Here is a 69,489-nt window from a genome sequence, read left to right as displayed (position 1 = left end):
AATAAATAAATAAAAAGGCGATTCCATTGTAATTCCGGAATGATAAAAAGCCACATTCCGGAATCAAAAAAAATTAAAAATTCCGGAATTTTTAAAAAAAAGCTGCGTCACGTAATAAAAAAATTAAAAAAGGCGATTCCAATGTAATTCCGGAATGATAAAAAAGCAACATTCCGGAATAATTTTAAAAAAGTCACATTCCATAATAAAAAAATTACTAACGGCGATTCCAATGTAATTCTGGAATGTCACATTCCGGAATTTTAAAAAAACACACTGATGACAGGCAGTTAAGGTATGTTAAACATGAAAACATCACATTTTATTACAGTTTGCTAAGGCAGCTGTACCAGGGGGTGTTCAATTAAGAGGTGTACAGGTACACTACCCCTTATTCTCTTTTTAGAGGTGACAAATTATTAAACAACATGTTCGCATGTAATTTACAAAGGATTAAGGGGAGATTTACAAGGGAAATACAAAATAAAACAATTGCATTTAAAAGGATATGTAAATAATAACAGAAACAAAAATTTCAAACATAGTTTCACCGACGGACAGTCGAAAATATACCTGAAAATTGTGCAAGGTCTCTTCTGGCTACCAAATGCAAAGGGGGCGGGTTCATGAACAGCAAACAAAACTCCCTCACATCTTTAGACTTTATTCAGTACGCTAAATTCTCATAAATATGGCAACACTGCCAGACGCCTGATAAATTCTCCAATTAAGAAGTATGGAACTGAAACCCTAACCTTCAGCGCTATTTATTAACGTTCATTAACAACGCATAATTAAATGTAGTTAAGAATAAATTCGTGCTCGTTTCGCCTTCGGAGCAACTTTATACTCTTCATCTTCTGAAATATCGCCATTAACAGAACTATCCGTGCTATTCCCCGGCGATCCGGGCGGACTGAATGCGTTTAAAATTTTATTCTTCGACTCCTTCCAAATATTCGTCAATTTCTCTTTGCCGAACCGCCCGAGGAAGCTTTCGACGAAATCCTTGGATTTTTCTTCCCATTTCGAGATCATATCGTCCGTCCTCTCGCCGATGCTGCCGATGACGTTCTTCCCCTTGTCTCTCAGTTCGTGCATTTTTCGTTTGAATCGAATTCGCTTCTCCTTCAGGTAGGAGATATTTAAATCCTTCGCCGAGTAACCGCGCTCGAGATTGCGCCGCGCGTACTCGTCGTAATCGCGAACTATACGCGCGACGATCTCCGACGTGGAAACGCCTTCAGTTCGGTTCGTCGCCAGAAACATGCCTTTCGCCTTTAAGGTCGCGTAGATGTCGGAGGTGTCGCCGCACGCGTACGGCAAATCGTCGTGCGCGACGAAATCGATCTTGTGCGCCTCTAAGAAGTCGTCCGTGACCACCCAGGGGGCGTCTCTGACGACCTCGTCGACGTATCGACAGTGGCGCACCGCTTCGTACCTTTCATTTTCGTTGAGAACGGTTAGCCCTTTCAGCTTGTGTAGCATGTCATCGCTGCAAACTGAAAACAAAATGTTAACGGTTTGTTACTTATGTGTTCATACCAGCAGAGAATTTTCTATCATCACTTATAGCAGAGATACACTGAAAATCACAGAAGAAAAACTTAATTTAAAAAAAAACAATTTCAATTCAATATAGTGTAGCTTTTTTATTTAAAAAAATATTAAATAACCCAATTATGGCTAATTGACAATTTGACGGTCAATTAGAAATATCTGCCTTGCCAATTAGCACTAATTGACGCATCATATTAATTATCTAATGAGAGACAGTTCATGCTACAGTGACTCTAGAGAGACAGTGGCGACAATAATAGCTCAGCCGCCATGTTGCATCGAAAATTCAAATTAAAAGTAGGCAATACACAATACACGTATGACGTGTTGCGTATGCTACAATATTAAAACGTGATATTAATTAAGAAGTAGACATAGGGATTTATGTGCATTTCCCTATACCTACTTTTAAATTACATTTCTTCTGAAGGGCACCTAATTTTATGCAACCAAAATAACTTCTTAAAACAAATGAAGATCTGGCTATCATATTAATTATATTTTAATCCTTAAAACTGTTACCGGCACTACACCAATTGACAATATCAATTTTTTCTTCGCACACGAACGATAATAAAAATACAGAAGCCAAAGCAACAATATTCAAATTAAATACTATGCCGATCTCCGAAGAGTGTATTATTTCCTAACCGCCTAATCTTCTTAAACCCTTTTTCTTCTGCTCCACGTCTGAAAAATCGGAAATGACCTGAAATTTCCCTTCCTCGCCCCTCACAAAAACGATTTGTTTGCTATACCATCATTGTAACTAATCAATTGAATTATTGTTCAAGTTAATTAATTAATGCACCGACTAAAATTTGGAATTATATGATATACCAATTTGTTAATTATAAATTATCCATCAGAGTTCTGTAAAAAATTAATTAACCCTAATAGTCACGTTCCATTTATCAATTGTAATAAAATGATTAATTAATTCATACTAATTATCCCTTAGTTCTAATGGGACAGATAAATGTGTCACATTGACAGATATGTTAATTGGTGCTAATTACCCCATGCATCACTAAATTAGTTTCAATTAGAAAATTTCAAATAACCTGGTCAACTGGCAGTGCTATAGTGCGGTAAAATTCTTTGCCTCGCTATGTTCCCCTTACCTCCGACTATCAAGTACGCATTTGGGCACAGATTCTTGGCCTGCTGCAGTTGTTTGGCGTGGCCCTCGTGAAATAGATCGTAGGCGCCGTCCGCATAGATGCGTACAGCGCGCGGAGCTCTGCCGCTCACCGCGATCTCTTTTGTTATTTTAAGTTTGTAGTTGCAGGCGTTTAGCAACTTAATCGCCTCCGGTTCGTCGCTGAACGGCGCTTGTTGATAGACAGACTGAAACGTAAAAGGAAGAATAACAAATTCGTATTTGGTAAACGAGGGGGAAACCACTTGTACAGTCAGTGTTGTCTTTTACATAGTTGCGGTTTTAACAATCCCTACTGTCAAACGTCAGTACAGTTTGTTCAAATTTGTGGCGAGAGCTCTATTCGTTCGAATACAAAAATATTTAAATGAAGCTACAAAATCAACTCTAGCTCTGAAACATTTAATTTGCGGATTTTTTGTTTCTTTTCAAGAGTACTATAGCCAGCTAAAATATTCGACCTTCTTTTAGACACACCCCGTATATTCAAGTTTTGAAAAAAAAATAAATCATATTTGGCTCAATTCGACCACTTGACCAAGTATTGCGTTCAGTAGGCTGGCATATCACTTGGCAAGGTGTCTATAGATTTTCAGAATCTTTTTTTTGTTAAAATAGCCATCAAATGAGGGTAATTTTTTTTTGCGCATCAGTAAAATGTATTTTCATGGTTTTGTAAATATCCGTCAAATATTTGAGAAGATACATAGTGTAAAAATGCAGACCCCAAATAGTTTTATTTCTTTGGACACCCTGTATATAATAATTTTTGATAGTGAAATAGTCACCATTTAATATGAACAAGAGCATTTTGCGTACTACAAGTATTTAATATTTTCCGAAGCGCAAATACTCAGATAAATATTTATTTAAATAATTGACTTCGAATTGTGACCATTTAATCCCAATTTTTCTGCGAAAGTTACATCCACATAATTTTATATTCTTGACGATTTTTATTTTTTACTCTTATTTTTGGTGAATGTTTTGTGCCCATTTCCATTTTTTTTCTAATTTATCCTTATACAGGGTGAAAAAAAAAATGTTTAGGACAAATGTTGTAGTATAGGGTAGGGATTTTATAAATGTTTTACTTTCAAAAATCGATGGTGGTTGTTTGAAATTTTTGATCGATCGCTATTTTATTATTTAAAAAATAATTGTAAATACAAATGTTTTAGAGAGCTAAAAATTTTTGTTTTCTTTCAATAGTCCTTAACATAAGGGAGTTTAGATTTTTCGGAAAACAAAAGAACGCCAATAACTTCGAACCAGGGCACTAAATCAAAAATTGGAACTAAGAAAAGTTGTAATGACTTAGTATTAACACCCTGTATAGCACCATAAATCCAAATTTTGTAAAAAATTTTCAGAAATATTTTTTTTGGAATTTCTCTTGAATTAAGAACTATATTCCGCATAGTTGGCCCAAAGATCCTTGCGGACAACACTTAATTTGCTTGTGAATGCATGAAATTTACTTTTTAACAGAGTTTTCCGGCCACTGAGGTAATTGTTTATTATTGACTTTCCTCGTAGTTCTTATGTTTTAATTCGCATAACATTATTTATCTTATCATGTCCCGGAACTTTCTTATCTTTTTGTTTAAATATAGAATTTTAAATTTCGCTGTATGTAATATTTGAACTCTAGAATTTAGAATTTTGGTTTTTGAATTCTGTTCCTTCTTTGAAGCTATCCACTTGTATTAAATTCGTGACTAAACATTATGCAGTAGGTAGCCATGTCTTACTCATCGCTCCATCTCTGTCCCACACTGGACAGTGTCTTAAACCCTAGCCATAACAGATACAAAGTATAGGCGGAGACCGAATCGAATGCTGATTTGTAAGTAAAAACAGGAAAAAAACAAAATTTGCTGATGTTTTGTTTTAATTATGTCCCCTTCAGTTGTATCCAGAAATCTAGTTTTTGGATCAACTTTATACAGAACTGCATTCTTCATTTTGTATTGCGAAAGTGCTTGTCATTATAAACAAAATACATGTGTCGCAATAATTACTAAATGCTACCATACTAAAATTGACAATAAAGCAAAATTTACACAAAAAATAAGGTGGCTATGAAACAAAAGCAAATGTCGGACTACTAAGTGTGCCGAATTACCGCACGCCTATTGTTATTCCATTTCAAAAAAATCCAAAAAATCATCCCAATTAATCCTGTTTCAAAAAAAGAAATCCAAGGAGACAAAAATCCCACGCATTCCAATTAATTCCATTAAAAAAAAACCAAAAGAGCAGGAAGATCCTACCCATTCCAATTAATTCCATTTCCAAAAAAAAAGGACAGGGGACGATGGTCACATTCCATAACCAAAAAAAATCATTGTTAAAAAAGCGCTGTTTTGCAATTTCAACATAACCTAACGGCGCGGGGACGCACCGACGATAGGATGGGCCGTGTAAAGGGACACAAAAAAAAATTAAATTAAAAAAAAATTTCTCGAAAAATTTAATATTAAAATAAAATAAAAATTGACCAACAGAAATCTCTTTCATTGTTTTGCATTTTCAGATTAACCTGAGAAATCGCCGTGAGGACGCATCAATGATAAGATGACCGTGTAACCGGAATATCTTTAAACATCACGTTTTATTATTAATAATAATAATAATAATAACCTGGTGTTAACACCCGTCTACTGATATAACTCCACAAAAGTGAGGAAAAAATAATAAAACTGCCTTTATTGTTCAAAAAATAGAAGAAACATTTATGCCACTACATCCAAATTAAAGGCAAAGTTCAGTACTGCAGTCTGCTCTTCCACTTAACCTTATTAAAGGAAAAAAAACTAAACAATAAAAAACAAAATATTCTTAAACGAGGTGTATGCTTAAAACCATTAGCACTTATGCCACACCAAAAATTAAAAATATTAATTATTATGTATTATACTACCCTTCATTCTTCTAACTTCTACGTACATGGATTTTTTCAGAAAGAATGCATGTTCGTATTCAAAAAATGAAGGTGATGATGGTTTCAAAAAACCAAAACGTTGCACTTAAAATCTAATCGTGCCAGGTTGTAGGGGAGAAGTTGGACTGAAAAAGTATCTCTTTAAAAAAACAAACGGTTTCTTCGTTATCTTGATAATTATTTATGAGCTAAATGCAAGAAAAAACAAATTTTATAAACTACAAAAAAACAATCTTTATTTGGATAGCCCTTGGCCTCGCCCAAAACAACACAGATCTATTAACTTATTTAAACAAAAAATTATTTTAAATCCAATGTTTTTGTTTATTTTTATTTGTTTTTCTTATTTTATGGATAACTTGATTTCCCAAATTGTATATAGAAATCCAATAAAACCATTGCAGATATGTAGGTATCGGACCTTATTAATGAAACTACAATATACAGGGCGTCCCATTTAAAAAAATTTATCTTTTCAGCCCCCTACTTTTAAAAATATGCAAATTTTTATGCTACCTACCATATTATCGTACAAAAGCATAACTCGACAAATCCTTCGTTGACTCACCCATAATAAATTTTGTTTGTACAGTCCATAGTCTTTGTACCAGTATATGTAAGTTAAGTGGTATTCCCCTCGTTGGCATATTAGCGAGAAGCTCGGAAAAACTGGCACAGTGAGATTAGCGACATGCATAACAAGCAAACCGGTTTAAACCGATGTAGAGGTCAAAGCCAACGAAATTTGGTAAAGTTCGTTCACGGAACTCCACATCGAAAGTAGCACAAACAGAACGTATAGAAAGAGAAGAAATTAAAGCGAACAGAACGAAACTAAAAGAAACGATCAAGCAAATATTGTGCTACATTACCTTAAATCTGCTGGGCTTATACTGCTATGGTCAGAACACAATATGGCACGATTAACACTTTGTAATATAATGCGCCCCCAATTTATTTAACATAAGCAATGAATAAACCTGTAAAGCGTGGTATCCCCTGAGATAGACGAAAAGGTAAGCGAAGTTTATCATTGGTAGACTATCTAGATTAGTTCAAGGCCGAATAAATTAATATCGGCCGCTTTTCAGTACCCCAATTTCTTCAAATAATAAAATGTAACATACCATAATGGGCTGCATTTTCGTACGGCTTTCGTAGATGTTGTCCTCGGACCGGCTTCTGGTACGCTTCCGTGACATGATTACTGACGGATTAGTTTCGGTCCCACCTGATGTATGAAAATCTAAAATGCAGATAAGCGATAATATCTTCGGAAAGGACTCTTATCGAAATGTAAATATTATTACGTAAATTTCTGTCTAGTTGACATTTAAATGTTTGCACCCCCAAAATCACATAACCTCAAAATATTGTTAGCCAATCACTTTTTTTGTGAGACCACAGCAGGATTCAAAATTAACCCCCCAAAAAACACACACAAACAGGACCGTACTTACCTAACATACTGCGAGGAACATAAATACAAAAATATAGAGCCCCGATTCTTCTGCAAAAGCTCACTACGTCAGGACTCGGAAGGCGAAATGAACTGGCTGAACGTGGTCGCCCTCGCCGTCGCCAATAAAGTTAAACGTGGCGCAAACGTCACCTTCACAACTCATCGCGAATTATACAAACATAACGGACATATTCTCGCATCCTTTATTTACAACAATCACATTCAATTTTCACACATTTTTATTGATTTTCTCGTGGGGTTATGCAGGTGTGTGGCTATGTGTCACAGCCACGTGACGCGTGACGTTAAATCGTATGATTGCGCGTCGTGGCGGACGTCACGTCAGACAAGATAGCTTTCCACTTCAGACAGGCTCCAGGTAAATTTTATCGATAGCGCCCACACGTGGGCAGGTTCGGACTACTTAATTAAGCATGTAGGTAATTCCCTAACCAATTACGGTACCTACTAATTAAGTTTGTTCCCGTGACATAGGAATTTCAATTATGATATTAAGTGGGGAAATTTATTATAACTTCCCAGTTGCATTGGTCCTTGGCAACTGTAAATAAAACAATACCTTGACCTTGTTTTATAAAATACGTAGTAATTTTAATAGAATGGGTGTAATCTTAATTGGTCTATTACAAATGTCCTATAAAATAAAGATAAGGTATCTGCGTTATCTTGAATCTGGACCAATTTGTAGAAGATTTGCAACGTGTCCATTTGTAAAGAAAGTGTTCTTGTTTTTTTCAATACACAGAATAAATAGTACGCTCAGAATTTTAAGGGCCCTTCTTTTATCAATAAGCAACTATGTAGGCAACCCAACATACACTTGAGCGAAAGACAACGACGGACTTGTGTAAATGATTATAAATGGGAATTCTCCATCAAATTGGATAATAAATATAGTAATAGCATTTATAACTAAATTCAATTATAATAGCACCAAAGTGGTGCAAGTTGTCCGTATTGTGGTGATATGCCCCTACGGTTAGGCAGCACACCTTATATCTTAAAGAATGACTACGGGAAAAAATAAATAATAAGGCGTCGAGACGAATACAGAAAAGCGTCGTGGAACAGGCATCGAGAAGGCTCGAAAGAGGCGTTGCGAGAATTAGAAGCGTCGAGAAAGTCTTAAGGAGGCGTCGAAGAGGCTCAAAAGGAGCGTAAAGAGTAAAATCTGACGTCGAGAAGAAAGTTTAAATATGACGCTGACAAGACAAGCGTCAAGAAGGCTTCCGAATAATCCCGAAGAAGACCTTCGAAACGGCTGGGAAGTGGCGGAAAGGAGGTACGAAGTAGGTGCGAAGACGATAAGACTAAAAAACGGAGTCAAGGAAGCTCGCAAGCGGTGACGAGAAGGCTCGAAGGAGATGCCACGAAAGCTAAAAGAAGATTTCGAGACTTGAGAGAATGCGTTCGGTGTCGAAGAAGGGGTCGGGACAGTTAGAAAGGAGACGTCGCGAAAGCTAGAAAGTGATGGTGTAAGGACTCGAAGAAGGCGTGAACAGAGCTCCAGGCGTCACGACGCTACACAAGCGTTGAGACGTCGATAAGCCTCGAAGGATGCGGCCAAAAAGTTCGAAGGCGAAGTTGAGAATGCACGAAGACAGCGTGGGGAAATGCAGAAAGGGGAGGCGTGAAATAGACAGCATCGACAAGGCTAGAAACAGAGAAAGATAAAAGACGTCGAGAAAACTTAAAAACGAAGATGACGGGGAAAAGGTTCGAAAGACGCGTCGAGAAAACTCGAAGGGAGCGTCGTAAGAGCTAGGAGGGGGGTTGAAAGTAGACGTCGATCAGATTCTAAAGGTGCATCGACAAGGCTCGAAGGAGGTGTTTAGAAAACTCAGAAAGGCTATTAATGAGAAGGTTCAAAAGAAAAAGGTCAACGTGTTTCAATGTCCATTAACCTAGCAGAGCAAGGTCAGCAGAACACAATCAAACATATTGCATAATTAGGTGCCCTATCCCCGAATTAAATGCTCCTTTTTTTAAATTATTACATGTTCTGCCAGGTTCATATGAACTCACCAGAGCACTACCTTAAAAACCCAAGAAAATGAAAAGTGAACTAACTATAATTAGGTGCAAATTAGGTGCCCTATCCCCGAATTAAATGCTCCTTTTTTTTAAATTACTACATGTTCTGCCGCAGGTTCATATGAACTCAGTCACTACCTTAAAAACCCAAGAAAATGAAAAGTGAACTAACTATAATTAGGTGCAAATTAGGTGCTAATTAAGTGCCCTATTCCCGAATTACATGCTCCTTTTTTTTAAACTATGACATGTTCTGCCAGGTTCATATGAACTCAGCAGAGCACTACCTTAAAAACCCAAGAAAATGAAAAGTGAACTAACTATAATTAGGTGCTAATTAAGTGTCCTATTCCCGAATTAAATGCTCCTTTTTTTAATTATGTAACAATTTAAAAAAAAAGGAGCATTTAATTCGGGAATAGGACACTTAATTAGCACCTAATTATGCAATATGTTTGATTGTGTTCTGCTGACCTTACTCTGCTAGGTTCATGGACATCGTGTTTCATTCCTCCGACACCCCGAGGGATACCGAAGGCGGGATGCTAAGGGTTTTCTGGCCCTCTTCAGCCAGACATCGGGATAACGGAAGTCGTAAGAGCTTGGATATTGTAAGCCATCCTACACGTGAGATGAACCTAAGGATGCTGGAAGGGGAGGCGACTCCCATGTCCGACCAAGATGCTTTTGGGCAAAATGTGCAACGGGTTAGCGATAGCTGCAAAATCCCACTCTTGATTGGTATAGTGTGCAGTGCTCAGAAAGTATGCCCACGAGTAACCTCAGGTTCTTTCTTGCTAGCCCTGTGCAAAAACGCGCCAGGCTACGGGGTGGTCCTTTGAAGGCTTCTCTCGCATGGCGCCTATCTAGTATCTAACATCATTTTCCACTTAGTAAACCCTGCGCTGGGCCTTGGTGTATTGAGTTATTAAGTTGTTTGCAGTTGCAACTGTAAGTGGAAAAGCTGGCTTTTGTGTAGGGCAACACCTCAGTTAGCCGCCCTCCACCCCACAACCACCCCGATCCACTACATTGTTTGGCATATGTCGGGGCCCAACGCAGTGGCAACAAAAGCGGTGGAGATGCACCCCTGTTACTTCCTACAAGGGACACATCCCCACGACAGTTGACTAAATTCTGGGAGAGGCGGCTATGCCAAAGTTAAAAGTGTCAATCTTCCGGGGACCACTATTTCGAAGGGACCGTCATGGTTAGACACGTATGCGTAATTTATGATATTTTGCGAGATAATAATCTTTTTTTTTTAGTATTTTAAGTAGTGAAATAAGAATAAATAAACAAAAATTCTATTTATTGAAGATATTTTATAACGAATGTGATCTATTGGAATATTGTGGCGCCACCTGTTAGCCGTTTATCTAACCTAGGTAGAGTGACGCGTCAACGGAATTTTTACTCGGTTTGAACGCTTCGTGTGGTTTTTTTGAAAATTTTGCAAATTACGTTAATCAAACTTCGTTTTCGTGTGATTTTAACCGTGGTTTGTGATTTTAAAGTCATAATTTTGCTATATTTTCGAAAAACTGTGTGTGATGTTGTTTTGGCGGAGAGGCAAAGGGATTACATCGCGCCAAAGACATCCTCATGGTCAAATACCAAGTACGTAATTTGTTTAATAGAAATAATCCATTTTATTAACAATTCCTCGTTTTAGATACAGCCATCGGTTACTCGGATGGCTAATTTGATTCCGATGGCCCAGAGATTTCGGTGAGTCATACCTTCTTTTTCAATTCAACATTGCATGCAAAGTTGTCAATTGTATTTAATTGGGGGGGGTAAATGGTAATACAATTTCAAATAAATAAATAACTAAGTACCTATAACGAAAAGCTAATACGGTCTCCTAAATATGCCCGTAAACAAAATCGCTTGCTCGACCTTACTGTATATAAGATAAACGAACGGATGATTACAATTAAATATCGCCGGCTCCAAAGGTCTGCTCGACCTAAACGTAAAAAGCACCGTGGCCGCCGCCGCTTTCGTACCCTCCTCCGTAACCTCGATCCTCGCCTTGTGCAGTCCCCGTCCCAGCGACACCTTCTCGTCGGTCAGCACCGAGAAATTCGCCGTCGACTGGAACAAATCTCCGACGCCGATCTTTTCGAGTACCTACAAAGGCGGCTCGATTAGAAACGGCTGGCTACAGTTAAAAGAACCGACACCTCGAAAGTGTTAATAGTGGAAAGTTTATTTATTTACAATCTTACAGGCTTAAATAAATTATAACAGTAGAGTGAGAGAAAAAGAAAATTAGTTCTCCTAAAAGGCCAACGTGATATGTTGCATTTCTAATGGGTTGATCCTAGTGATGTAAACATTTTCAAATTTCCCGCGAAATTCAAGTACTTTCCAGCAGTGGGGGAAGTATAAAAAAAATGCCTAAAAAACATTCCGATTCGTGTTTGTTTTTGTTTTTTATATTATAATATATTTTATATATACTATTATTAATATCGTAATATCTCTGTTTATTATATTTTATATTATTGAGTTTTCTTCGCAATAAAAATAATTTAAAATTACCATTTGCGCATTTATTTTCTTTTTCTACTGAAAAATTCTGAATTTTCGCTTAGCATTAACAAAATAACCAAATAACATAAAAAAATTACTCTTATTTTTAATTTTTTTTGTTAATTAAATTACTAGTAGAAAAAATGTTTTGTGTGTGGTGTCGTTGGAAACGAGACATTTTTCAAAAAAATCAAAAAATTTTACATCACTAGTTGATCCACTCACCGAGCTATAACCATTTAAAAAAAAAAATGTGTTGGCCCCTTAGGAAGCGTATAGAAAAACGGAAGACTATTCAGGTCGTCTATATACACCCATAAACAGTATCGTGTGCATCATTTTATTGTAGATCACGAACACGAAGGGTCTATCGCATTTAAACTCGATCGGCACCTCGGGACGCGAGCTCAGCATCCTCCAGGAGAAGATGGCGGTGGCGGCCGCTGCCCTGGTGCCCTCCTCGTTAATCTCGATTTTCGCCTTGTGTATGCCGGCGCCGACCGACAGGTCGCGCCGTCCCGTTAGCGCGCTGAAGTCGGCGACTTGTTCGAAGAAATTTTGAACGCCCAGCGTTCCGAGGATCTACACAGTGAGTGCGATAGAGGTCGGAAATAAGCGGTGCGAGAGTTAAGAGCTTAAGGGGGGTAGAAGGGGGCTTACCGGTGTCAGTTCGACGGTGTGCTCCAACCGGAACTTCGGCAGGGAGACCTTGACCTGTCGGGCGATCATCGACTCGTTGACGACGCTTCGGAAGGTGTCGAGCGTGAGCCGTTTGAGCACGGTCTCTACGCCGTCCTCCTTTGAGAACGGGGGGAGGAGGATGTACATGCTGATGTCGTCACCTTCGTAGGGCATCTCGAGAATGTGGGCCATTAGTGTTTCGGAGACATCTGTAATGTGGGGTACAGCTAGGGGCGGAGCTTAATTTTAGGTATTACCGTAGTTGAAGCCGGTTTCGATGTGCATCATGTCGACGATAATCTGTTTCGAGGGCGATATGAAGAAGACCTCCGGTTTCGTATCCTTCGGGTCAAATTTGCTTTCCCATTGGCCCTTGAAGTAGGCGGCGTTTACAAGCACCAGGTTCGTGGCGGCGTCGATCGTTCCGGCGGGGAGCAAGTCCTTGATCATGTCGTGCGTGTGTTGCTCGACCCAGGCGTTTATTTCGGTTCGCGCCCTTTCCGGATTGGACTTGAAGTCCTTTTGGAACAGCTCCTCGGCGAAGACGTTGGTGACGCAGTCGCGCAATCTAATTTGTTGGGCCACGTAAATGCGATTGGCGTTTGTGAACTCGTACGAACTGTTGAGGGCGCGCATGGTGGTGGTGAATCGGTCCAACTTGTAGGCGCTGAACAAATCCGCTTTGTCCTGGAAGATTCAAATTTAGTACGCGCGTCCGCCGATAGATGTCGCCAAATTCAAATGTAATCGGTTCGAGCGTATCTGTTTAGGATACATTTTCAGATAACCTTCTTAGTAATTGGAATAAAAACAGGCGACATATTTATTACACAACTCAATGACGCGCTTACCTGACTAGAATCCAGTCTAAGAGTCTTTCTCAGGAATTTCTCCGTGTGATGGGACGAAAGAAAGTACGCGATTAACAATGCGTGATACGTAGAATACGGCGAGAAGAAAATGTTTCCGCTCGGAGTGACTTTGTTAATCGCCTGCAGAAGCGCCAACGAGAACTCCTGCTGTCCAGAGTACAGCAGGAGACGTCCTGAGGGATGCGGCGGTTTTAGATCGTTGTGCGTCAGACATTGTTGATAACTCGATCGCAAGAGAATCGAACAGAACAACACTAAAGCGATCTTCATCCTGTAAACGAAACAACACACTTTATGAACGTACGCACACGCTACCGTTTTACTTGCGACTAAAAGCTCAACAGAGAGAAAGCGGTAACCTAAAAACGGACACTTTCACGAGAATGCAGAAGAGTCAATGACGAGCCGTGACGTTATTAAACTTTCTGGCCTTTACGTCAATGATATGTACTTCGCATTCAATATCAATCGCTGTAAAAATGACGACACGGAAAATCCTAACTTTTGTTATACATCATGATGCAGAAATACGCGTATAGCACAATAAATGAATTATGCAATTTTCGTTACCAAAAAATGTCCCAAAATTCCGTCGAAGAAATGAGAAAGTTGTTGGGAGCATTATTTAAATAATATAATTGTCAATATGTAGAAATCGTATCTGATAATGATCTAGGTAGGTAATATTGTTTATAACCGAGTAGGGGAAAACCTCCAAAACATTACACCAACATTAAACATTCCCTGCCTTAAATACGCATAAGGCTTCGAATTACTTTTTAAATTTTATATAGCCATTTTCCAGAAAATTTGTCCCATATATATTCTTGCACGATTTGGGCATTGTGCGCAAGTGCACCATCCTGTTGAAACCAACAGTTTCCAACTTTTGTTTTTTTTGTGTCCTACATCGTTTTATTCGTAATAAAAAATCCCTTTCGGCTAGCTAGACCAATCAGGTGTAGGTAGATTTATGTATAAAAGATCTATGTAAATTTCTTGTCCGCCATTTTGTTCCAATATGGCGAAAATGGCTGATTCACGAACTTGACCGTGATATTTATGATTGACACCAACCCTTAAAGTTTGGTCGAAATCGGTTCATAATTACGAAAGTTAAGAGTGATATATACACGGTGTTAATTAATTGAGTGTCGATAATACAGGGTGTGAATTCTCGATTGAGTTTAAGGAGAAAAGTTTATATCAACATATGTCCTAAACCTCTTGGTTTTTGAGTTACAGGGTGTTAAAATTTTAAGAAAAAAATTTCATCATTAAGGAGCCTTTTTGACGTAAAAGATTTTTTTAAATTTTCACCAGTGACGTCCGTACGGGGTTAGAACTGACAATTTTATTTTAAGAATCGCGATTTATTTAGTCAAATTCAAAATCTTAAATGACAAGGGAAACCTAACAAAATAAAGAATCCAAATTATTCACAGTAGTTGTTGGAAGTGTCCTCCACCCGAGTCGAAAGGGATTTTTTGATTACGAATACAACGATGGTACGACACAAAAAAACCGAAGTTGGAAACTGTATTCAATGTCAAGTCAAGTGAATGAGTGTAAGAAACAATTTTTATTATATACATTTGGAAGCTACACTCTTAGCTTATTTTTCATATTGAGGCTTATCATAGCGTGGCACACATGTACAAATGTATATAATAAAAGATTTTCTTTACAATTTTTTATTTCAAAACGTATGTTACTTTCTGGACAACCCTCGTATTTATATGGAACATTGTCCTGCAACAGTGCGTCGGTCTTTCCTAGCTCATACCTGGTCATCAAAAAACCTTTTGTACAAATGCGAACTATAGATCTACAGAAATTATTTTTAAATGTACAGAGTGACCCATTCTTACGGTGTCAATAGACAACTAAATTTTGTTAACGGAACACCCTGTATATTTTTACCAAATTATTAATTTTTTCCGAATAATTCTCTATAAGACACGCCCACTAATAAAAGGCAACATTTTGGTAATGAGAAAGTTGAATTAGTGATACAGGATGTTCACAAAAAAAAGCAAAATTTCCATATTTCGAAGTGCCATAACTATTTTTTTTTCAAATGAAACTACCACTATTTTATTTCTCTCTTCAATAGTCTGTTGTATGCTCTTCAATTTTTGTAAGGGGCACTCTGTGCCAAAACCCCGTATTTTTTAGGATATTCAGTATTTGATACTTGATACTTTGACATATGCCTGGTGTCGCCGCCTCCATTCTTTTTAAGTCAATGTAGATGTGTAGGTCTGCTCTGAAAATCGCAAATTTTTCTCGAGATCGACTCAAAAAGCATTCGCGATCGACCGTTTGAGCACCACTGGAATAAAGAAATAAAATAGTTGTAGTTCCATTTGAAAAAAAATAGTTATAACACTTTGTAATTAGAAATCTTTACTATTTTTTTGTGAACACCCTGTATCACTAAATCCAACTTTCTCATTACCAAAGTGTTCATTAACTTCATTGATGAAATGTATTTCTTAACTTTAAAGATCGCTACGATTTATCAAAGTGGGCCTTGCTTATGGGAAATTGTTCGGAACAAAATTAATAATTTGGCCACATTGACAAAAAACCAAAAAGTGAATAGGTTTCCATACAGAGGTTAAAAAATGACATCAAAACAACTAAAAATATACAGGGTGTTCTATTTAAAAAAATCAGTTGTCTATTGATACCGTAAAAATGGGACACCAAATAAGAATGCGAGGTACTGTATCTGGGAACTTGTCCATCGTAGAGACTTGCGGTAAAAAAAATTATTGCTAAAACGGCCACGAGAAAAACCTGGAAAATATTTTTAAGTTTCTGCAATGTCCGCTAGGGGGCGTAACTGCAATCTGGAATCTAAAAAAATGGTTTTTCTGTGAATTCCGCTATATTAACCTAACAAAAAAATGTCCGATCTTTGAAGTTGACGATAATCTGAACCTTTTTTGTTTGACAATTTTTCCTGTATCTGTATCTCTAAAAATGAAGTGGTGGGGGATATTCAAAGGTTTCCGTAAAGAACACCTTGTATCTTCGAAACGGCTGAGCCGATTTTAACAAACTCGGGTTAATTGAAAAGAGATATTCTTCGGCTACAAATATTATAATATTTGAAGTTTTGTTAGTTTCACATATCGCCGCTTGAGGGCTTTTTTCGACATTCGGACAGAAATGATTAATTTCAAAAAAATTAAATGCGTTGGTTCGATTTTTTTTATGAAAAAGTAGCTAAATGATTCCTAAACAAGCTCGCGAAAACCTCATCTCGATATCTTGTTCCTAAACTAAAATTTAGGCCAAAGAAAATTTTATACCCTCAAAATTTTATTTTTTTAAGCGAATTTTTCCGGAATTATTTTTATTATATAATCAATTTAAAAAAGGAAGCTTTTAATGCCGCCGTAAATGCCCGAAATGCTGGCCACCACGATATAAAAATATATATATATATATATAAATAAATCTCAAGATATCAAGATGCTGTTTTCGCGAACCAATGCATTTAATTTTTTTGAGAAAATTAACCATTTCTGTCAGAATGTCGAAAAAAGCCCTCAAGCGGTGATATGTGAAACTAACAAAACTTCAAATAGTATAATATTTGTAGCTGACGAAGAGCTCTTTTGAACTAACCCGAGTTTGTTTAAATCGGCGTAGCTGTTTCCATGAGACAGGGTGTTCTTTACGGAAACCTTTGAATACCCCCCACCACTTCATTTTTAGAGATACAGGAAAAATTGTCAAACAAAAATTGTTCAGATTATCGTCAACTTCAAAGACCGGACATTTTTTTGTTAGGTTAATGTAGCGGAATTCACAGAAACATCAGTTTTTTAGATTCCAGATTGCAGTTACGCCCCCTAGCAGTCATTTCAAAAACTTAAAAATATTTTCCAGGTTTTGCTCGTGGCCGTTTTTAGTAATAAAGTTTTTTACCGCAAGCCTCTGCGATGGATAGATTCTCAGATACAGTACCTCACATTCTTAGTTGGCCACCCTGTACATTCAAAAATGGTTTTTGTAGATGCACAACTATCTATGGTTGACATTTGCACAAAAAGTTTTTTGATATTTTTTACCTATATAAACCTAAAATATACAATAGATCAACCTAAAAAATACTACTCAATACAGTGTGTACTTTTTGTACGAGTCATATACAAAAATAAACTTGATGATGATTTCTTCGAAACGAAACGTTGTGTTGGAAATCTCTCAACGGTGTCTTGTATAGCTCAAATAATGGCAACGTGAAAGTATTTTCAATTTCTTCTGTATCTGTGCAAATAATGCCAGAAAAATGGCGGTTTTTCTGGCATATCTACGGGAGTAATCGGAATTTTCTTATTTTTTCTTTAAATCATCATAATACCTCTTTAATTGCGCATCTTTTCTCTGATTTAACCATCATCGTATCTTCTATGGTTTCGGAAATCCCCATGGATACAGTATATACATTGACTAGTACTAGTATAGTAATAACGTAAATTTAATTACGTCGTTTATTTATTTACAAATAATTCACAATAAATTTATAACAATCTTAAAATGGGTTAAATTAATTATTATTTATCACTCATGATTCATAATATAACTCAAGCCGTCGATGTTGGAACTGACTGAAAATGAAAACGCAATTCCGTTTGCTTATATAGCAAAGAACAATTGTTCTAGAATGCTCTTAGAACGCTTCGGAATGTTCAACAATAATCGCGTTAGTTCTCTCGGAATGATTGCGCCATATCCGCCTTCGCCGATGACTCATCTTTCATGGCGCTTCGATTTGTACCGGGATTTATGAAATATTTGCTACAGTATGTAATATTGCAGTATCCTAGGTGGGTCACGAATTTGAACCACCCTATACATACATCATTCTATTTGAAATTTTTTTTTTGACAATTCCGTTTCTTTATTACTCTGCGTTTCTCTTGGTCACCTTTATCTAACCTTTACCTATTAGAGACACTCGCGTGCTATTACTAGTAGAAATCAATCTGCCATCATCTCCACTTTTTTATGACGTCAGACGTGCTGTGTTGTGATTGGTTGCGCCATTTTGTGGCGGTAAGTTTGAAATTGTCTGGGAGATTTGAATTTTTGAATTTGCCGATGTGTGTCATTTTGTTGCGATAAATTTGTATTTGTGTGGAGTGATTTGAATTTCCTAGTGGGGATTTGTTGGAGTGACAAAAATTGGCCATCCCTAGTTTGTTGTCCCCTAAGAATTAATCAAACTTACGGTATATTTTAATCATTTTTTTATGAAGTTGTTTTGATCAATTTTATTGAGAAATACATAATATTTGTCAGGGGATTATCAGTTATATCAATATCCAAGTGTTTTGAAGTTCGGGATTGTGTCTATTACTGATCGATTATATTTTTCTATTTGCAGATTAGAAACGCTGTAGTAAATGATACGTAATATATTTTTAGCGCCTTGTAAAGGTTTATACAAAATTAGGGAGTAATTTGATCCCAACTTACCCATCAAAAACGTCATGAACCCTTCATTTTCATGCCTACTTTATCTCAGGAAATTTTGGTTTCCATGACAAGAGGCAGTAAAACGACTTTTCCGGCCGCACCTGTCACATTGGTCAAGTCTATAATGACTCCTGTCATCACTGACAGATTGACATTAATCAAAAGTTCTGTATGAAAATTGAAATTTGATATTAAAATACTATTTTGGGTAAAATTTAATACAAAACTCGTCAGTAAAATGACACTATTTGACTCGGAAATTAAGGTACTCGGCCCAAATGGAGCCTCGTACTTCAATGACTTATATTGAATGCATATACCATTCAGAGGGACCTACAGATTTTTCGGAAATGTTGCGATTTTGTTTATGTTTGTTTCATCCGCGTGTATGCGGTGTATGTAATTCAAATCTAGAGTGTTTTATCTGCTATCTTCATCAGTTTTAAGTAAGTGTTTTGATCATAAAATTATGATCTATTTTTAAATTGTATCCTTCATCCACGGGTATAAATTCGACGATCGGCACTATACCGTTTAGTTATTCTGAAACATGTATTTCAAAGTTCTGTTAGCTACCGTTCTTCTCTGTGGCGCCGTGGTTGTGGGTAAGTTTGCTCAATTTATCTGAAACTGACATTACATAATTGATAACAATAAACAGGGACAGAGTGCTACTATTGCAACAGTACGAATCACTACTGCAAAACACTCCAATCGGCAACCTCGGACACCACGTATTGCAGTGGCAACTGCATTATGTACGTTCAGACCAATACTCAACGTACTATCAGAGATTGTGTCGGCAGTGGATGTCCCGCCTCAAACCAACGTGACTGCGAGATTTGTTCCCGAAATCTGTGTAACGACGCGGCTTTGTATTAGAAAGACTGTCGGTTGTTTTTTTTATTTTGTATGTTGTATATATGTTTGTCAATTATGGACAAATAAAATCGATCGTCCCTTAAATTACTTAATAAAACCCTTAGCCTTGGGCGTAAAGTATTCAAAAATAGTAAAACGAAGTATTGTAAAATGAAATGGCGTAATAAAAAAAATTGTTGGACCACCGTTTCTGAAATTCGATCCAATGTGCAACACCCTGTATATCTTAAAGTCAATTCGTTTACATCCTTTTTCCTGGTTACATTGATGTATGACAATCCATTTTTTTTAAATTTTAGCACTGAACCAAAAATAAAATTTTGCGGTTTTTAAATAGTAGGCCATGAATTGATGCCAACTAAGGCGGCCGATACCAATCAACAAAATGGCTGACGGTAGAAACATTTAATTTCAATAATTTTAAAAATATGATATATAATTTCACTCGTAATTATATAAAAAAAATATAGGTGGAACAAAAATGAAAAAATTGACTTTAAAATATACAGTGTGTTGCATTAAAAAAATTCCAACATTGAGTTAAATCTCAGAAACGGTGGTCCAAATTTTTTTTTACGAAACCAATAAATTTTATGTAGATATCTAAAATATACAGTTTTTATCTTTTTTGATCATTCTTTTTTTAAAATGTTTTTTTTATATTATTTATATATTATATTATTTTATATTATAAAATTTTTTATTATTTATAAAAAAATTCAAAAATCTTGAAATTTTGTTGTATTTTTTAATCATTAAACCCTTTTTAAATTCTTTTGATCTTTATGAATCTTTTTTTAATACAATCCTTGGTGTATTAGATTTTTGAAACAAAAATTAATATACTGACGTTGATGGGCTCTAGCCAATTCATAAAATGGAATTCGAAAACACCATAGCTAGTATAAAGCAAACTGTCATTTTAATAATTTTCAAATTTATGAATTAAATTATGAAAAAGCTATCGGTTAGAATTAATTTTTCCACCGCACCTCTAAAAAGCATTATGCGGGTCACTCTGTGAGCGCAAGCCTGTTGACGGCCTAGAACGAGAGGGACAAAAACATGGCAACTCAAAAAGACAATTCTGTCCGTATCCGCTACAGTATAAGTTTGAAAATGCGGGGTAGTTGTCAATAAGAGAGAAAATACCGTCACGTTAACTTACCTAGTTAAATATCGCCACAAGGTACACTGTCACAGTCACCGTTAGTAAATATGTGGACCTGATTGTGTCAGAACAGGTTTTTATTTAAATTTAACAAGGATGACGAATTATGAAAACAATGAACGGAATCACCTTGGGTAAAACACGTCCAATTAAAATCACTCAAAGTAGACTACTCGTCTGTTATTGCACTCGTTCATTTTAGATTATTTTTTAATTGCTCGCTCGGTAAGACGTAAAGAAGTCAGGGGAGGCGCAATCTCTGCGGCGGACGACACGGTGAAACTGGCGGACGGAAGCGCGACGCGATCTACCGTTTTAAATGTCTATGGTACATTTTTGTGAACTTGCGAGGAGCTCGGGAATCCCCCCATTGTGCTCGATTTTGGCGTGACGTTTCAATTTTCTGATAATATCGATTCTTAATTCCGCCTTGCGTTTTTGCGCGTAGATTTACGACCGTAGACAATGCCGTTTAATTGCAAACCTACATTCTGAGACTACGGGCCTTATTGATAATATTTCAACAAAACGGTGCTCCGACGCATATACATATATTCCATTGTGAAGTAGATCAGTCGATCGTAACAGATACAATGGAAAAGTCATGCCAACATAAGCATTTTATTGCGTCCATTGTTTACAAATGAAATCGATAACAGAATTTATAACAATTGAAATATCTAAAATGTTTATAAATACCGGGTGTCTCACAAAAACTCATTAAAACATGACCATGCAAACGTCATTTTTAAAGAGTATATATGAAGATATTTTCAAAATGGACGCACTTCCGGAAATAACTTTTGAAAATGCTAAGTTAGCCCCCCCCCCCTTTTTAAAATTTTTTTATGGCTTAACCGTAATGGCGCTAGCTTTAATTCAAGTGGCGCAATTGAGCTCATAACCAGATGTATCAAGTGGCACAAATACCGGTAGCAAAATGCGTTATGGGGGATTCCGTTCACTTGCCCCCCCCCCCCAAATATATTTAAGGATAACCAAAAAACAATAATGGCGCAAAGATATCTTTTTACGGCGCATTTCAGCGCATACCTGAGAGTACAATTTCGTATGAAAAGATGTTAAAAAAAAGTAACTTTTAAAAACGTTAAGTTGGCCCCCCACTTTTTGAAAATTTGTCACGGCTTAACCGTAATGGCGCTAGCTTTAATTCAAGTGGCGCAATTGAGCGCATAACCAAATGTATCAGGTGACCTAGTTACAAGGGACAAAATACGTACTGGGGGGGGGCTACGTTCACTTGGCCCCCCCCCAAATGTTTTTTCGGATTTCTAAAAAACGATAATGGCGCAAGAGTTATTATCGGTGGCGCATATGAGCGCATAACGAGCGCATTCATTTCAAAATAATACGACTATGAAATCTCTCAGTGGGGGGGCCAAGTTAACGGACCCGGCAATTTTACGTTCTTTTTAAAAACTCCAAAATATATAGGGCGACCCATATTAAAAAATACAGTTTAGGGTTGTATAAGAAAAACCGAACACCCTGTATAAAAACTGTGTATCGCAATGGATTCTACATAAAAAAAGTGGCCTATGAGATTTTGGCATAATAATAAGAAAGTTATGGGGCATTAAGAAAATCGACTAAATTTGAGAAACGCCCCCTAGCGGCCAAACGATTAGAGATAGCTGAATTCTATTTGCGCGAGTGATTTTCTCTTTACAATCCAGACACCTAGGTCCATTTTTCTTATCTCTTAAAATAAAGGGTGTTTTCATAAGAAAGTGTTCAATTTAGACCACCTTGTACGTGTAAATATATCACATACGAGCGCGAAATCACTACTCGTCTGTTCCGCGTTGATGTTGAAACTTTCATTAAACACAATTCGATATGCTTATATAACGGAAAGTTTCTAGGAAGATCACGAACATTCTCGAGAAAACGTGTCACATCCGCTTCCGTTCCTTATCACCGGGGACTAATCTTTTATGGCGCCTCGATGGCGGCTGCTGGCGTCCCGATGTCTGGGATACGCGCTATACAATCCTTGAAAACTTTTAAAGAAAAGTAAAGCCCCTAAAAGGATTCCATTTCATGACTCTTGAGGTGCATTAGAGACCCTTGAAACTTCTTCAAGGTTTTTATTAAAGATTACGCTGTGCCGTACCGGAGGTTTCAATATGTGACCGGATAGATCGCAGTGTCACATATAAAATTACATTTAACAAAATTGTAGCATCTCGACTTAATAAAAGAGATATTGAGGTGACCCTCTTATCTCGAACGCACTGTATGTATGAGTATGTATCAATGTTTCATTGAAAATGAGAACGTTGCTTTCGACACCCTGTATAACCGGAAATGTCTCCATATTGAAAATATTTTAGTTCAATTGAAAATTTTGAGAAATTGCAACATGCAAATGTTGAAGTCTACCTACAGCATCATTGGTTGTCCCAGATATGGTTAAACGGGTATTTTGTGAATCGCTCTGTATAACACATCAATCGATTAGTAGCCATTAGATTCTCGGTAAAGAGACGCCAGTAACTTTAGAATGGAATTGTAAAAGCTAGAACGTCCCCAAGAAGAAAAAAACGATCGGTTCGGAAGGAGGGGGAGGCAAAACACCCCTCCGTAATTCGGAGGGTACGTTTGTTTCGACTTTAGGTTTTTGGAAGGGGGCTCGAACAGTTACCAAATGCTTCCATGTGAAGGGAGGGGTCGTGTGTGTAAAATGTGTAATATCTGTTCCCATTTAGTGGGCTGTGTTGATATTTGATTATAAATAAATACAGGGGGTTCAAAAACTAACATTATTAAAAATTGAATTGAAAAAATTCGTTCATAATGAAAATCCCATATTTTTTTAAATGCCTCTTATATTAAACATTAAAAATGAGGATACCTTTATAAGAAGAGGCACTTCAGAAATATATACAATAAAAAATATCAAAGTCAAAATTTCAAAAATAAACATTTTTTGGAATAGTCAGACCACTTTATACCTTAATTTTGTGTACTTAATAAGACTCGGGGGTTTCCCATTAAAAAATCAACTTGTTTTTAGTGAATTCTTCAATTCAATTTTTAATAATCAGTTTCTGAACACCCTGTATAACTTATTTATAATTAAGGCATAAACACAGTCCACTAAAGCGCAAATTGGCGTCACTTTCTGGCATAGCCGGAAGTGCCATTAATTTGAAATTATTTTAAATGCATTTCTCAAATTTTCAAAAAATAAATAGACGGCATTCGTCCTGGGACATACTTCAATAATTCCTAAAGATTAAAAATTCATAATAAATAATAAACTTCTTCTATGGGGATCGTTTGTTTTTGAATTTTGCAATTTTTCACTGATACAAAAATTTGACAAACAAGTTTTATTCAAAGTTACGTAGGTACATACAAAAATAATAGATTCATCTATTGAAGACTATCTTCAATTAAGCTATTATGTACCGGGTGTTCACCGATATACAGTTACAAAGGCGTTAAGCATTAAAAACACTCGCGTTAAGTATTGCTACATTTGTATTACATATGGCACATAAAATTCACATTTTCTACTTACTCTCCTAATTTAAGTCTTAAAATAAATTTGGCATAACTAGGTAATTAATATGGCACATGTCTCTATATACAATTAATTAATAAGTGTGGGGTTTCTTAACGAATCTAACTAATTCAGAAAAGGGGGTAGCGTAACGTAACTTTGATTCGAGTTGGGCTCCATTTTGATCGCGTCCTTGAACTCGTTCTGCTTGACCTCGTGCATCAGGTCGGCGTCGTACTTGGGTGACATGTTCGTGTAGCGTTCGGGCGAGCCGTTCAGGCTGTGGTTGACGTACTCGATTTTGACGCCGATCGAGTTCTCGTCGGCGGTCGGCGAGTGCGTTTGCAGCATTGAGTACTCGCGCGACATCGGCGGGCTCTGGTTGGCGAGCGGCGCTCCGTAGTCGTGCGAGCGCATCGGCGCGCCGAAGAGTTGGTTGTCGTGCGAGTTCAGCATGTAGGAGTAGCCGTTTTGGGGGGAGCCGAAACCGGAGTAAGGCGTCGATGATGAGTTGAGCAGGTTGATGTGGGGGCCGAGATCGTAGGAGGACTGGTAGCTCCAGGTGTCGACGGGCGGAGCGGTGTTGATGTTTGTGTTGGCCTGAGTGAAGGGGCTGGGGATGTTGTTGAAGTTGTTGATGTTGGAGGTCGGGGAGTTCGAGCTGATGTAGCCGGTTTTGCGGGGCGGCTCTCGTTTGCGCCATTTGGCGCGACGGTTTTGGAACCAGACTTGCACTCGGGATTCGCTTAGGTTCAGTTTCAGTGCCAATTCTTCTCTGGCGAAAACGTCCGGGTACGGGGCTCGTTCAAAGGCTCTTTCTAGTTCTTCCAATTGGAAAGCGGTAAAAGTTGTTCTGTAACAAAAGCAATAAGATCAGTGCCCGAATAAAAAAACTTGAGTAAAATTTTTCTTCCCCCGTTAACCACCCCCTCCCTATGTTTTTTTAAGGAAGTTGTTATCTAATTTTTTCAATCTTCGAAATGGACTTATTTCAAATTTTTCAAGTTGGTGGTGAGAAACTACTGTGTGCCCTATTTTGGTTGAGACTGCCGTGTATCTCAGCTGCTTTTAATGATAGAAACTTGCGGTTTTTGCGACTTTTTTTGCGAAAACCACAAACAGAATCAATTTAGCTATGTTTGTTTGTAAGATACAGGGTGAAATCGAAAATGTTGACTTTTTAGGACGCCATTATATTTTACTACTCATGGAAGACAGAAAAAAGGTAGATATTTTTACGTAGAATCCCGTGGCGTAGTCAAAAAATTTTTTAGACTACCGTCTCTGACATTTGACTCAAAGTTGGTATTTTCTAAATGCAACACTCTGTATATCTTAACGTCATTTTGTTTGCATTATTTTTCCTGATTACATTGTTGTATCACAGCATATATATTTTTAATTTTAGTCAGAACTAAAAATCAAAACCTTATTTTTTATGGTTTTTAAATAGTCGGCCATGGATTCATGGAGATTTTGTTTTGTTTATTGTATCCATGGCAGCCGATAGCAATCAATAAAAATGGCGAATGGTAGAAATGTTATTTGAAAATTTTGAAAAATATGATATAAAAAATATTTGTTGTGATAAATCAATGTAATCATACGAAGAATGCAAAAAATTGACGATTAGATATACAGGGTACTGCATTTAAAACATACCAACTTTGGGTCAAACGGTTGTACAAACTTTTTTTATTACGCCACTGGATTCTACGCCAAATCAACTAAAATAGGCCGTTTTTACCTTTTTTTCTATCTTCCATGGTTAGTAAAATATGATAATATTCCAAAAAGTCAAACTTTTCGCTTTCACCCCGTATGTCAAAAACAAACGTAGATAGATTCGGTTTGTGGTATTAAAAGTTTTACAAAAAAAGGCCTAGGGTCGCGAAAATTGCAAGTCTATCATTAAAAAAACACCTGATAATAATAATAATAATAATAATAATGTGTGATTTTTTTTATTTTTTTTTTATTTTATTTTTTTTAGAACCCTACATAACTTCAGCAGACACAGACACAGACACTAACCGTTACTTAATTGTAATCCGTGCGATTAGTTAACCAGGCTAGACCTGAGTTCTCACAAGATACACCGATAATAATAATAACCGACCATAATAATAATAATTTGCTTGTTATCCTTCCAATCCGTTTATATTGGGCTCTATTTTTCTTAGAGGGAAACAGATAAGGGCTCAACGGTTTGAAAACGAACGTAGCACCTGCGGTCTGGGGGAGGGGGGGGGAGGGTCTTATGGTACTTGGTAAATACCCTTCATGTTTACCAACAGTTTTAAAATCCGCCTGATATTCCTGAGCCCCGTAATTCTTAAAATTTTGTAAGATAAGTACTGCGATACGTTTTCATAAATAAGATTCTTTAAGTTTTGGGTCCGTTAACTTGGCCCCCCCCACTGAGAGATTTCATAGTCGTATTATTTTGAAATGAATGCGCTCATAAGCGTCACCGATAATAACTCTTGCGCCATTATCGTTTTTTTAGAAATCCGAAAAAACATTTGGGGGGCCAAGTGAACGTAGCCCCCCCCCCCGTACGTATTTTGTCCCTTGTAACTAGGTCACCTGATACATTTGGTTATGCGCTCAATTGCGCAACTTGAATTAAAGCTAGCGCCATTACGGTTAAGCCGTGACAAATTTTCAAAAAGTGGGGGGACCAACTTAACGTTTTTAAAGTTACTTTTTTTTAACATCTTTTCACACGAAATTGTACTCTCAGGTATGCGCTGAAATGCGCCGTAAAAAGATATCTTTGCGCCATTATTGTTTTTTTGGTTATCCTTAAATATATTTGGGGGGGGGGGGGGGGGGCAAGTGAACGGAATCCCCCCATAACGCATTTTGCTACCGGTATTTGCGCCACTTGATACATCTCGTTATGAGCTCAATTGCGCCACTTGAATTAAAGCTAGCGCCATTACGGTTAAGCCATAAAAATTTTTTAAAAAGTGGAGGGTCTAACTTAGCGTTTTCAAAAGTTATTTCCGGAAGTGCGTCCATTTTGAAAATATTTTACATCGATTCGGCCTTCGGAGTAACTCCTAAATACAAATTTTAAAAACCTACCTATTTTACTTTCTCAGAATCGTTTAACTAAAGCTCCCAAAAAAACACCCTGTATAGTGTTTCTGAAACACTATAATGGCGCCAAGATTTTTGTTTACGGCGCATTTTAGCGCATGATGAAAGGTACGATGTAGTAGAAAAAAACATGTTAAAAAACGTAACTTTTGAAAACGTTAAGTTAGCCCCCCCACTTTTTAAAAATTTTTTATGGCTTAACCGTAATGGCGCTAGCTTTAATTCAAGTGGCGCAATTGAGCTCATAACCAGATGTATCAAGTGGCACAAATACCGGTAGCAAAATACGTTATGGGGGATTCCGTTCACTTGGCCCCCCCCCAAATATATTTAAGGATAACCAAAAAACAATAATGGCGCAAAGATATCTTTTTACGGCGCATTTCAGCGCATACCTGAGAGTACAATTTCGTATGAAAAAATGATAAAAAAAGTAACTTTTAAAAACGTTAAGTTGGCCCCCCCCCACTTTTTGAAAATTTGTCACGGCTTAACCGTAATGGCGCTAGCTTTAATTCAAGTGGCGCAATTGAGGGCATAACCAAATGTATCAGATGACCTAGTTACAAGGGACAAAATACGTACGGGGGGGGGCTACGTTCACTCCCCCCCCCCAAATGTTTTTTCGGATTTCTAAAAAACGATAATGGCGCAAGAGTTATTATCGGTGGCGCTTATGAGCGCATAACGAGCGCATTCATTTCAAAATAATACGACTATCAAATCTCTCAGTGGGGGGGCCAAGTTAACGGACCCTTAAGTTTTAACTCCTAAATTTCTATATGGACGTGTGTCATTAACTCTAAGGTGAATACATCTGAGTTCCCAATATTCAGAAAAGATCAAATTTTTTCGAGAAAGATTTACAAAATTATCGCGATTTCGGTTTTCCCCTTAAGATTAATTCAGTCCTTATTTTTCTGTGGTTCAGAGATTCCCGAGGTTTATTAAATGCCCAGATTCCTATGATCATTTGTTCCTATGGTATCTAGGTAGCAATACACTCTGTGCAAGATAGGAAGGGCCAGTATTGGCATTCTAGAAATCCTTAGGCATTTTTTTGGTTTTTAAAATATTTTTAAAAAATCTATTTTCTTCTTTCGTTAATATTTGACGTAGAGCACAACCAATAACACTTTTCCGCGGCAACTTTTAATGCTCTTTAAGGTTGGAAACTGTTGGATACAGCAGGATGGTGCACCTGCACATAATTCTAGAGCTATAGCTTCCACTGAGATTCTTAAGATTTTTAATGGTGTCATTCGTCAAACATAAAATTCGGTACCTAAATTTTCAAGATTCGCATGCAAGATTTCTCATTTCTTTCTTTAATTCAAGATTTTTAAAGATATTTCTAAGATTTGTAAATTCTGCACTTCTAAAATTCCAATGATCGATTGTGTTGTGGCTTAAAATTGGAGTAAGATTTTTCGGAATTTTTAAAAACTACCAGGAAAAGGTCTATTACCTACCTATTTTTTTACACCTACGAACTTACACCCTGTACCTATAAGTAGTAGCAAATATTTGTTAGGCCATCAAAAACGGAAGTTCCAAAACGATTAATAATAAATGAATTAGTTTCGGATGCATCAGTTAGTCTCGCGCCTGCATAAAAGCCAACCCCATATGGCTACTGATTTTACTTCCGCGCAACTGTCATCCCGCGCGTTTAAGGGTGAAACTATTCGACTCACCTGGTTTTCTTTTTTTTGACGCCGTTATTATCGGTCTTCTTCTTGTCGTTCTTCTTCGTCGTCGCCGAAGTGGTCGTCGTCGGTATCTCGCTCTGCGACTGCAGCATGACGATGTCGTCGTTCTTCCTCTTCACGCCGCCGTTATTGTTGATCGTCTCCATCGCGTTCTGCTGAAACAGCGGGCCGAGATCGTGGTGCATCACCGAGCTGTCCAATTTTTGGCCGCCCGCGCCGCTCTTGTAGTCGAGCTGCGAGAAGACGTCCTGCTGCTGCTGGAGGCCGAGCATCATCTGTATCGAGTGGGCGTTTATGTTGTCCTGGTTGTTCTTGTTTTGCAGGAGCGTCGAATTTAGCGAGGGCAGAGGTTGGTTCGCGTAATCGGGAAAGTTGGGATCCTCGAAGGGGGCGCCGTCCATGATGATGGTGTCTTCGAATTACGCGCGCACTTGGTATATTAAAAAAAATGTGCGTTGATTTGATTAGGGTTTATAAAGGGATTAATTAAAGCGGATTGTTTAATGCAATTAACGCGAAATCAAAACAATTTATTTAATCTTCTCAATTTATTTGATTGGTAATCGAGCTTAACGAAGCCAGAATTCGTTTAATAAAGTGAATTGTAGACAATTTATACGCAGACTGTTGTTACGCAGACACTGACTTGTTACGTTATTATTTTAAGCGGTACCTATATATTTAACAAGGGCTTTTGCGCGCTCCAATCGGCGCCCTTCCACAACTTTGCTCGTCCTCCATTCGTCGCCGAGTTAAGCGGTCGACCAATCACAGACCTGGCCGCTGTTGGTCCAGCATTGCCGTTTGGCGATTTATTTAAAGAACAGAGATCGGTCTCGATGATAAACGTGCGACCAGCACGCCGCAATGTGTCAATGAGATCGATTCTGATGATGGTGGTCACGTGAGCGTTTCTTATACCACTAAAAGTATGTGGGTTTGACACTTTTTTTCGTGTGGGAATCGCCACGGGATATTTTAAGTGCCTGCATATACATCCCCAAAGTAGAACGCTTTCTCGCATACTTCGAATTTTTGTTTCTAATTAATTAATTAGAATTTCCAGATCATAAAAACAATTGAGTATGACCAAGAAAATGGAACACTTTGTATATGTAAAAATATACAGAGGTGTTACATAAAAAAAACGTTATTACTTCTTTTATCGATAAATTTACTTTTCTTATTTAGATCTTCTAATAAGAAACTTGGCAATAAAGGGCCTGAGACTGCCGATTATACCGGAATTGACGCCAGCTTGCTTATTTTAAATGGAACACCCTATACCTACCTATATTATTTCATTTTTAGATTCTACACAAATAACGTTTCCCAGCTTAATAATCAAAATGCCTTTTTTCTATATATAAGAGCTGTAATTATTTAATTGGGGCGGGTTTCCTTTGAGAATAATTACCCCTTTAGTAAATTATGTCTTTAAATTTTCATTATAAATAAATACGAAGGGGGGGGGTAAAATATACTACTAATTCAAAACATGAGAATGAATTAACGGTCTTGAAGAATATCTAACTCAGTATTTGGGGAATGACGTACTACCGGGGGGTCTGGGGGTGGGGTGGGGGTATGGAATACCCCCTAGCAAAACATTTCTAGGAATATCCAATGATCCTTTCAATTATCATCAGTACATATACTGGGGGGGTGTAGGTATTCCATACATATATAGGTACATCGCTAAAATTGCAAAAATACGTTGTGATGCATTATTGTAATCAGGAAAAATAATGCAAAAAATTTACGTTAAGATATACGGGGTGTTGTATTTAAAAAATACTAACTTTGGGTCAAATCTCAGAAACGGTGAGCAAAAAAATTTTTTGACTACGTAAACTTATCTAAAATAAACAGTTTTTTAACTTTTTTCATATTACATGGGTATATTAAGATATGACAACATCAAAAAAATTCAAACTTTTTGTTTTCACCCTGTATCTCAGAAACAAACGTAGCTAGATTGATTCTGTTTATGGTAATCTTTAATTAGAAAGTGAAAGACAGACAGGTTTGGGGAATAATGTACTAGCGGGAAGTTTGAGGGGTATGGAATACCCCCCACCAACACATTTCTAGGAATATTCAATGATCCTTTGATTATCATAAGATTTTTGTATACTGGAGTATTCCATACCCCCCCGACCCCCCGGTGCAACATTCGTTCTTAAACCTTTGAGTCTTTATCTCTCTTCCTAAGAGAAATAAAGATTCACTGACTCATTCCTGCTAAGATCATGCTATGATATCTTACTACCCATCACCCAAAAAAAGGTAAAGCGGTTTTATTTAAATATTTTCACGTAGAATCAGTGGCGTAGTTAAAAAAATTGTTGGACCACCATATCTGAGATTTGGCCCAATGTTGGAATTTTTTAAAGGGAACACCCTATACAGGGTACTCGAGCTCAAACATGGGGATCTCGATTATTTGAAGAGATGCAATTGGGGCAAATTGGCGTGTTTACAGGGGCGGACTGGCCCGGGGGGGGCGGGTGGCGGTTGCCACCTGGCCTGTACGTCATAATGGCCCGTTGGAAATTTATAAGTATGTGCTGTATTTAGTTTCTTGCACTATTAATAAATTATTACACGTTTCTCTAATTGGGGTTGATGTTAGGTTGTTAAAAAATTAAAAAATTATGTTTTAATTGAAATGTTTTACAATGAATTTATCATTTTTTGTCGTAGCATGAAAGTGCTGAAATACAATGATAGGCGACGCGCCTCGTTTCACGTTTGGATTGTATATTTTGTTACTTTTAATTATCAGCTGCAATTAAAAAAAAACCTGTATTGTAATTGATCTCCCAAAAAGGAGTACTTTAAAATGAAGCAAAAAATGTTTTTGTGATGCACCGCAGAGCTACCCCCCGCCACCTTCATTACTACACTAATACTTTAATGGCCCGTAACCTATGCAATTCCACCTGGCCCGCCCCTGACTAGAAAACAATTTCGAAAGAAAATTCAAAGGGCTGTAACTTTTGAACTAGTAGCCCAATCTTGGAACTGTTTGAAATTATGGATTCTACAGGCCACATTCTATAAAAAAAATTTTTTCCGGGTCGATCTGAGACAATTTTTTTTTCGGAGCTCAAAAAAAGGCAGTGTATAACCTTCCTTTTTTACCAAAAATCGACTGCACCAAAATTTCTCGGGAAAACACTTTTTCTTATTAATTTTGGTGCGTAGAATCTAAAACAATTCGTACTTTTTCGATCGGACGTCTCAATCAAAAGTTTTAATTATCAGCTGCAATTTAAAAAAAAACTGTATTGTAATTGATTTCCGAAAAAGGTGTAAAAGGTGTAAAAGATATAAAGATATACAGGGTGCCGGTTTTTCGAGTTCCAACATTTTTGAAAAACCGAGATTTTCAATTTTGTTATCGAAAAAATTCAAGGCACTCTAGACTTGGAAGTTACTAGTTACAGTAGATAACTTTTTTATTTCTTATGGCAGCCATATTGAATTTTAGCATTTTGGTATCAAGTTCGTTTTTCTGATTACAATGATTATCATATGATATGTTTCAACTTTAAGATTCCGTTAAAATATGGAAAAAACCGTTTATGCAAAAGTACTTTGGAAAGTACATCATCATTGTAATAAAAAAAACGAACTTTATTCCAAAATACTACAATTCAATACGGCTGCCATAAAAAATAAAAAAGTTAACTATTGTAACTTCCAAGTCTAGAGTACCTTGAATTTTTTCGATAACAAAATCGAAAATTTCAGTTTTTTCAAAAATGTTGGAGCTCAAAAAATGGGCACCCTGTATATCTTAACGTACATTTTTTGCATTCGTTTTCCTGATTACACTCATGTATTGCATCTATTTTTTAATATAGGCACATATATACTTACAGGCTGTAAAAACGGTTTACCTAGGGGGAAACAAGTACCATTTTTGGTGTACACTAAAAATTCAAATTAATTCACGTAAATTCATGTTAATTCACGTTTATTCAAGTTAATTCCCGTAAATTCAAATTTATTCACGTTAATTCAAATTAATTTACGTTAATTCTAATTGAATCACGTTAATTCAAATTAATTCTCGTTAATTCTAATTAATTCACGTTAATTCTAATTTCAAATTAACACAAAGGAGTGTACACCAAACATTCAAAGTTGTTTGCATCTAGAATTTTTCCAAGACAAATTTTTACCAGGACTAGAGTTTGCGAGTAAAATATTTGAACGGTGGATTTTTTCTGGGGACAAATTTTTTTCACAAGTATATACCAGGGAAAAATTTTCCAAGCGCAATATTATCAATCTTAAATTTTTAAGACGAGAAGAGGATTTCCCAGGGCGAATTTTTCGCAGACGAGATTTTAAGTGCCAATATATTCCAAAGTCTATTTTGGGGAGGCCAAATTTTCCGTATGCGAATTTTCTGGAAATGAATTTTTCCACGGCAAAGATTCCCAAGGCGAATTTTGAGGGGACAATTTTTGTGGGTCAAATATTTCAAGGGCGATTTTTTTACGTTTCTGGATACAAGTTTTGCACGCAAGTTTCCGGGGCGAGTTTTTTAAGGGAGTATTCCAGGGCATAAACTTCCATTTTTCTTTGACAATTTTTTGGGGACCAAATATTCGAAAGATGATTTTTTCAACATTTTCTGTAGATGAATTTCCTTTTCTGGACGAATGTTTCAAGGGCAATTTTGGGAGCCTACATTTTCCGTAGGTACATTTGTCGGAGTAGCAAATTTTCGTAGAACAATTTTCCTTGCAGTTTTTGGGTGTCAAATATTTCCAAGGACGACTTTATTCAGTAGGCAAATTTTTTAGGAAAGAAGTTTTCCAGGAAGAACCCTCCCGAAAATTATTGGGGGTGAATCTTGCACGGAGCCATTTTAAAAAGGTGATCATTTCATAGCGAATTTGTCTCGTATATTTTTTTCGGAGGGCAAGTCTTTAGGGGTCGAATATTCCAGGGACGATTTTCAGAGCGCACCAAATTTTCTGGAAACGAATTATTCACGCAAGTATTCTAGCGAAGGTAGATTTTTACGAGCCTTTTTTTATGAGGGCGAATTTTCAGGAGATTTCTAAGGGCGATTTTTTACAGGAATCGGCGGATTTTCGAGACACGAATTTTCCAGGGTAAATTTTGTCAGGACGAGTGTTTGTGGGTCAAATATTCCAACGGATTAAATTTTCTGGTGGCAAATGTTCCACGCAAGTTTTCCAGGGAAAAGTTTTTTCGTGTTTCAGGATAAGAATTTTTCCATAGCGAATTTTTCCAGGGCGAGACGTGTTTTTAATGTCAAATATTCCAAGGGTGATTTTTTCGAGGCTAAATTTCCAGGGCAACCATTTGTTATACAATTATTCCAGGAAAGAATTTTCCGGTGCGCATATCCCCAAGGCGACTTTTTCAAGCCTACGTTTTCCGGAAGCGAATTTTTCCATAGGGAATTTTCCCAGAAGGAATTTTCCAGGAACAAGTATTTGAAGATCAAACACAATAGTGATTTTTTCGAGGCTACACTTTCAGGATGAGAATTTTTCTATAGCGAATATCTCCAGTGAGAAACTTTTCCGGGAACAAGTCTTTAGGAATGAAACATTCCAGGGGCGATTTTTTAAGCGCAACCAAATTTTCTGAAGCGAATTTTCTGGGGATTTATGAGGGCAATTTTTTCAGGAATCGAATTTATCTTAAGGGGAACAAGTACCATTTTTGGTGTACCGCAAACATTCAAATTTAAATTAATTTACGTTAATTCAGGTTTATTCACACTAATTCAAATTAATTTACATTAATTCAAATTAATTAACGCTAATTCAAATTAATTCACGCTAATTCAAATTAATTCATGGTAATTCACATTAATTCAAATTAATTCACGTTAATTCAAATTAATTCAGAGGGGTGTACACAAAAAATTCAAAGTTGTTTCCCCCTAGAGGTTTACGCACCATAGGGATTTCCTCGGGGATTTCAATGGTAATTTCTTTAGATTGCAATATTTTCTCCCCTAATTATTTTACAGCAAAGTTGTACATACATTTGTTGTAGACTGTTAAATTCTATGTCTATGTAAGTGCCTGTTTGTAATTTTTTGTAGTGGGAAATCGGAGAAATAAAGGAAATTATAAACCTAACTTTTGTTTCAATAATTTCACGGCACGAGTGATTTTAGTAAAAATAAATAAATAAGGACATGAGCAGGTGCAGAATTGTTCAAGCTTCAAGAAACCTATTTACAACTTTGCTATAAATTAATTAGAGTAGAAAATATTTCGCTATAAAGAAATTAGCATTGAAATCTCTATGTTAAACGTTTCTACACCCTGTATATTATTTCATATTTTTCAAAATTTTAAAATGGCATGTTTCTAGCGTCAACCATTTTTATCCATTGGTATCGGTTGCCATGGATACAAAACAAAATCTCCATAAATCCATGGCCTACTATTTAAAAACCGTAAAAAATAATATTTATATTTTTGGTTCATGGCTAAAATTGCAAAAAATATAGGTTGGGATGCATCAATGTAATCAGGAAAAATAATGCCAAAATTTACGTTAAGATATACAGGGTGTTGTATTTAAAAACCTAACTTTGGGTCAAATCCCAGAAACGGTGGGCAAAAAAAATTTGTTTACTACATAAACTTATCTAAAATAAACAGTTTGTAGTTTTTTTCTATATTACATGGGTAGTAAGATATGATGATATCAAAAAAATTCAAACTTTTTGTTTTCACCCCGTATCTCAGAAACAAACGTAGCTAGATTGAGTTTGTTTATGGTATTAAAAGTTTCAGAATCACGATGTCGATGACCATGTTATGAACATCGGCAATGTACAGGGTGTTCCATATAAATCGTGTGTCCAATTTCGTTTAGAAATCGGCCAAACGCACTGCATCTTTGGTAACGAAGCCAATTTTATCTCTGGTACTGGGAAGGCCTGAAAGTTAATCATTTTTCACAAGACAGAATCTTCTGTTGGTCTTTTCTCATTAAAGTATGTGGTAATTATTAATGAGCTTGATGGATCTTAACCATCAAGTACACATAATCCGACGTATGTTAACGTCTAAAAGTACATACTCCTCCACTTACGTTATGTGTAAGCATATGTATATTAAAATGTTAAGCGTATACGCATTTGCCTCAATCACCCGTAAGTGAATTTATCAATTTACCCAATTTTTGCCTATTAGCGACAATGGCTATTAGTGCAGCTATTAGTGTATTAGCTTAACAGCCCAGATTCCTTAATGCAATCCAACTCAATATTGTCCAATTGTTGCTATTAAAACATTTCACACACTAAATATACAGCAGTCAAATACGAACTTTTACTACGAAGGGGTGCGCTTAGAAATTGTGCGGGGCAATTTTTTTTTTGGCGAGCGGCGTTTTAAGTGAGCGTCTCGATTTACTGGAATATGAGCGACTCGTAGAAACTTGTGTGACGAATAATTAAATCGGTATAGGCAGTGAGTGTGTGTGTTGTTGGTGTGACGTCAATTAGGTCGCGGGTTCGAAACTTTTTCGCGTTAGAATTAAATTGTCGATGTTTAACGAATGTCGTCTTTTTGTCACCTTATTATGCGTCTCATATTAAGATGGATTTAAAAATAATCTCTTATACTCTCATTTATACGACAAAACCTCCCCCCCCCCCTTACTTGAGCATTTATTGTACGAAATCGGAAAAGTAAACACCCTGTAGAGTTTTTGGCTTGGTGTAGGTACCTATATGGTGGATCGGGTTGGAAAAACAACCTCGCTCACTTTCAAATCAAGGCAAAACAAAGGAAAGGATCAAGTTGCTGACTGGGCGTTTAATTAGAAGCGAAAAACAGCCACGGTTACATCGAATCATCCGGTATAATCCCCTGTCTAACAAAAATCATATGCGCTTGCAATACTATCTAGCATATTACAAAAACTGAAGGAGATAATTCCAATAATACCAAAATTCAGTACAGCCAAAGGATTCCAGCAAATTTCATTTAATACAAGGTCCTTTTTCGAAATCCGGGAACTTCCTCAACTGGTATGCTGACCTGACACAATTTATTTTTAGAAAATTAGCATGAGAGTTGTAGAAACGCAATGTTTACAAAAAGACGCTCCATAACATTTCTATCAACATACAGAAACACCTCCCTGCCAGTCCGCCTGTTATATTCACGAGATTATGATCATAAACACGTAAAATTTGTTGTGAGATACTATGTGCTCCTGATAAAAATTTCTCTATTAAAGATTGCGGCATCCGGTAAAGTGTATCTAATATTTTTTTCAATTGAATTACGAATTACAAAATCTTGCTTTCATTGTGACAGGATAATAGAAAACAGCCACTTATGTTCCCCTGATACAAATTATGTTTAGACAATAGACACTGCTTCGCGAGCTTTACAGAAACGGAAAAACATCTAGAATTTATAGGGAGATTCTCTCTCACATATTTTGTTCTCGTTTAAGAATTCTTCTATCAGGATCTCAGAACCGCAAGAAAGTGTACAACACCTCCTCGTCTGTTATATTCACCGAATACGAATTTCCCTTTCAAATATTACGTAGGGATCACAGAAACATTAAACCTCCTGAATTTTGAAAATTGTTGCATATTCAATAAACGTGGAACTTTCTTTCTTCTGCACCGGATTGTCAGTTATTATGTTTTCCTAATACAAACGGATTACGTTTCTTTTCATACAAATTAATTTTAATTGTGTGAGAATAGTAGATGACACCTCAAACCCGCAATTTAAAAAAAAATTTTAAAATCTTAAGCTTCTATTGACTTTTCCGTTTTTGGAATTCTTTCAATCTTTCTCATTCGTTTCTTCCAGTCTTGCGATTTGTCTGTTCTCATTTCCAAGATTAAGATTTCTGGATTTATCCGTTTTTTTTCAAAGATTTCAGTTGTGTTTCAGATCGTTCATACAGTTCAAATTCTTAGCGTTGTTCCAAACGACCCTTTGCGAGTACCCTCCTCCGACAATTCGTTCTTGTGATATACGGAGTTATATTCGATCACGATAAGGGACGGAGGAGAAGGACTACGGTTGGTAGAAATTAATTCATTTCGTTGAGACCTTTTATTAGAGTATCATGAAGCATAAAACCAGTTCCGCCCCCCCCCCCTATTTTGATAAGGGGTATGAAAGGAGGACAGTCGTTCCTTTTGTTGAGTTCTTTAATATTAGAATAGGTACCATGAAAGGATAAGATCAAGTTATAGTTTTTACAAACCAATTCATTTTGATGAGACATCTCACCCCCACCCCCCTCCTCCTCGCCATTTTCCAAAGATTTACTTGGCACCACTAAAAGCATACTTATGCAAAATCTGAGACCAGTTGGTTGTCGCATGTAAAAGTTCTGCACAGCAACATCTAGTTAGGAAATAATTATGGGAGGGGGGGGGTCCTTAAGACAGCGAAATTTGATAGTGTCCGGCGCACTTTCAAGATATAGGCTACCTATTGCAGGATTCTAGGACAATTCCCCTAAAAGAGGTTCAAAATCGCAGATGTGGGTCCTGACAGACGGGCGGACAAAACGCAAACAATGGCACTTTTTTTAGTTCTTAAAAAATGCGACCGTTCCGGGACTTTTTACTTACACTGTATAATCATTTGCACTTGTATTTAAGAAGTAAGAGAGGGCCTTTATCAGCTTCTATGAGCACGAGGATTATTTCAATAATCAACAACTCCTTTACCATTTTATTTTCCATAACCTTGACGATGCATTATATACAGGGTGTAACAATTAAGGAAGCCAAAAAATTGAGTGGTACAGGGGATCAAATCAAACATTTTTTTCCAAATAAACTGAAGATACAGAATATTTCGTTTAGTAGTTGCGTTGTGCCCCTGCATTTTCTTCCAAATACCTACCCAAAATGACGCACCCATATACAGGGGCGTGAAAAAAAATTCCCATCTAGATGAAATTTGAATATGAACGTTAGAGACGCGTTATACAATTTGCCTATTTTTATTTATAATTGTCTACATTCGATTTGCGCATGCTCGATCACTTGTTCTCTTTTATTATGATGCGTACAAGTTTTTTGAAAAGTCAAATGCAAAGATTGTGCGACAATTTTGTTCTTAAATCCATAAAAATAAATAATAAATATATAAATACAGATTTAATGAAATTATGACTGCTTGAATTTATGTCTTGTACAGGGTGTCACATTTTCGACACTTACAGCTCCTTAATTGTTGTGTTATCAAAAAAGCAAGCTGTTTTTGGGTAAAACATAAAATGATAAAATAGAAATTTGAAAATATTCGCTCGCGTATGGGGGAAAATCAAAAAATTATCAAATTCAAACTGGCCCTATATTTTCTGTTACAATAAATACCAAAACTGTTAAAAAAAAATATTACATACATACAGAAAAATTTTTAAAAATTAAAAATGTTCAAGCGATTTAAAATAATCTAAAAAAGATTTCAAAATAATTTTTAAATTGTTTTGAAATTTTGTTTTATTTTTGACAAGATAAAACTATTTTTTTACAATTAAATATAGAGGGTGCTCTATTTAAAAAATGTTTTACACATAGGTTTCTTTCAAAATTGTCAATTTCAGAACAACCTTATATTTTCTTGGTAGCAATGGATACAGAAAAATGTTTTATACAAAAGTTTCTTTACCATGATTGTTGAATAATCTGACGTTTTCAAAATAAGTATACAGATTCAGGTAAAAAAGTTATCACACCTAACCTAACTTTTTTAAATAGAATACCCTATAGATAAGCTTTTCTTTTCAAAACACACAAACAACATTTTAAAAAAAAGTCCAAAAGAGATACAACAAATTCATTCATCTTTTTGAAATCTTCTTTTAGATTTTTGTTTAAATGCATTTATCCCGATATTTAAAAAATGCCTTCTGTATATGATGAAAATCCCTTGGTTATCAAATTTTGTGGGCGTGGGAATTTCATAATTTTTTTGAAATCAAAAAACCTAGGTAGTCATTTTTAAGTCGTATGGTTGCTGAACCACCTATGCAGAATTAAAAGTTAGCATACTAAATTCATTTTTCAAAAACATAACAAACAAGATTTTAAAAAATTCAAAAAAAATTCAAAAAGATACCAAAAACTCAAAAATCTTTTATAGATTGTTTAAATCACTGGAATCGTTTGTTGAATTTTTTTGTATCGCTTGAATCTTTTAATATCATCCATGGTGTGTTATATTTTTGAATAATTATTAGCTATTAGGCATTTATTATTTAAAAAAATGACAAAGTATTCGACAATCACTGATCGAAATTTCCGAATGGTTAAAACATTTGTCTAAGCCCTAAAATGAAAATCCGTAACTTTTTTAAGTGACTGTGTATCTCTTATGGTCTTATGAAAAAACTGTTGGGGCTCCAAAAATTAAATATTTTGGACCTTCGGTTTATTTGAAAAAAAAAATGCGTGTTTCGGTTTAACATGTTCTCTTGTTGCACCTTATGTTCTTTCTTGCCTCTTTGTCTATGTATATCGAGACTTACTGCTAGCCTTACATTACATATACAGGGTGTTCTTAATTACGCAAGCAAAAATTGGTAACGAATTTAGACACGCAGCTAAACAATCACATCTAAAAACAGTCCTACACTCAAGGATAAGGAAGACTCTTCCAACTATGTTTTAGTGGCTCTATGCCATCGCCATAAGAGATAAAGAGGTAAGTGAGTGTCAGACGAACATTCAAATTGACGTGTGCGAACGTTGGTTCCCATTAAATTGACCACCCTGTATAAAACCTTTGTAGATCAATGTCCAATAATTCAGTTTAGTTCTTCTGTATTAATTAGTATCCCGACGATGGAATACCAACAACTAAAATATGCAACAGTGAAGAAAAAATGTCGGAAATGTAATATTTGAAAAGGAAAAAAAAGTTATGGAATTGTAGGTTGCAAGCACTTGTTGCAAGTCTGTACGATCCTTTCAATTGAACCAATTTAGAAGCCATTAAGTTTAATTAACGTTAACTCGCTCAATTGGACTACAACTGCGTAGGGTCACAATATCTTCCGACACATTCATGTCTCATCTCATGCGGGACACGCAATCATAAAACGCGTCATAGAAAAAATAGGTACCGCATCTGAGAACGTGACGGCACGACGGACTATTTGCGTACAGTTAGTACAAAAGGGCAATTTCCCACAGGTTGATCGGATATTTTGGAGAAATGCCAGAACGGACGTCCTCATTAGCCCCTCGCGCAATATTAATACAAAAGGCGTTAAGCGAGAGAGATTTTATTTATAGAGCGCGAATTGCATAACTAACATCTACCTAATTGAGTCGCCAGTTGGCCTACGATGAATGTAAATTTAGAAATGATGACGGCGACTTTTTAATAATCCGTCAAAATTGAGATGTAGATAAAGAGGGCGATTAATTTCGTAATACCACCATTTCGATCGCCACCATCTGTTGGCGTGCCCCATTGAGGGCTCGCAACACCCCGTAGTTAGCCGGTGTTGTTGTACGATTATAAGGGTAGCACGCGACTTGGGGTTGTCGAGAGTTCAGATACGTAAAGTAAAAGATCACTCTCGTATGCCAATACTGAAATGGATTCAAGAAAACATGCGGGATTCCCACGGCCGAAATTTAATCAATATCGCATAGGAACCATGAGATTCGTTATGGGAAACTTTCTTTCTACTAAAAGGCATTGTGTTTTAATCAAATCTACGATGTCGTTTTAGTGATTAAAGAAACAAATCCAAACGGCTGATTCTCCACAAGTTTGTGGGCTACCCTGTATATTTCAATGTATGACAGATATGTAGATTTTTAACAGCCCTACAACTTTTTTATAAGACATTTTTTGATAACTCCTGTATAGTTTCAGTTTTTCGGCGTATTAAAGATTTTTCAAAAATTTCAAAAAAAAGAAGCAACCTTGTATTTTTTGTTTGTGTGATATTTTTGAAAAGAAAATTTGATATAGATATTATTTTGCCAGGTTAAAATTCAGAGGGATTAAAAAAAACTTAAGTTAGGTACCATAACTTTTTTACCTGATCCCGTATACTTATTTTCCAAACGTGAATTTATTCAACTATCATGATAATGGAATTTTTGTACAAAACATTTTTCTGTATCTCTTGTAACTAATAATAATAAAAACTTTATGAGATCATAGTATGTGGCATTTATCAAGTCACTAAGAACTAAGAAAATATAGTTCTACTCTGAAATTGACAATTTTTTGATTTTCCCACGTATCTTTATTTATTTTCAACAATTTCTCCTATTTAACCTGAGCTACGAATTTGAATCACCCTGTACTTAATGTCCCATTCTTGATACTTTTATACGGTGTTGGTACTACCAAAAAATAATATAAGCGTCATGTACTCTTGGATAAAGCTTAGTAAGGTAACATATTCTTTCGCTTAAGAGATACTGGAAAATCAAAAAATTGTCAATGGCCGTATATTTTCTTAGTTACAAGATATACAGAAAAATGTTTATTACAAAACATTCTGTATAATGATTGTCCAATAATCTACCATTTTCAGAATAAGTATACGGAGTTATCGAACCTAACCTCATTTTTTTTTAATGGAACATGCTGTAGATTTTAATCTACAAGGATAACTAATAATTCTCTTTCTAAAAATATATCACTTCATGAAATTAAAAAAATCTAAAAAAGATCTTTGCGAAGTTTTTTGAAACAAAAATTTAGTATACCGATTTTTTACGTTAAAATCTAAAGAGTGTTGTGTTTAAAAAAATGTTTGAGACAAAAGTCTCTTTAACGGTTAACATGTTTATTGAATAAATTTTCAAAATAAGTATGAGATCAAGTAAAAAGTGATCGCACCAAAACATTTTTTTTTAATAAAACAGATTTTAACCTAACAAGAAACAAATAAAATTTCAAAAATTGAAAAATCATTGTGAAAGCTTTTTTGAAATTTTGTGTTATTTCTTTGTACGTTAAAATTTCGAGTCTGTTCTATTTCAAAGAAATGTTTTAAACAAATGTTTCTTTATCATGAATAATATAACGATTTTAAAATAAGTATACGGTATTAGGTAAAAAAGTTCTTGCATCTAACCTAATTTTTTTAATAGAACACCTTCTAAATTTTAACTTAACAAGATAAGTATACATACTAAATTCTTTTTTCAAAAATATAACACAAGCAAAATTTCAAAAAAAATTCAAAAAGATGCACAACATTTAAAAATATTTTTTAATTTGTTTGAAATTTTGTTTGTGTTATATTTTTGAAAAAAGAATTTAGTGCACTATTTTTTACGTTAAAATCTGGGGGATGTTCTATTTTAAACAAAAAGTTTCTTTGACATTACTGTTAAATAATCTACCGTTTTCAAAATAAGCACATATATGGGATCATGGTTAAAAGTTATCGATTGTATTTTTTAAATAAAATTTCCGAAGAAAGAAATAAAGAAAATGAATGAATATTGCAATTTTTAATCGTATTATTCGAAGGGGGCACAAAAAATGTTTCAAACCACAAATTCTGAAACAACGTTTCAAACATGAGACTTGGGGTGCACTTACATTTTCACATTTCAATTTAGAATGCAACATTTTACAATTTGGGAGACAAAGAATGTAAATTTAAGGCACAAATCCTCAATGTTCGGGGTGTTAATAGTCGCCGATGGACTCCCAAATGTGGACACTTGGGAAATGTGTCCTGTCAGGTACTATTTTGTGGTTTCTTAAATTAAAATAGACTACCTACCTCCTTGTATAGGCATCTTATACATTGTAGCGAATATTCCAGAGCCACATCGTGGCGCCATCAGGTCACCATCAAAGATTAGTCACTGACGATAAGGCGGATGTGACGCATTCTTACCGGGAAATATGATGTGTTTATTCCACGTTATACGGGGTGTCAATTTTAAAACTTGCAATCGGCCATGATTCGAACTAAAGAAGATATTGAAAATCGCGCAAAACCGTTTCGGGGGTATCAACTGCTATAAGTCCTCTTATACATTCTTTAAATAGTAAATTAACGTTACAGTATCTGAAAAATAGTGGAAGTAGTTGCGTTACAGACCGGTAGATTGACTGAAATAGGCGAATAGCACAAATAAAAAATGTTTAAAAAAACCTGGAAAATCAAATAATTGTGGAATTTTTGTACTAAAAAAAGGATTTTACAGCCACATGATGCCCTTTGGTCAGTTTAAAATGTTCTCAATGCAAAATAGCAGAGCATTTGAATGTCCTTCAGAGATTTTAGCTGGTAAGAACTTGGGCATATGCCTCTAAACGTTTTTAGGATTCTTTAAAGCTATTTAAGTTTTAGAGTGTGTCGACAATTAAATAAACAAATCTTAATAAGAATATGCAATTACAAACAATTGTAAAAGGAAACATAACACTACGGAAATGCAAATTCAAATGAAATAAACCAATTTTCTTCTTCTTATATACAGTGTGTCCCGTCATTATTCGAGGTGTTTAAACCCTGTCAAAAAGGGAAGTTAGCAATAGTGCCGGTTTTATTTGGAACACACTGTGTAAGGATTATTTCCTTTTAATAATTTTCCACCTACCTTGATCACCTACTAGCGTTGCAAGAGCTGAGGTGCACGGTTTGGAGAGGGGATAGCCCTACAGAATTAATTTGAAGCGTTGCTAGGAGTCGTTATTGACATAATACTGTCGTAATATAGCAGTATAGTATTGAAGTTTTTTCTGATGCCTTTTTTCCCATTTTTGTTGTATTAAATTAATGTAAATATGACTCAATCCAATACCGAAGATAAATATGCAACCCTATCGCCCGTTGTAGCAATAGCGTGTGCTACAGTTTTGGAAGATGCCATCGACCAATTGACAATTTTAGGAAAAATTGGCGATTTGCCTACGGTTTCGGCGGATTTCACCCAGAAAACTCCCGAGGAACGTTTCGGCAGTTACGTCGCCGAAGTGCAAGTCTTCGATCCCGAGACCATAGAGCCGTACGAAGAGTCGATGAAAAAGGCGAAGTATGTCAATTTTCAAACCGATCGGTCCTACATCGAAACCGTTCTCGGTGAAGTGATGAAGTCGCTCGTGAAATCCGGCAGTTACGGTTGCTTAATCGACCACATCAATCAACACAATGCCAATGTAAAGATGGAAAATGACATATTGGAGACGCACAAGGAAAATTTGGAAATGTACCACGGACTCGAGGAGAATTTGGAACGACAGAGGGAAGAAAGCCTGGTCGAGCTACAGCAACTGTCCAAATCTATCGGAAAGCTAAAGGACCAAATCGAGGTGCGTTAAAACCTGCGCACGCGCACTAAAATGAAATGTTTTTAGGACCTAAAAATTGAGAACGCCATCAAATTAAACTACGTGAAAAATTGGGAAGAAGCGCGACTCGATCAGAACAATTACGCCCTCGACCACTCGGAGGCGAGTTACACGAGAACGATCGAAGACACAAAAAGCGACATCGAAAAAGAAATACGCATAAACGTGGAGATTGAGTCGTTCATAACGGAAACCGAACAAGATTACGCACAACAGATTCAGTACTGGATGGACCGTTACGATAACGAAATCGAAGCTCGCGATACAGAAATTCAGGTGCTGAAAGAGAAACGAGAGGAGCAATTCAATCGGCTACAGGAGCTGTCGTTAATATACGAGAAGCGCAAGGAAGAGATCGAGGCCTACTTGGTTTTAAAGGAAAAGCGGCGATTGGTCGAGGAGGCTAGGCTTAGACGGCTGCGCGCTTGCATAAAGCTACAGGCTTGGTGGAGGGGAGTGATGGTGCGCAGATGTCTTGGACCCTTCAAAAAAAAGTCGGCTCCGTCGAAAAAGAAGAAATAATTCTGTAATTACGTAAAGTCTACAATTCCCATATCATTTTTGTGTTATTAATTACGTCCCTCGTACTCGCCAGCTTGTGCACCATGAAGTATCCCTGGATTTGGGCGGGACTGACGTTCTTCTTGAAGGAGAGCACCGTCTCGGAGAATTCTTTGGCTTCGCTGTTGATGTTGGCACCGCGATAGAATCGCAGGAACATATTTTCAATTTGGTATGGCGTGCACCATCCGATGTACTCCTTAAGGTCGACGCGACCAGGTCGTATCAGCGCTTTGTCCAACCTAAAAGGGGGTAAATTATTAATTATTTCGATGATGGGCGTGGAAAAGGGGGAAGAGTTCCTCTTATTTCTTTGAAACCTTCCCTTAAAACCATGAAAGATAACATTAACAACCCCGCCAAGATAATCGGTTAAAAGTTGTTCAAAGACGTACCGGGTGACCCAATAAGACTGTTCCCCAGTCCTATCTCGGGAACCGTTCGTCGTATGACTTAGGGGTAAAAAAGATTATTGGGTAAATCGGTCACTGGAAAATATTTTCAAGTTGTAAAAATCACCACCAGAGGGCGTAACTGCCATCTTAAATTTTAAAATTGCATTTTCTTTAAATTTCGCATAATAAACTAAACATTCTTTTTTCACATTTTTAAGAAGAACCAGTTTACCTGTAATTTTCGTAAAAACAAAAACTCAGTTATTTAATTTAGTTGAATCCTTCTCCGCCAGGGGGCTAGTTTTGACACTATGACCCAAAATCCTAAAAAAATCAAATGGAATGATATGACTTTTTCTTTATGAAAAAGTAGCCAAATAACATCCAAAGAGGCCAGTGAAAACCGTTTTTCAAAATCTCGTTCCTAACCTCAAATATTGGAAAAATAAGATTAATTAATAAATAAAAATGCTTAAATTGGAAAAGCACCCTACACTTTTAGGTTGGCCTTGGAAAGCTAAACAAATGAAACTCGATGCATTATAAAATAATAACAGCCGTAATTCGTAAATTATTCTGCTGTGTTTACATTCAGAAAGTGCAGTTTTTTGAATTTGTAATCTTTTCTAAAATGCCGATTTCTAACCAAGAAGCATTTAATATAGGTACTGGCGGCGATGGTTCGTGGTCGATTCGGATAACGCAAATAGAAGATGCGGGCAGCGATGGTCGCATTTTGAAAATACTCAAAATATTTCGCCAGCATATTCAATGCTTCATGGTTAGAAATGGGTATTTTAGAAAAGATTACAAATTCAAAAAAGTGCACTTTCTGAATGTAAACACAGCAGAATAATTTACAAATTACGGCTGTTATTATTTTATAATGCATCATGTTTCATTTGTTTAATTTTCCAAGGCCTACCTAAAAGTGTAGGGTGCTTTTCTTTCGCGCCATTAATTAATTAGTTAATTAATCTCATTACCCAATATTTGAAGTTAGGAACGAGATTTTGAAAAACGGTTTTCACTGGCCTCTTTGGATGTTATTTGGCTTTTTCATAAAGAAAAAGTCATATCATTCTATTTGATAGAAACAGTTTTATTGGGCCACCCGGTACAAATATCACATTTTTTGCAAGGTCTAAACAATTGCAAGTATTAAGCCATCTTTGGAAAAAGAAAAAAAATACAATCAAACAATACTTTACAAAGAAATTTTTTGAACTTCTTACTATAGAATTCTGCGTGACATGCGCTTGACAATCAAGGCAACACTACCTTCAGCTGTTTCACAAATGTCACCTGCAAGCTGACAATGTCATACCCCCACCCAGAGAGAATATGTAAACGAGATGGGACAGATCTTTGTTAATTACGTATGTCCTAGTCACTAGCAGAGCTGGATAAAGCCCTCTTGAAAAGGGCTTGAAGCACTAAGCACTGAGCACTTTGTTTTGATAAAAGTGCCTGCAAGCCCTAAGCACTTTTATGTGGAATTACCAAGCACTTTCTAAAGTAATTGAAAATACAAAGCACCAAGCCCTTGGAAAGTGCTTGAAGCCATTAAAAGTGCTTGAATCACAGTAATTGACAATATAAATTAATATAAATATAAACTGGAAACCAGGGTTTCTATACACTGCCTTTTTTTGAACCCCAAAAAAAATTGTCTCAGATCGACCCGGAAAAAAAATTTTCTTATAGAATGTGGCCTGTAGAATCCATAATTTCAAACAGTTCCAAGATTGGGCTACTAGTTCAAAAGTTACAGCCCTTTGAATTTTTTTTCCAAATTGGTTTCTAGTCTATAACTTTTGATTGAGAAGTCTGATCGAAAAAGTACGAATTGATTTGGATTCTACGCACCCAAATTAATAAGAAAAAGTGTTTTCCCGAGAAATTTTGGTATAGTCGATTTTTGGTAAAAAAGGAGGTTATACACTGCCTTTTTATGAGGCCCGAAAAAAAATGTATGCCCTGAATATGATAGGGCAGCGTTAATAAATGGCAGAACTATTACCTCTTCCTTTTTTTGTTCGGAAAATCCTACGACCCCTTTCACAGGAAACCACACAATACGAAAACCAAAAAGTCAAAAGTGGGATGTGCAGACTGCAGACTAATCACTAATGAAGCACAGAACACGTAGGTAACGTCAGAGTAGGAGTGAAGGAATGAGTAAGACTAAGGGTTTTCTAAATTCGTCACCTAATTCACGATAAGAGCTTCGTTATGAAAGTGCTTGAAGCCCTTAAAAAGTGCTTGAAGTTCTTTGAAAATGCTTGAAGCTCTTTATAAGTGCTTGATGTTCTTTATAAGTGCTTGAAGCTCTTTATAAGTGCTTGAAGCTCTTTATAAGTGCTTGAAGCCCTTGATAAGTGCTTGAAGCTCTTTAGAAGTGCTCGAAATTGTATGAAAGTGCTTCAAGCAGTTCAATAGGGCTTGAAGCTCCAAGCACTTTTAAAAAGTGCTTGGTAATTGAAGCACTTTTTCCTGAATTAGAAAAGTAATTGAAGCACAGAGCTCTAAGTAATTGAAGTCCTTTAGCAAGCACTTTTTTTCTGGTCACTAGATATAGAAAGTACCGCAATCATTCCCCATTTTTTCACAAAAATCATGCGTTCTCTCTCTTAATGCCTTGAAGATAAGATTTTTCAATAGTGCTTTTGTATTATGATATGGTTGAATATTCTCCACATTTTAAAAAATTTGGAATTATACAGGGTGCGCCCACAAAGTAGGGTGCCCAAATGGCACATTTTTTAAATAGAACCCCCTGTATTTGAATGCAGTTTGAATTCTACGTGTAACTGTACGTCTTTTTTATTATATGGTTAATATCCGAAAAACTAGTAGTTTTAAAAATAATTCGATTTTTAAGTAAATTGGGCATTTGCAAGCGTCAGTATACAGGGTGGTAACTTGCGTAACGCATCATAGGGATTTCAATGTAATATTCATAACATGCGATTATTGGTTCCCCAAATTATTTTAGAGCAAAAATGTATTAAGGTTTTTTGTAGAAAAAAATTTTTTACGTCAATCAACCGGATTAGTTTTCAGTTTGTTGCATAATACTATTATTTTATTTTATTTTTTTCTCTTGTGTGATATTTTGATATTTCTTACACTGCAATTTATACTAAATTTTTATATTGTTCTGTTACTGGAAATATTTTCTGTTGAACAATAAATACAATTATTATTATTATTATTATAAAGACGAAAAATTGGAAAAATAAAACCCACATCTTTTTCAATAATCTGCCATGCCATGGAATTTTCTAAAACAAACAGATATCCAGTTATCAATTAGCAGCAGTTCGCAATAAATTCTAATATAATTTGTGGAGCCAATAATCGCATGTTATGAATTTTAGATTGAAATCCCTATGATGCGTTACGCAAGTCACCACCCTGTATATTGTTAAAATTATTACTTAAATTTTGATTCCAGGTTTTACATTTTTTATCCTGGGTTAAGTAAAAGTCAAATAAATACATCTACTATGAAAAAAAAAATACCTTACAGGGTGTTTTTTTGTAGATCCAAAGTTACAAAACTTCAAGTTAAAAAATTTCACTTTTTTTAAATGGAACACCCTGTATATTTTTCTGTCATCTTTTAGCTCCTCGAAAAACCTTCAACTTTTGATAATAAGGTCCTATACCTATCTCTGATATTTTTCAAAATATCTTGGTTTTTCTGGTTTTTATATTCTACTACTTAAATAAGTTGTACGTAATTTACATAATAACGAGGTGGCCATGCAAAAAAAAGGCAGTTTTTATTTGCCTCGTCCAAAGCTAAAATCATATTGAATAATTCATTTCAGTCTAAAAACTGGAGAATAAATTTGATAGTAAAAACATAAAAAATATCTTGGTTTTCCTAGTTTTTACAGTTTAATCTGAAATAAGTACATAATAGCGAGGTAAATATGAAAAAAAATTAAACTAATATCACTGACTGTATGACATTAGGAGTTAAATTAAATTTGCTTTGTAGTGAAATATTTTTACTTATTCTCCAGTTTTTGGACTTAAAATAAATTGTTTGAAAAATAAATTAATCGATATGATTTTCGTTTTGGATGATAGATAAAAATTAGAAAAGATTAGAATATAAAAACCAGAAAAATCAAGATATTTTGAAAAATATCAGAGATGGGTATAGGACATTATTATCAAAAGTGAAGGTTTTTGGAAGAGCTAAAAAATGACAGAAAAATATACAGGGTGTTCCATTTAAAAAAAGTGTGATTTTTAATATGAAGTTTTGCAACTTTGGACCTACCAAAAAAACACCCTGTAAGTTATTTTTTTAATGTTTTATAGTAGATAGACAATCGTTGCTATGGTATTTAAGTTATGCTTAACTTTAAGGGATACTTAATTTTGACGGTGCAATTGGCCCTAAGATATACAAAAACAATACACCATTATTTTGACATTGACAATTTTTGATGTTGCAAACCCCTAGAGCCTCTAAATTCCCTAAAAGGAACCAGAAACTGCCTGCAACGCCTCTATGAACGTTGGTTGTAACTATCAGACAATGTTCCTTGTGACGCCCATTTACCTGTCCTCCTCGTTTACATATTCTCTCTGCTCCCACCAAACACCGTACCAGTCACGTGGGCGCACCCCACCATGGGAAACAGGATATAAAAGGGCAAGCTCAGTACGAAAATTTCAATCTGCCTTTTGTTGCTATTAACAATTTTTTAGAAAATGGTTCAAAATCTATAATGCCATCTAATGACAGACTTTTAAACCACTTCAAGTTGTTGCCCACAAAACATTAAGAAAATTGTATAGAATTTTTTAATGGACACACTTGAACCTTCCCCTTCACCCTTATTTCATAAGAAATTTCCTGATTCTTTTTGGAGTGCAGTCCTAGAATCGTGCTAAATCACATTTTGTGAAAAAGCCAATCCTCTTGAGGTGATAAAACAATGATTAAAATGGGCAGGTTCCTTTCTGACCTTCTGTCCTTTATTAACCTTCCCCCTTTTTCACACCCATCAGCCAACTACCAACCTTTCAAGATAATTTGTCGTCATAAATACAATTCTAGCTTCGGTACTTGCCACCCCGTCGAGACAATTTAGCAACCCGCTAAAGGTCACCCGGTTCAGACCTTCGTAAGCGGCCTTCTGCTGAGACGAATCCTCCCTCGAGGCGAAAGCGGCGTCAATATCCTCCAATAAAATTATACTCTGCTGGGGAGCGACACTTAGTAGGTGATTAAGTCGATCGTCGGATAAACCTCGTTCGGACAAGTTTAAAACGCAAATGCTGAATTGTAATTCTCCGGCTAGCGCGGTGATGTACGACGATTTTCCGCAACCCGGCGGCCCGTAAAGCAGATAGCCGCGTCGGTACGGTATACCTCGTTCCGTGTACCAGCTCGGATTCGAGATAAACTCGCGACAGTCGTTCAAAATTTTTTGGCTCACTCCCTGATCGAGAACCACGGAGGATATGGGACGCGGTTTCCTGGGATGTCCGAACTGTCTCCATTCACTGCCCATTCCGATGTACATGATCGTTTTTCCCTCGTGCTGTTTTAAAGCCATGTGTCTAGCTGGCGAATGTTATAAATCTCGCATTGAATTCTAGCAAATCTTTACCTTCTTCTAGCATGTTGAAGTATAGCTGTTTATTTCTTCCGATCGCCGTGAGAGTTACCGTCTCCCAAGGCACCCCCATGTGTAAATCTAAGGTGTGTTGCTCACGGGTCCGCTCGACACGAATCCACGTACCCCCATACCTAACAAAAGCATTACTCCACAACAAAAAACCAAAATCCATACTTAAAGAAGTGCGTGCCGATGCTGGGAATGAACTCGTATTTCGTCTTAATTTGCCCCGTCTCTTTCTGTTCGAAGCTCGTCTCGACACTTAAATGTTGAGTTTGTCTCGCACCCTTGTACGTCATCCACTGCAATATCCACTGATACGACTTATCCCTGCACGGAACTTCTAACGTTATCATGTAATGTCGTCTAAATAGTATTAACGAGCCCTGCAGCCCTTTGCGTAGAACCGCGGCCCCTGCGCCTAACCCGAACAATCCGAAACCGGCACCGAAGTAGGGGTTATCGGATAAAGAACTTAAATAGTCTATTAAAGTCATTGTGCTTTATTCCGCTTATTAATTAGTTAATTAGCTTGGGCAAGGAAAATAAAATAAAAACTTTAATTAGAGTTACATAACCTCAATGTAATGTATAAATATTGATCGCATTCAGTGGCTTAGACAGTGGCGTAGCCAAACTATATACAGGGAGGTTTTTTGGGAGCCTCAGATTCGGTAGGTTTTTGACAATTTTGTTCTTAGGAGGCGGAATCGATGTAAAATATTTTCAAAATGGTGGCACTTTTGGAAATACCGGAAGTAACTAGTAACTTCGTTATTATAATGCCGATTTTTAAGTTATTTTGTCTTTTAAAAAACCTTGAAAATTGATTACTTGATTGTTATTATGAGTTTATTTTCTTTTTTTTAAAAATGAAAGGTACTTAAAAAAAAATTCTGAGACTGCAGAAAGTCTTTCTGGATTATTATCTAGAAAATTTGTTCCGTTAAATTTTTTAGAAGACTTTCAAAACGATTCTTTCAAGGAATATTTACTTCTCGCGACATTCTACTATGGAAATCGCAATGTTCTAGAGAAAATCATACACTCTTCTTAATACATACAAGAACATTTTTTTATGAAATTGACAACCCCCTTGAAGGTTTTTAAGAAAGCGTATCTGAATAAATTTCTGAGAGTATGTCCGAAAATCTTTCTAAAAACATTTTCTTATAAGGCAAAGAATTTAATAATAATAATAATAAAAGTCGTTTATTGAGTTGCGGTTTACAAATTTAACTAAAGAATAATTTATGTGACAACCCAAAAGGGCGAAGTTCAGATTGGTACGGCATCCATACCATCTGCTCTCCCACTTAACCTTTTTAAAATAAATTGTCAAATCATTTATGGCAGCTAAGACATATTGGAGAAACAAGCAAAAGAACAGAAAACGCCATTAATTTATTGATTCTGCAGTAAAGGAGTCTCTTAAATGACGGTGTGGCACAAGATTTTAAAGCCGACTGAGGGAATTATAAATTTCGCAGATGTTATAACTGAATGAACGTTGATATAGAGCAGTTTTATGAATCGGTACCGTTAGAATATTCCTTGATGTAATGTTGATACTATGAAGAAGATAAACATTAGGTACTTACAATTCGAAACATCGAAAGAATCTTAAGAATCCTGACGAGTGTAAATGAGAAAATCGAAAAATCTAAGGGATTAGATGGATCTAAAGAATTTCAAGAAGCCAATGTGAGAATTAAAAGGTTTGAAATATCTGAGACTTCCGAAAAAACCTACGGATCCGCCATATAATTAAAAGAGAAAATTAAAATATTGTAACGTAAATTTAATTACGTGCTTTATTTATTTACAATTAATTAACAATAAATTTATAACAGTCTTGAAATGAATTGATTTATAACAACTAAAATATTATTTATCACTTTAGCGTCAAAATTGGAACTGAACTGTAACGCAATTCGGTTTGTTTACATAGCAAATGCGAACGCTCCCGAATATTGTCCAACAGAACAAAACAGGTCATATTTCCCGGAAAGATTGTGTCACATCTGCCTTCGTTTTTATCGCCGATGACTAATCGTTCATGGCACTCTACCGAGATTTCTGGAATTTGCGGTAAATTAGAAGAACAAAATCGTAGAAATTATGGAAAACTAAGGAATTGAAATAGAAGAAATAAGAATAGGATCAATTGAAAGAATTTGAACATGCTAAAGAATCCGAGATCGGGTATTCATTTATTTTACAGAGCGACCCGCATAATGCCCCTGCAGAAGGTCTTAAGCTGTTTTATACTACTCTGGTATTTACCTTAGGAATTAGGAAAACTGCAGGAAAACCTAATTCGGAGTAGCTGGCAGAATGCTCGAAACTGGTCTAAGGAAATTCCCATCTCTGTCACAGATGAAAAATTCTTATCTCAACCACGGTTCGAAAACCCGACCTTCCGGCTATGTATCCCAACGGTCTAGAAAAAAATCGTAAAGTATGAAAACTGGAGAAAGTGTAACGTGTGAGAATTGAACAAATCTGACTAGGGGCGCCGGGGGTTTTCTCGCTTCGTGATCTTCACAATTGTAGCCGTCGATCGTCCCGAAGGTGGGAATTGGGGGAACCTAAAAAATCGAAGAATACAGTGATAACGTTAATAGTCCAAAGAACCGGAGGAATTCGAAGAATATGCAGAAACTTAAAGGATCTGGAATAAAAAATAGAGGAACGTTCTGAAAAACGCCCCTGAATTCGATAGAATGAAAGAATCAGAAAAACGCCTGAAAAAATCTAAAGAATCTAGAATCTAAAGAACCTAAAAAATCTGTGCCGTCATAAGAATGAAGAATCTCACAGAATTGGAAAAATAAAAAAAAAACAAAATCCTAGTTGAATTTCAAAGAACTGAAAGATTGAAAAAAAGTCGTGTAAACAGAAGTGTTAGAACTGATTCACAACTACTTATCTCTTTTCCAACTGGCAGTTCACGATGCTTATTTAGAACAGATTTGAAGCTACCGCCAAAATTAAGGAAATATAATCGCAAAAAATAACAAGGAAATGCTGAACAATACGGAAATGTGTATAAGTATACTACGTTTTTAGCAGGAAGTAAACTGCAAAGGTAGTCAAATAATATTAAGCACAGTATTCAGCATTTCTTGCATATTAACATAATTAACATAGGTTAAGGTTAACATGTAACGCTTGCAATAAATATTATCAGTTAACCATCTTCGCACTGTCGGCTTTGAGTTATAAGATAATCCGCTACCGAATTTACTGTGTGTAAATTTGCTTGGGTGAGCATTACGATTTACAACCCTAACGCTACATTTGGTCCTTCGAGCCGGATTGTGTACATTCGTCCTTGCAACTCTAATGCTAAATTTGGTCTTTCGACCCGGATGGTGTACATTAGACTTTACAACCCTAATGCTACAGGAAGTATCCCGAAGAAGCTGAGGCATCCAACATATTCTAAAGGTTCGAGAATTTTAAAAATAAGTAATTTGGAGAATTTGGGAAGATTCTAAAGAACTATAGGAATTGGGTACATCTAAGACCCTGAGGAATATAAACAAACCAAATTAACAGACAAATTCAAAGAATCCCATAGATCAGAAGAAATTGGAAGGATATGAAGAATCGGAAAATTTCGAAGAATCTAAAAGATTTGAAGAAGCAGAAAATCGAAGAAACTGAAGGATGTGGAAGATCCAAGGAAACGAAAGAATCCAAAGAACTTTAAATAGGAAAACGTTGAAGAATCAATAGAACAGAGACTCTGAAGGAATTATTCTTAAAAAAGAAAAATTCCAAAAATTGGGCGAATTCGGAGAATTGAAAAGAGCGACGAAACGGAAGAATCGAATAACTATAGAAGACACTGAAAGATCAAAAACCAAAGAATCTCTGGAATCAAGAAATCTAAAGGATTTCGAAGAGGGTACAGGAAATTTTGAGGAATCTAAATAATTGGTACGTAGGTTAACAGTAATTGAGGTATCTGATGGATTCGAAGGATTGAAAAAACGCTCTTTATCGATTTGATAATTCATATCTTGCGCTGAAATCGATATTTTTGCTATTTAAGCAATGTGTGTATACAGGGTGTATGTAAAAAATTGGGTGGCAAAAGACCAAAATAGATTTAATAATAAAGGTATACGAGTATGTTACGGTGAAAGTAATTAATGCGGCGATTATTCATATTTTTGAACCTCTGAACCTTCTGAAGTGGACAGGTCGGTCGAAAAGTCCACGATTCTGCTGTATGCAGTTTTTACACTGCGCCTCTATGACATTGCATTCGTGCTGTGGAGCGGTAATGGTGAGGGGGGAGGGGGGGGGGGTTGATACCTCCCACAGCACTTTATTGTATAGTTACTTTCTATACTGCAAATTCGCACCTCCAGATGCAGTGTGGGGTCTTATGAACTAAATGCTTCTTGCGTCATTCTTCGATAACGCAATGATGCCAAATTGACATATGATTGACTTGAAGTATTAAAACACTTGTGCGCCATCGTGACGTTTGTTAATAAGTTTGGCAAACATGTACTGTATGTCCATACTGCATCTGGAGGTGCGAACACGCTCTAGATCCGTTCGTCTCCAACTCGTCTCGTTCCCTTGGGCAGATTCAAGGTCGAACACGTGTCAAAAAACGGCCATTAGCGCACGCTTCCCCCCTCCACTAAAAATTGCCATTTGTAGAGATTATCCCATGATCAACTTTTAAAACCGGCCCAATTTTTTTGTAACAAAGGGAAATAAAAGAACCCACGATTACAGATGGTTGTAATTATTTAATTTGTGTTCATGTATCAACTATGAATAGTCATAATTTACATATTATTGAGACTTTCCAATAATTTGGTGATGACATCATTGTATTTAACGATGAGGCCGGCCACTGTTCCTTGAGTAAAGGTGTTAATTGCCCAATTCAGAACTGGCTTAATCAATGGAATTGCGACTGATACAAACAAATTCACCATCCATTCTAAGATACCTCCTTGGAATTTCAGCGAAATATCTCTGCAAATTGACATAAAGTAAGCACCCCCATCTTTTTCTCTACCGCCGCAAACCTACCCAAGGGTTTCGAGCTTGTACAAGTCCAGCTTCGCTAAAAGCGTGTCCAAATCGATCTGGACTTGCAGCAGCACTCGACATCCTTTAACGGTACCGTTGAGTAGCCCGTGCGGTCCTAGGTTCATAAGTTTAACGGCGTAATTGTAATTCAACTGCAATTGAAGCTTGAGATTGGAGCAATGCGCTGGTTTTTGCTTACGTTTACGTTCTCCAACTTTATAGGCAGGCTGGCTTTAAGGACCGTATTCTCGTACCTCAGAGTAACGTCGCCGCCCCGTGCAACAGAGTTTAGGCCTTTCACAATGCCATTGGTCAATGACATTTCGCCAGTGAATATGGTCTGTAACATTCGAATGCTGCCTCAAGTTACCTACTCGGACTTTGACGTACCCATCCAAATTTGCCGCCCACGTCATCCAACTTCATCGAATCCATCCCTTGCTCCGCAATAAATCCATTCAGTTCGACCAGGAAGACGTCCATGTAGTCGTTGATGACCGCCACTTGCTCCCTCGTGCTTAACCTTGAAAACGCCGCTTGATCGGTGTTCGTTTCAAAACTTTAGAGCTTACCCTTGCAGTTGCACAAAGTCATCTTTCGATCCGAGATGTTTGAAATCGAACGTCTCAAACTCGAGGCTTCGTGGTTGGATGAGGTTGCTGCCCACAACGGCGAGGGGAGCGGCTAAGAAGCACAAAATTATGAGTTTCATTTTGAAAATGTGTTCTTTTCGTGCGAAAAGTCATTTTTATACCTATCGATAAGATTGATGATAAGAAACCCCTTTGTTCGATATCACCGAATATTTCTGACGCGATTAGATAGATGTTGTTCATCTTTAGTTTTTACGTAATCAGAATCTGCGCCTTAATCTTAATACGAACGTTTTCCCAAAGAAAGGAAAAGGTGGCAATACCCCCAAAATCTGAGTTTGATGGAAACGTCGTTAGTTCTTCTTGTGCTTTTTGTCCCGTTTCAGAGTTTCTTGAACGATTCCGGCACTTTTCTGGGCCTTTTTGGTTTGAGAAAGTCTAGTCAGCTCTAGAAAGAAGGTACAATACTGAACCAGGTTACAAGGCGTTTGTGCATATACGCAATGTTGGTTACACTCAAGGCTAAAAGCAAGTTTTTGGGAACAATAGGTCAGATAGGAGCAGGTACCTAAATTCTGAGAAAGGGTTAAGAGTACAGGATGTGACTCATTTATCGCACATAGATTCTAAACTGAAGAGCTTTGAGCGTAATCCCGCTCCTGCAAGATGGGTAGCCCGCCCCTGGTTTCGGGGTTTCGAGCCTACAGTTGGATGTCGAAGACAATCACGGAATTAAGTGTCGTACTTCAATTTTGACTACATTTTTTTACCACCCCCGTGACTGCTTCATTCACGGAGAAAATTGTTAGTAACAAACAACAAGTCAGTACATACCTCAAACGAATCGGTAATTTCCACATATTAAAATAAAATTATCAATAAACATAAATTAAGCAAACATTACACCAAAAACGTAAACAATAGGATAACGGTATTAAACATGTAATTCTGCATTGCGGTTAAACCAAGTGAGTTTTAAAAACAAAGATTGCAACACACAAAAAATATAAAATGCGGCACACAAAACACAAATACGATATATGAAGAAATGCAAAAATTAGCTCTAACGGTGCACCACAAAAACATTTTTTTGCTTCATTTTAGTACTCCTTTTTCGGAAATCAATTACAATACAGTTTTTTTTTTCAAATTGCAGCTGATAATTATGGATTCTACGCACCAAAATTAATAAGAAAAAGTGTTTTCCCGAGAAATTTTGGTGCAGTCAATTTTTGGTAAAAAAGGAAGGTTATACACTGCCTTTTTTTGAGCCCCGAAAAAAAAATTGTCTCAGATCGACCCGGAAAAAATTTTCTTATAGAATGTGGCCTGTAGAATCCATAATTTCAAACAGTTCCAAGATTGGGCCACTAGTTCAAAAGTTACAGCCCTTTGAATTTTCTTTCGAAATTGGTTTCTAGTCAGGGGCGGGCCAGGTGGAATTGCATAGGTCACGGGCCATTAAAATATTAGTGTAGTAATGAAGGTGGCGGGGGGGTAGCTCTGCGGTGCACCACAAAAACATTTTTTGCTTCATTTTAAAGTACTCCTTTTTCGGAAATCAATTACAATACAGGTTTTTTTAAAATTGCAGCTGATAATTAAAAGTAACAAAATATACAATCCAAACGAGGCGCGTCGCCTATCATTGTATTTCATCACTTTCATGCTACGACAAAAAATGATAAATTCATTGTAAAACACTTCAATTAAAACAGATTTTTTTAACAACCTAATATCAACCCCAATTAGAGAAACGTGTTAATAACTTATTAATAGTGCAAGAAACTAAATACAGCACATACTTATAAATTTCCAACGGGCCATTATGACGTACAGGCCAGGTGGCAATCGCCCCCCCCCCCCCCGGGCCAGTCCGCCCCTGGTGCCAACCATACGATGCAATACCTCCCACTGATTACTTGCACATATAAATCCGCTAATTATTCCATATTCAACGGAGCAGCCACAACACATCAGAAATAAGTGATAGCTAAAACAATTTGCACGTAACCACTGTGAGGACCAGATCTTTTCTGCGAGAAGAAAATGCAACTGTACGGAAAACCAAGTTAAACGTTTGCAAGACCTCTAGCGGAAAAGTATGAAGTAAAGTCAATGAAACCTATAACACTCGCACGACCTCTAGCTGCAAAAATAAGGAACTAAGGTAATAACAAATCTGCTATAAGGATAACTTACATCTTAACTAAACGGGATGGCTTAAGAATATATTTAAATTATGAGAAGGTGCATAAACGCAACATGGAAAATTACATGACCTTGGAAGCCAAATTCAACGTTACAACATATGTGGAAGTTAGTGAATTACTCGCATATCGCACATAGATTCTAAAGCGAAGAGTTGGTGTTAGCAGAGTTTCTTCCTTGGGGACTTGTAACTTGCCCCTCGTGCGAGGTATCGAAACTTGCAGTTGAGATTCGCGATCAATCACAGTCTTAGATGTCGTAACTATGTGTGGTTACAGTATTCCCATCCCCCACTGTTATTGTTTGAAATTGTTTTCATTTTTGGTATAATTGTTTGCTCAATGTATGGTTATGTTTTGGGCCCGCAAGTTAAATTTAGATTTTTTGGTCATTCGTTTCAAATTTGTGGAAGTTACAATTTTCGCCCTGAAGAGACTATCACAGGGATAGAAGTATTGTAATCACACTAGTTACGATATCTAAGGCTGTGGTTGATTTGGAATCGCAACTGCGGGCTTGGATACTTCGCACGAGGGGCAAGTTCCAAATCTCTGGGAAGGGGAGAGGGGCAGCTAACAAAAACTCTTCGGTTTTTCGTGTGTTTCTAGAGTCTCTAGAAAGTACTTCAGATAATTAAGCGCCAGGTTATCCAAAATCATGTAGTGTAGATGAAATGCAGAGTCTTATGAGGCTGTCCAAAACGATCGAATGCAACTTCTAGAACACTAAAACTCGTTATAATACAACTGCATTATTTTATTAACACAAAAATTAATTAGCGACTGATAGACCCTGCAACATCTCACTGCACTTCTGCAGAAAATCATTAATTTCGCCCTCATTAGATTTTGAGTACTCCGCCACTTTATCGACTCCATCATTATAGCCGTTAGCGATTGAGTCCAGCCCTTTACTTGTTAGCTGTTGTAAAACGCTGTTGATCCCGGGGATGAGTATCGGTTTAACTACAGAGACGAGTTTGTTGGTAATCCAGTCGAAGATGTTTCCGGTGAAGGTTACGGAAATGTCACTGAAAGTTGAACGTCAGCTTTCACACAGTCCAACCAGTGAGGAGTCACTAACTTTAACTGATTGAAGTGGAATTTTGTCTCTGTTATGTGCAACGTTGCCATATCTACGACGAGATCAAGTTCCAGTGAGCAGTCGCTGATTTTTCCGAAAATATTTCCGCCAGATTTCATCATTAAGACTTTGACTTTATAGTTGTACTCGACCTACAAATGTCAGTTTTAAAGTGCGCAAGCTGACGGTTGAGTTATCACTGTGAGCGTATCAAATCCCAATGGAAGAGAGATGTGGATATGGGTGTCGTTATTGGAATAGACAATATCCTTGGTACGCTTCATCGTGCTCAATCCATTCAAGATCCCCGATGTAAGACGAAAACTGGCTTCGTACGTGAAAAGAAGTCCACTCTGAAAGCCGGCCTCACTAAAACGTGCGGGTTTTTCCTGGTACTTACCACTGAAAATGATTTCTCTACGTCGTCCATTGCAACCGGGTCGTATCCTTGATTGATGGTCACTTTATTCATGGAATCGATGCCAAAATCCACCCATTTGTTTAGAGTGTCGGTCGAAAAGTCAGGAATCGGCACGTCTTCGTTTGCGTTGGCAGAAGTGAGCCAGAACAGCACTAAAAACAGCCTCATTCTGAAATGGACTAAGAAAAGGCAAAGGAGACGTTTTATGCACGCAGCTATCAAGCCGTTTTAACTGCCCATAAAGTATTAAGTCATTAAAAGTACGATCGTGCTGTTACTAGATAGTGCATAAGAGGAGACGACTCACGACTGTTCATGTGTGGCATGTCTTTTGTGCCCTTGATGTAAACGAATTTTGTTTTCTTTAGTAACTCAATTCGCATTTCTTCTCTAACACTTTTTGGCATGAAGAGGCAATCCCAGGGATGGGACTAAAACATCTAAGACAGTAGTTGATCTTTACGCTGGCACTTCCCGAACGAGGGGCAAGTTCCGCGTCCCAAGGGTGAGGTTTTGTTAACAAAAAACTCGGCGGTTTTGACCCAATGTGCGATATTAGTTGTGATTTACTAGCGTCCTTATATTTCGTAGTTTAAAGGTTGAATTTGCGCACCAATGCCATGTAATTTTCCATGTAGCTTTTAAGAAAAGGGGTTGTATTCCACGAAACACCTCTTGTTTTTGTTGTTGTTGTTTTATAGCCTGCTTGTAACGCAATCAGTTATTTGTTTTACAGCATGTTTTTGGAATCTTTTTTTGTTATCATGGATTGTTATCAATCATTTAATCTAGCTCATTGAAAAAAATTTTATTATGTTGGTCATTGCTCATTAGAATAACTGATCAAATCGCAAATACATGATTAGTATATTGAATAAGCGTTATTTTTATAGTCAATAATCTCGAATGAGCAGTATAGTGAAAATTTTTCCAATGGGCAAGATAATTTTTTGAATTAAATGATTGATAATAAAGCATGATAACAAAATCACGCCATTACATTGTTCTATTTGGATTCCTTTTCTACTGTTTTTCAAGTCATAGCGTTGTTAACTTATACCGTAAGGGGGCTCTGCAGTAGACTATTGGATCACGTGTCACTCTTCGATTTCAAATGGGCATTTTTAAACGTTGCCGTGACTGTAGTGTGAACCTGAGGTATTAAGTACACTACAGCTCATTTTTCAGAATAAACGTGCACTTGCATTTTCAGTCGGATACACCAAGGATATCGCAACGTGTCATTCATGATTGGCACTTCAATTTCAAGTGCTGATAAGAAAATATCATCAAAGATATCTGTTGGGAGCGGATACTAATTGAAATTTCACCTTTACTTGCGGCGTTTTAAGAATAGATACTAGATAGGTATCTTATCTTGTCCTAAAATGGCCTATTAAGTGCTATGGGAAGCATTTATGTGAACCTTGGAATATTTTAGAAAACATTTACAAAATGGCGGACACTGCTTTAGGCTTTTTGATGTTGCCTAAAGCTTTTTATATCATTTCGAAATTGAACGACTTCCAGAGCTTCCTTTCTGGACGTACTCAGTTACCAGAAGTACTTTGTAAATAGTATGAGAATCTCTTAAGATGACCTAAAAACATTGACCTACGATGGCGAGGAAAGGGCCTAGCTGGACAGTTGTGGAAGGAACTTTTTAGACTGACATTCTAGAGCCTTCTGGCCGCTTCCCGGGGCGGAGAGTTCTTGAAAGCGTTATCCAGAACCTAAAAGAAATCTCCGGGAAGTACTTGAAAACTTGTGGTAAGCTTTTGAAATCGTCAGTTACAATTCTGGGCTCAGGGACCCTTTCGAAAGCTGTACAAGCGGAAATGGAAGGGGTTTAGGAGACTTGAAATTCTGGTTTTTAATTTTGTTTTCTAGATCACCGATGAACGTAACCATAATCAGAACCCGAGCTCATCTCAGTTTACCATATACAGGGTGTAAAATATGATGGAGGATGGGGGGGGGGGGGCAAACGCCTTCTGTCTAAATAAGGTCTCATTATCTAGGGTAATATTTTTCTGAGTAACCACAACACGTAGAATGATAGAATTAACCCCAGTTTGATCCAGTATGTAGACAGAAATCATTAGAAAAAGGGGCCATTGGCTCAATAACATATTTAACCTCTTTACTAACAGACAAGACATTCGTTACAAAATTTGACTTGACAAATTAGTTCATACAATGTTTCCCAGTATTTGATTAACCAGCGCATTGTAAGTTTCAATGAGCCCACCGATCGTGCCGTGGGTGAAATTATAAAGCACCAACTGGAGAATGGGTTTCAGTATTGGTTTAACGACCCATATCAACATATTCGCGAACCATTCGAAAATGCCTCCGTGAAACGTCAGCGAGATGGATCTACAATTTTTGAAATTTACACTTTCTGTTTTCCTCCAACGCTAGGACGTACCCCAAATCTTCAAGGTCATACTTGTTCAAGCGCACCAGCAGTGTTGCCATATCTACCTCAAGGTCGAAGTAGAATTGCGTTCCTTTCACCGAACCGGACATCAACCCTTTAGGACCTAAGTAAGTGAATTGCGCGAGGTAGTCGTAGCTTATCTGAAACGTAGGTGTATTATGCGGTTCGATGGGTCATAGTCAACTCGTGGTGGGTTTACACGATCACTAGATCATTAAGAAACCATACCTTACTTCTGTTGGCTATTTCTTAATGATCTAATGATATGATTCCACCAATAGTTCGAATTGAATTATACTTCATACGTGTAAGTGTCCGAACTTTAAAGGAAAGATCACTCTCATGGTGGGGTATTCGTATTTAATGGTGACGTCTCCATTACGTTGAATTGTGCCAACTCCTTGCAACCAACCCTCTTTCAAAGACACCTCCCCCCAGAATATGGTCTGTAAAATCAACATTGCTCTCTCTCTCGTCTCGCAAAACCCACCCTTACGTACCCACTGGAATCGCTTCACCTGATCGGGTAAACTTACTGGATCCATACCTTGCAGTATGAGGAATTCGTTCAGTTCTTCCAGAAATTCGTCAATGTACTCGTTCATCACCGCCACCTGTTCCGATCTGCTATGTCTGGAAATTTTTAGAGTTGGTAACTTCAAAAATGCGAGCTCGACCTACCTTTGCAGTTGTTCCAAGTCATTCTTGGTGATGATTTGTTTGAAGTTGAAGGTGGTAAAATTGTACGTTCTTGGTTGAATGGTGTTGCTTGTCGCAACTCCAAGGAAGGTCGCGATGAGGCACAGTTGAATGAGCTTCATTTTTAAAAAGTGGGTTTTTTACAAATAAAACGTGCTTATATACCTACTCGTTTGAGCACTTGTTAGATAATGATAAAGATAATTTGTTTCTATGGCATAGTCATAGTCTACTTATAAATTATAACTCGATTCCCTTGATGAATATTTTTACAGTTTAGAAACGATCTTACTTTGTCCATTATTAAAAACACGAATTCTCTGAATTGTGAAACCTTGTAGGTATCGGAGTATCTTATCATTCTTATCACCATTTGAAATATAAATAGCTCGAGTTTTTTGGAGCAATTACTATGACAAGGCGAACTACAAATAAACCGAGACAATCGAAGGGGTCGACGTGCAAATTTAAATTTTTGGATCACTGATTTTTCAATAATGTGCGATTTCGAGTTTATAGAGACCCAGAATACCATTTTATTGCTATATTAATAACGATTGAACAATAGTCGATTGAACAATTTTAAATAAATATTAAAAATGCCATAATTAACATTTTAATAAATTAGTGAACGCACCCACTATTGAATTTGGCGAATGCATCCACTATTTAAACCTGTATGTTTTGACAGGTGGCAGCACCGTAGCCAATTGTTTTTGTGGTAGTGGTTTTCATTTGAAATTATTTAAATAAATTACAATTAAGTCACCAAAATAAATGGGAAAGTAGGTATCCTTTTTTATAAAACTATAATAAAAGTAATATTTATGTTGTTTGTTTAAACAAAAGCGTAAGTACGACCTTTAATTTTTGTGAGGTTATGTTTCTTAATTATTTGTTAGACATAAAGAGTGGCGAAAATTGGCCAAAAAAGCTAGAAGAAAGCGTATTAGACAAACAATCGCCCGTAAATTACACGATGAGAATGAGAAAGGTGAGTAATAAGCCTCGTTGATTCGAGTTAATTGTGTCTCCGTTTAAGATCGTCTGGCACGCGAGCAGTCGCCCCGATACATCGCATGGTTAGAGGAACAAGCGCAGGCGGAAGAATTTGCAGCTCAAGAAGAAGCGCGCTTGGCTACCGAACGCGAAGCGCACTGGCTGAAAGTCGAGGAAGAAGCTCGCGTGCAATGGTTGGTGTTACAAGAGAAACTTGTGCTCGCTCGAGAAGAGCGCGCGAAACAAGTGGCTCGAATCAAGGCGGAATGGGAACGCGAGCAGAGGAAGCTCAAGGAGCTGAAGGAGAAAAAGGAACGTGAAGCCGAAGAGAAACTGAAGCAACAGCAACGTTTACAAGAACAGATTGACTACTTCGTCGAGCACGGCGGGGAGGTACCCGAAGGTTTAAACACAAACTTCGAAACGAACCCCGCCAAACCGGTTTGCCCGTTCTTTAATAAGACGGGCGCTTGTCGCTTTAAAGACGGATGCTCGAGAAATCACGTCCGACCTGGCATCAGTCGGGTGCTTTTAATACCGAACTTCTATTCCCATTACAGCCTGCAAGAAACTGAAAATGAGCACGGCACCGATTCGGGGCTCGAATTTGAAAGTCAAGACACTTATGAGCATTTTAAAGAGTTCTTTAACGATGTCATTCCCGAAATGGAAACATGTGGGTACATCAAACAGTTTAAAGTTTGCTGTAATCACGGGATTCACCTCCGAGGTAATGTTTACATCGAATATAGTAACTTGAGGGAGGCGATAAGGGGTTATAAAAAGTTTCACTGCCGTTGGTACGGCGGTAAACAGCTTCATGTCGAATTTTGTAACATTCACTCGTGGAAATCGGCAATTTGCGGTAATGAATTTTGCATTTTTGTTTCACTTTCACCTGACATTTACTTTAGGATTATTCGCACGTCAACGTTGTCCTAAAGGTACCTTGTGCAATTTCTTGCACGTTTTTCCCAATCCGAAGAATTTTTTGACGGCAGCCGATAAAGATTTACACCGTACACCCACGGACGAAATGGAAATCGATGAGTAAGCTTAACGTTTCGTGCTAATACTTTTTTTATGCGATTTTTTAGACGAGAGATTGATGGTCGGAATTGGAGGTGGTCGGAATCTCCCGAGCGGTTACCGGTCGTACAAAGTGATCGCAAATCAAAGCATTCTAGGAGTCGGAGCAGAGAGCACCATATGACAAAACGACACGCGAGGAAGCCGCACAGATCTAGCAATCGTGACCACGAAAGACGGTATAAATCATCAACTTCTGTTAAATAAACTATTTGATGTGTACCATTGTTTCTTTTATACCCTCGGATGAGTCTGATATGGCTTATTGTTTACGGTCGACCCTGTGACTGGTATTTTCATGTCGTACATTTTTTTGATTGGTATACTATTTGGTATATAATTTCGTTTTATTTGTTTACCTGTTGTAAGCTACAATATTCGGAAAAGCGGAAAAAAAATTAATTCGGCTCAAAGGACCAATATCTTAATGTATTTGTTTTTAACAAATCTCCTCGTAAAGGTACTAAAAATGCTTGGCAAGAGTTTGTTTATTAACAAACTGCGGAAAATGAAGTATTTTTTACATGTTAAATATCCAGACGAGACTAAGCAGTGTCAACAGAATGTCAAAAATAAATATTCTTATTATATTATTGTACGTTTATATCTTCAAGTGAAATATATTTCTTATTTAGCTAACATAATAAATAGAGAATAAATTAATCATAGGAGAATTTCTCGCACAGGAAATTGGGAAATGTGTACTATGAACTTATACTTCAGGAAAACTACGTCCTATTGTCTGGGTTTGGTAATTTAATTAAAATTATGCGTGATATTTTCCCCAGTTTGCGCTTACGTCATGGATTATGACGTCACTAAGTATGTTTACATAGCATCATGCATTCAATGAAAGAGCATACATCCATGCACACTGTGGGTAGGACTGATTACACCAACGACTTCTGTTGACCTTTTTTTTTGTAACAGACTGTCTATGTCGCGATCTTTTACTAACAATGTGAACATTATTTGGACTAAAGGAAAAACTAAAAAAAAATATTTTAATTTTTTTCGTAATACACAGTGACTGCAATTTTGTTTTACCCCATACTCACGAGCAAAGGTACCGTTACTGTCATGTCAAAACGACGGACCATTCGTGGCCCTTTCGAATGTAGGTTGTATTATTCATTGGTTGTAGTCTTGTGTTAAAACTGGCGGTTCTTTTTCTTTCGACGGAATAAAATGGTTGACCAGTTAACGTCGTTAACGACCTATTGGCAACTGTATAAAAACATCGATCACAAATACCCTGTATACAGGGTGTTTCATAATTGAATGTTAATATTTAAGGGGGCGATTTTTGATCCATTTTAAAAAGAAAACTTCATATGAACCTATCTCCTAAACGTCTTAACTTTTAAGATACAGGGTGGTAAAGTTTTCAAAAATAAATCAAGTATTATTAATATCTGTAATACCACTTTAGATATTTTAATGAAATTTGGCATGTATCCAGAGGCATTTTGTTAATTTCCAGCAGTGGCGTTAGTACGGAATTTCACATGCCCATTTTTTTTGGCAGACAATGATGGTACGGCACTGATTTCTCTGAAAATAAAAATTATTCTTGAAATCCCCAATCATTTCTAAGCAAATTTGATCCCTTTGTTTTTTCAATCCGATGCACGGTTTTCGCTTAAAAAAATAAAAGCCGTTTCGCTGCATAATCATGGCAATATAATGCAGCGAAAAAGATTTTTGTTTAAATCGTGCATCGAATTAAAAAAACAAAGAGATCAAATTTGCTTAGAAATGATAGGGGATTTCAAGAATAATTTTTATTTTCAGAGAAATCAGTGGCGTACCATCAATGTCTGCCAAAATGGGCATGTGAAATTCCATACGGGGTTGGTAATAAAGGAGTTGCATTTTTTCAAATGGAACACTCTGTATATTATTCAAAATTTCAATTCTACTTCCAATTTTAAGAAAAACTTGTGGTGCCGAATGTGATGTTTGTAATCGTTAATTATATTGTTCTTTATTCAATCAATCTTAAAATAATATACCTAGGTAGTGTATTTTCAAAACTCGATAACCCGGAAACAATTGAATTTGGGTATATTATGCTTCTTTTGCTTAAAATTGGAATAAGAATTGAAATATCGAATAATATACAGAGTGTTCCATTTAAAAAATGCAGTTTTGGTGTGCCACGCCTTTATGATCAACCCTGTATAATTAAAATTATTAGTGCCTGGTAGACATTGAAGAACCCTAAACCTTTTTTCGATACCTTGCATATTTTTGCCGATAATTGAGTGTTATCGGCGTTTATTTTGAAAACTCGATAACCGGGAATATCAGAATTTTTCGCGCGTCAATCTTGAACGTTATCAGAAGGACCCAATAACACCTTTATTAACAGATTCATTCATCACAATATTTGACTTCTGTCCAGATACGACTTTATCATTCCGTTGAAATTTCCGATGAGCCCATCCATCGTGCCGTGGGTTATATTGTAAAGCACCAACTGAATAATGGGTTTCAGAACTGGATTCAAAACCCATACCAGCACGTTTGCGAACCACTCCAAAATGCTTCCCTTAAGGTACAGAAAAAGGTCTCTGCAATTTTTAAAATTACCCTTTTTGTTTTCCCGCATCGTTAATACGTACCCCAAATTTTCAAGATCATGCTTGATAATTCGCGCCTGCAGTTTTGTAACATCTATCTCAACATCGATAAAGAATGCCGCTCCTTTAATGGAACCGTACAACTCTCCT

The 69,489-nt window shown here is 36.7% G+C and overlaps 9 protein-coding genes and 1 long non-coding RNA gene across 12 annotated transcripts in view; 3 read left to right on the top strand and 7 right to left on the bottom strand.

Moving 5' to 3' along the window:
- Positions 1 to 644: 644 nt before the first annotated feature.
- LOC116171029 (choline-phosphate cytidylyltransferase B-like) lies at positions 645 to 7,489 on the bottom strand. The gene is made up of 4 exons (XM_031487668.1): positions 7,130 to 7,489; positions 6,797 to 6,915; positions 2,685 to 2,910; positions 645 to 1,502 (listed from the first exon to the last, which is right to left on the bottom strand). Exons 1-4 carry the CDS (start codon positions 7,134 to 7,136, stop codon positions 805 to 807), a joined length of 1,050 nt encoding a protein of 349 aa, XP_031343528.1. The 5' UTR covers positions 7,137 to 7,489; the 3' UTR covers positions 645 to 804.
- A 3,465-nt stretch (positions 7,490 to 10,954) lies between these two features.
- On the bottom strand, positions 10,955 to 21,107 carry LOC116171134 (serine protease inhibitor 88Ea-like). Of its 3 annotated transcripts, none has more exons than XM_031487822.1 (5): positions 20,830 to 21,107; positions 13,260 to 13,551; positions 12,666 to 13,095; positions 12,388 to 12,617; positions 11,883 to 12,309 (listed from the first exon to the last, which is right to left on the bottom strand). In XM_031487822.1, exons 2-5 carry the CDS (start codon positions 13,548 to 13,550, stop codon positions 12,019 to 12,021), a joined length of 1,242 nt encoding a protein of 413 aa, XP_031343682.1. In that variant the 5' UTR covers position 13,551; positions 20,830 to 21,107; the 3' UTR covers positions 11,883 to 12,018. The 3 variants fall into 3 exon arrangements, with proteins under 3 accessions (XP_031343684.1, XP_031343682.1, XP_031343683.1); XM_031487823.1 differs by lacking the exon at positions 20,830 to 21,107 and adding an exon at positions 13,604 to 13,758; XM_031487824.1 differs by lacking the exons at positions 11,883 to 12,309; positions 20,830 to 21,107 and adding an exon at positions 10,955 to 11,322 and having other exon boundaries at positions 13,260 to 13,703.
- Positions 19,272 to 19,745, top strand: LOC116171136. Its single transcript, XR_004145377.1, has 2 exons — positions 19,272 to 19,384; positions 19,441 to 19,745. It is a non-coding gene; the product is annotated as an uncharacterized LOC116171136 (long non-coding RNA).
- A 3,060-nt stretch (positions 21,108 to 24,167) lies between the features above and the next one.
- On the bottom strand, positions 24,168 to 29,824 carry LOC116172667 (retinal homeobox protein Rx-A). Its single transcript, XM_031489916.1, has 2 exons — positions 29,170 to 29,824; positions 24,168 to 25,217 (listed from the first exon to the last, which is right to left on the bottom strand). Exons 1-2 carry the CDS (start codon positions 29,583 to 29,585, stop codon positions 24,491 to 24,493), a joined length of 1,143 nt encoding a protein of 380 aa, XP_031345776.1. The 5' UTR covers positions 29,586 to 29,824; the 3' UTR covers positions 24,168 to 24,490.
- Positions 29,825 to 44,741: 14,917 nt separating this feature from the next.
- LOC116172212 (dynein regulatory complex protein 9) lies at positions 44,742 to 46,064 on the top strand. Its single transcript, XM_031489372.1, has 2 exons — positions 44,742 to 45,503; positions 45,549 to 46,064. The coding sequence occupies exons 1-2, from the start codon at positions 44,979 to 44,981 to the stop codon at positions 46,062 to 46,064; spliced, it is 1,041 nt and encodes a 346-aa protein (XP_031345232.1). The 5' UTR covers positions 44,742 to 44,978.
- Positions 46,052 to 52,742, bottom strand: LOC116172211 (mitochondrial chaperone BCS1). Its single transcript, XM_031489371.1, has 4 exons — positions 52,324 to 52,742; positions 52,141 to 52,280; positions 51,548 to 52,094; positions 46,052 to 46,345 (listed from the first exon to the last, which is right to left on the bottom strand). Exons 1-4 carry the CDS (start codon positions 52,644 to 52,646, stop codon positions 46,084 to 46,086), a joined length of 1,272 nt encoding a protein of 423 aa, XP_031345231.1. The 5' UTR covers positions 52,647 to 52,742; the 3' UTR covers positions 46,052 to 46,083.
- A 4,160-nt stretch (positions 52,743 to 56,902) lies between these two features.
- LOC116172511 lies at positions 56,903 to 57,944 on the bottom strand. Its single transcript, XM_031489742.1, has 5 exons — positions 57,789 to 57,944; positions 57,607 to 57,739; positions 57,416 to 57,556; positions 57,217 to 57,368; positions 56,903 to 57,159 (listed from the first exon to the last, which is right to left on the bottom strand). Exons 1-5 carry the CDS (start codon positions 57,926 to 57,928, stop codon positions 56,967 to 56,969), a joined length of 759 nt encoding a protein of 252 aa, XP_031345602.1. The 5' UTR covers positions 57,929 to 57,944; the 3' UTR covers positions 56,903 to 56,966.
- Positions 57,945 to 60,027: 2,083 nt separating this feature from the next.
- On the bottom strand, positions 60,028 to 64,809 carry LOC116170671. The gene is made up of 10 exons (XM_031487174.1): positions 64,649 to 64,809; positions 64,468 to 64,600; positions 64,273 to 64,413; positions 63,956 to 64,107; positions 63,723 to 63,903; positions 61,832 to 61,955; positions 61,504 to 61,754; positions 61,304 to 61,456; positions 61,104 to 61,255; positions 60,028 to 61,050 (listed from the first exon to the last, which is right to left on the bottom strand). Exons 1-10 carry the CDS (start codon positions 64,786 to 64,788, stop codon positions 60,792 to 60,794), a joined length of 1,686 nt encoding a protein of 561 aa, XP_031343034.1. The 5' UTR covers positions 64,789 to 64,809; the 3' UTR covers positions 60,028 to 60,791.
- Positions 64,810 to 65,109: 300 nt separating this feature from the next.
- On the top strand, positions 65,110 to 66,976 carry LOC116171753 (U2 small nuclear ribonucleoprotein auxiliary factor 35 kDa subunit-related protein 2). The gene is made up of 5 exons (XM_031488735.1): positions 65,110 to 65,451; positions 65,569 to 65,660; positions 65,709 to 66,530; positions 66,580 to 66,715; positions 66,763 to 66,976. The coding sequence occupies exons 1-5, from the start codon at positions 65,444 to 65,446 to the stop codon at positions 66,959 to 66,961; spliced, it is 1,257 nt and encodes a 418-aa protein (XP_031344595.1). The 5' UTR covers positions 65,110 to 65,443; the 3' UTR covers positions 66,962 to 66,976.
- A 2,135-nt stretch (positions 66,977 to 69,111) lies between these two features.
- LOC116172676 overlaps positions 69,112 to 69,489 on the bottom strand; it is a 1,360-nt gene continuing 982 nt past the window's right edge. The window contains exons 4-5 of the mRNA XM_031489923.1: positions 69,382 to 69,489; positions 69,112 to 69,330 (exon numbers count right to left, since the gene is read on the bottom strand). The exon at positions 69,382 to 69,489 is cut by the window's right edge and continues 44 nt beyond it. Coding sequence (XP_031345783.1) covers positions 69,138 to 69,330; positions 69,382 to 69,489 — 301 coding nt within the window. The 3' untranslated portion in view covers positions 69,112 to 69,137. The remainder of the gene's footprint in view (positions 69,331 to 69,381) is intronic.

Source organism: Photinus pyralis, unplaced genomic scaffold, assembly GCF_008802855.1.
Source record: "Photinus pyralis isolate 1611_PpyrPB1 unplaced genomic scaffold, Ppyr1.3 Ppyr1.4_LG5, whole genome shotgun sequence".
NCBI lineage: Eukaryota > Metazoa > Arthropoda > Insecta > Coleoptera > Lampyridae > Photinus > Photinus pyralis.
Note: the sequence above shows the minus strand (reverse complement) of the source record. Positions and strands in the feature narration are given on the sequence as shown.

Bases quoted from the DNA above. Each gene is read 5' to 3' on its own strand.
- LOC116171029 (XM_031487668.1), bottom strand. The intron at 2,911-6,796 runs GTATGTTACATT...TTTACGTTTCAG, and splicing joins CGAAAATGCAGCCCATTATG to TCTGTCTATCAACAAGCGCC. The intron at 1,503-2,684 runs GTAAGGGGAACA...TTTTGTTTTCAG, and splicing joins TGCGTACTTGATAGTCGGAG to TTTGCAGCGATGACATGCTA.
- LOC116171134 (XM_031487822.1), bottom strand. From the start codon at position 13,550: ATGAAGATCGCTTTAGTGTTGTTCTGTTCGATTCTCTTGCGATCGAGT. The intron at 12,618-12,665 runs GTAATACCTAAA...CCCACATTACAG, and splicing joins CGAAACCGGCTTCAACTACG to ATGTCTCCGAAACACTAATG. The intron at 12,310-12,387 runs GTAAGCCCCCTT...CTCACTGTGTAG, and splicing joins ACACCGTCGAACTGACACCG to ATCCTCGGAACGCTGGGCGT.
- LOC116172667 (XM_031489916.1), bottom strand. From the start codon at position 29,585: ATGGACGGCGCCCCCTTCGAGGATCCCAACTTTCCCGATTACGCGAAC. The intron at 25,218-29,169 runs GTGAGTCGAATA...CTTTTGTTACAG, and splicing joins GTCAAAAAAAAGAAAACCAG to AACAACTTTTACCGCTTTCC.
- LOC116172212 (XM_031489372.1), top strand. From the start codon at position 44,979: ATGACTCAATCCAATACCGAAGATAAATATGCAACCCTATCGCCCGTT. The intron at 45,504-45,548 runs GTGCGTTAAAAC...AAATGTTTTTAG, and splicing joins AGCTAAAGGACCAAATCGAG to GACCTAAAAATTGAGAACGC.
- LOC116172211 (XM_031489371.1), bottom strand. From the start codon at position 52,646: ATGACTTTAATAGACTATTTAAGTTCTTTATCCGATAACCCCTACTTC. The intron at 52,281-52,323 runs GTATGGATTTTG...TGCTTTTGTTAG, and splicing joins ATCGGCACGCACTTCTTTAA to GTATGGGGGTACGTGGATTC. The intron at 52,095-52,140 runs GTAAAGATTTGC...AACATTCGCCAG, and splicing joins CTTCAACATGCTAGAAGAAG to CTAGACACATGGCTTTAAAA.
- LOC116172511 (XM_031489742.1), bottom strand. From the start codon at position 57,928: ATGAAACTCATAATTTTGTGCTTCTTAGCCGCTCCCCTCGCCGTTGTG. The intron at 57,557-57,606 runs GTACGTCAAAGT...CGAATGTTACAG, and splicing joins TGGGCGGCAAATTTGGATGG to ACCATATTCACTGGCGAAAT. The intron at 57,369-57,415 runs GTAAGCAAAAAC...CTTCAATTGCAG, and splicing joins TAAAGTTGGAGAACGTAAAC to TTGAATTACAATTACGCCGT.
- LOC116170671 (XM_031487174.1), bottom strand. From the start codon at position 64,788: ATGAAGCTCATTCAACTGTGCCTCATCGCGACCTTCCTTGGAGTTGCG. The intron at 61,956-63,722 runs GTATGAACTAAT...TAGATGTTTTAG, and splicing joins ATCAAATACTGGGAAACATT to TCCCATCCCTGGGATTGCCT. The intron at 61,051-61,103 runs GTTAGTGACTCC...TTCAACTTTCAG, and splicing joins TTCCACTTCAATCAGTTAAA to TGACATTTCCGTAACCTTCA.
- LOC116171753 (XM_031488735.1), top strand. The intron at 65,661-65,708 runs GTGAGTAATAAG...TCTCCGTTTAAG, and splicing joins ACACGATGAGAATGAGAAAG to ATCGTCTGGCACGCGAGCAG. The intron at 66,531-66,579 runs GTAATGAATTTT...CATTTACTTTAG, and splicing joins GTGGAAATCGGCAATTTGCG to GATTATTCGCACGTCAACGT.